Source organism: Bidens hawaiensis, unplaced genomic scaffold, assembly GCF_021521415.1.
Source record: "Bidens hawaiensis isolate Kalapana, Puna unplaced genomic scaffold, B.hawaiensis_p1.1 tig00026469_1, whole genome shotgun sequence".
Classification (NCBI taxonomy): domain Eukaryota; kingdom Viridiplantae; phylum Streptophyta; class Magnoliopsida; order Asterales; family Asteraceae; genus Bidens; species Bidens hawaiensis.
This window is the reverse complement of record NW_027494258.1, coordinates 128954-201042: the sequence shown is the minus strand read 5'-3', so window position 1 is coordinate 201042 and position 72089 is coordinate 128954. Positions and strand designations below refer to the sequence as shown.

Below are 72089 nucleotides of genomic sequence, written 5' to 3'. Positions count from 1 at the left end.
TTGATTGCGCACAATATGTATAGATATACGGTCCCATTGTATATGCATCCTTGGAAAAACCCATATGTATACATTTATCAAATGTATCATCACAAGAGTTTCTTATTTGATTAGTGCAGTTTTAATTTATTTGTTTTCGGATCCAACGAGAAACCTTAAATAATTTAGTCAAAACAAAACTGATCAAATGGGATTGAAAGAGTCAATGTGTTGTATGATATTGTAAATCATTTTATTAAAACAAACCCGAAACAGCTTTGGAAACTGGGCTGTTTTGGACACGGACTGGCTCATAGGGTTGAATCATTTTATGAACTCCTCCACTGAAACCGGTTGAACCTGAACCGAATCGTATATAATCCTATTTTTAACCCAAACTGACCCTTTTTCCAGTATAAACTGGTTTCAACCCGAACTTTGAGCCAAAACACAATGTTGACTGCGTTTGACTAAACCCCGAACGGATTTCAACACAAACCTATTTGAATACAGAAACCGAGTTGTGCAACTCTATATTCCTCTGCTTATACTAAGAGTTGTATGTTTGTGACATATATTTAAATAAAATTAACTTCCAGAAATAATATTTCATCAATAAATCAATTTTTTAATTAAAAGTTAGTGAAAGGTTTCAAAATCAATAATTATGTGAAACTGTTGGGATCTAGGTATTGTGTTCTTCAATAGAACATAATCAAATAATAATAATAATAATAGCAATGGGCACAGTAATAAAATTGAGCTCAAACAAAAATTGATATCCAAAGTTTTGATTACTGAATATAGTTACAACAAAAGATGGTGATCTCCCCATCAACAGATGAATACATTGTGATAGTTAACACACCAATGGTTTTGTGAAAGCAATATCCCTATATATTATGATTCTTTTAAATTACTAAGTAACTTTTAGTGGTTACACTTCCATAGGACTCGTCATCGCAACGAACCGAACGCACATAGAACCGAACGAAACCATAACAAACAAATTGATACCGACCAAGTTCCCGTCGTGACCCTGTCACAAACTCACAATGCACGGGTTTAAGCAACCATTTATATATAAAGTAGGGATTTTATATAGCATTTTCAAGAATTATTCTTATACATTCTTATCAGTGGGCCACATACTCTCAACCGGGTATTTTTTCAGTTTTATATATAGCCTATAGGTACGAATTAACGAGCGAACCCATTCTTTTTCAGCAAGCAAACTCAATATCATTTTTTAAAAAATATTCAAACCCATTAATTATGAAAAATTTAGTTAAAATTTTTTTTAGTAATGAATGCTTTTTTTATAAAATTTAAAAGTTTTAATAAAAGCTAAAAAAATCCTAACAAACGTTATAAATGAGCCAATAACAACCCATATATATAGATTCTCAGGTGATGCCCGCGCGATGCGTCAGGGTGCGCGCGCAAACGCAACATTGAATGCGTAACCGATGTCAACACGTGCAACGTGTGACATTTGTCAATTTCGGGTTATTTTATACTTGTATTCTTAATGTAAACCCGACCCGTTTTGTATCCCGAACCTTTCGATATTATCAAAATGATGAATTGTATGTTAAATATTTGTTTTATAGTTGTTGGATAAAAAAAAACACCCTTTTTGGTTCTTAAAATTCCCCGAAAACGCTCAAAACGAACTCCAGGGACTAAAACTACCAAAATGGAGACTTGAAGGACCCATTTGTAGTTTGTGCTTTCTTGGGTATATAACCAACCCATTTTCATGAAACACCCTTTATGAAAGACCCATTCAACTTACCCTATATATACACACCCATCTTCTTCATTTGTGCTTGCTCATTTCTTCATTTCTCTCTCAAATTCTTGAATTCTAAGGTTGTTCTTCATAAGCTAATATTTCATTTTAACTAACTTCTCAATACTTAAAGCTTGATGTTACAACATATATATAATATACACTCCTTGTTTACCTTCGGTCTTTCATTTCTCCGGTCTCGGCCGGTTGAAATGTCGGATTAGTAAGGCAAGGTTACATGGAGGACTTTGTAGTCCTTGTTTATATATTTAACAAATCTAACCATATAACTTGTTATACTTGCTTAAATTCTACATATTTTAGTTTATTTTTCATATTTGTCAAGTTCCATGGTATTGGGTATGTGGTGACTAGCCTCGGTTTCATCCCGAGTTGAGAACCGAACCAAAAACCGAACTTTTGTTTAAAAGCATTATTGTTAACTTTTTGAATGTAAAACTTGAGTATGATTATTTATAAGTTATTTTACAAGTTCCATGGTAATTGGGTATGTGGTAACCATCCTCGGTCTTATTCCGAGTCAAGGACCGAACTAAAAACCGAACTTTTGTTTAAAAGCTTTACTGTTAACTTTTTGAATGTAAAACTTGAGTATTATTATTTATAAGTTATTTTACAAGTTCCATAGTAATTGGGTATGTGGTAACCATCCTCGGTCTTATTCCGAGTCAAGGACCGAACCAAAAACCGAACTAAACCGAGTTCACTCGCTTAAGACACACAAGTGTGTTTTTAGCCACCAAAACTCATATTTTTCTTCAAGATTATATTTTAAATCAATTTTAGTTAGTTTCTAAACATACTTGGCATGTCGGTAACCAACTTGATCTTATAACAAGTTCGAACCGATAAGGTCGTATACTCGCTTAACGAACGTTAAGGTTCTTCACAATAGAACTACATACTTGGTTAAGTCTATTTTGATTTTATTGAGTTATCTCATAACATTTATTATTTTAACTGTGAGCTTGGTCAATTATCAAGTCTCGAACCGACAAACCCGAGCACTCATTTAAACCTCGTTTTGGTATTCTTATAACCAAAGGTTTTGCAATATCGCATTTTAACCCACATTATTACTTAACATAGGTTAAGTAAAAAAGAAAAAAACTAATGAATAGAATACCGAGACCCGGTTTCGAGTAAACTTATTTTACAAAACTCGTTTTTTTTAATTTCTCAAATATTTACATTTTAAATCCTAAACTTTATTTATTTACTTTATTTGTCATGTATTTTATTTTAAACCCTTCCAAGACTACCTACTAACACAAGACCCGTTTAATATAGGTCTTGCTCGTTAAACCGATCTCTCCGATTATTCACGACACTATCTTTCAAGTTACTTGTTAATGTGAGTACTTTTTCATCCCCTGTTTTCCATCTTTCGTTTTGGGGGTGGCATTGCATACTTATTCAAATTCAAATGATTTATACTTGAGTCTTAAACCACAACACGTATTGTATATGTTTACTTAAATAAATGCTTGATTTGGTGTTATATGCTTTACATGATTATGTGCAAATTCTTGAATGCTAAGGCGGGTAGCCTCTTGAATGCTAAGGCGGGTAGCCTCATCAAAGTATGATCATACGTTAATTCCGAGTATATATGGTATCCCCATATAGAAATGTGTCGTCAATGTATTCTTATTGACGATTTCATTATTGTCGTCAATGTATTCTTATTGACGGTTCGTCAATGTATTCTTATTGACGGTTTCATTTATCTAAATTGTTGCTATTATTTATTGTTTTCATATACTAGTTGTGGATTTCATACTATATACTTATTGTCCAAAACTATGAAAATTGCTCACCAACCTTCGTGTTGACAAACTCTATTTTATGCAATGTTACAGGTTTGATGTTAGCTTGATTGGATTACTTGAAGAAACTTATTATCTTGACTTTAGGATATTAGAAAATAAAAGAACAAGTTATTTGTTTATCTATCTATTTGGCATTTTGTTTGAACAATTGTTGTGTTATTTATAATGATATTGATTTAAATGAGTTGTTTAAATATTCTAACTTTATAGTGTCATTGTGCAATGAGCAATCATATCGCGCCTCGACGTTTCCGCCTTCATTGGTCGGGGTGTGACAGGTGTTGTAAATGCGTCAGACGTGTAACCGGTGTTGTAAATGCGTCAAACAATGTCATCCGCGTAACTGATGCTTGAAATCGTGTAACCGGCGGCGTTAATCAAGAAGGAAAGCTGACATATATAACAACTTAATTGAATCGTTTTTTAAACCAACCCCTTTTGACTCGAATCCCATTCTTAGTAGAAATAGTTCTTACTCAAAACATATGCTTACCTGACCCCTTTTTGCCCTAAACCTGTACCAGCGCGACTTGAACTAAAATTAACTATTTTTGTATCAACTTATTCCGACCCTAATTTGGTCTTACACATGACCTGAGCCCACCCTATCCGACATTTTGTAAGTCCTAATTTGTAATCACGTAACATGTTAGTTTTTCAAAATTATAAAAAGTATAACAATAACCATACTCAAATTAAAAAGAATAAAATGCTTGTTTTTATGGTATATATTTTTTTAAAAAAATATTAACATGTGAAAAGTTATGCCAGTTAAAAAGTCGTAAGGATAGTTGGTTTAAAATAAGGGGTAAATGTGTAACTATATTATAAACTAACAAAAAATTATTGAAGTTGAATGACTATTATTGTAAATATATGTTTAAAATAAATTGTTTAACCTTTAACCATAGGTCATGTGACTCAAAGAGCATTTTACCCTTAGATTTTCAAAACTGAATGCATTATATGATACTAGTCAAGTGCCCGTGTAAAGCAGCGGGGAATAACACTTAAAGCTTGTTAGCGAGCAAAGTCTAGCCGAGACAAGGCTAGCTCGAGCTCGAGCTCGACTCGAACTTCCTGCCAAGCTGACTCAGCTCAGCTCGAAATTATTGTTGAAATCTTAAATTTGTATTCCTCTTGATTATTTTGATATTTATAGAATTTGAGTTCTTTTAATCATATTTTTGTAAACACATGTATAAAGAAAAAATATATATAAAGTTGAGTAAAAAATAAAAATATATTAAGTTTTAGACAATGTTTTGTTAACTTGTACATTAATGTTCTGCTAACTTGTACCTTATAATCTACATTTCGATATTGAATACAATTTACATCGAAACATCGACTAAAATAAGCATGTCGCGATGCTATTTTCGTTTTTTTTAAACATAATATATTCAACCATATAGAAGAAAAAAAATAAACAAATAAACTTATCAAATTTATAGATAAAGATTAGGGCAAATATATAACTATTCATAGAAATAACAAAAGTTATGTAAAGTTAAAGGACTATTATTGTAACTATTATTTAAAAAATAAAAACATAAAAATCTAAATAATGCTTTATTAACTTGTAGTTAATGCTCTGCTGGCTTGTACCTTATAATTTAAATGTCGATATTGAATAAAACTTACTTCAAAATGTCGACAAAAATAAGCACGTCGTAACGGTAGTTTCGCTTTTTTTTAAAACATAATATATATTTAAAAATATATAAGAAATAAAAAAGATAAATAAAGGTGTCACGTAGAAGATTAAAGATGAGTGGACAAACCTGCAATATTTTTAAAATTTATAAAAGTTGAGTAAAGTTAAGAGGCAAATTGGAACTACCATTTAAGAATTATAGATAATATTTGACTTTTTTATCAGACAAGTTTACTCTTATCTTATGTTCATTGAAGGTTCTACCATGTGTTGATTTATTTCTAAAACTCTTAAAAAATGGATGCGTTAATTTGCTCATGTCTCATGTATTATATATAGTATATAGATAAAAGAAAAAAGCCCATAATTATTAATAGAATGGATTAATAAGCCCAACCCAATTAACATTCAATAAACATAATGCGTTGTTTTATTGAATGTTGATGCATTTTTGTTATGATAGTGATATGACATTTTATGTTTTTTGGCCGACTCGACCCATCTCATTGAGGCCTGAAAACTTTAACATCGAAAAAATTGAGCATTTTAAAATCTCAAATCCATATAAAAAAATTCTAGTCTGCCCCATAGCATTCATAAATAACATATGAATTGTGTGGCTTGAATTGAAGTGAAAAGCTCAATTACGATGTTTCAATGTGGGGGACAAAAGGTACAAGGATATGTTAGACTCTTAGTGAAATTTTAAATCTCAATAAATTGATATGCTCGTTTCAATAAAAGAAAGAATTGGAATGGAAATTAAATCCTATTAAATTTCACATTTCATGTGATTTTAAAATCTCACCTATTGTATAAGGATTGTTATGGAAAATAAAGAATTGTTTTATCAACCCTAATCAATACTATAGGTGGCAAATGGGTTGGGTTGGGTTGGGTCGAAACGGGTCATGGGTCGGAACAGGTTAGGGTCGGAATGGGTCAACTAAAAAAAGGGTTGCTTTGGTTCGGTTGAAACGGGTTAGGGTCAAAAGGCCCGGGTCAGAACAGGTCCGAGTCAGAATGGGTCAAGGTCGGAAGGGGTCAAAACGGGTTTGGGTCGTTTTTTTTTGAAGAACGAGGGCAAAGACGGAAACATTTTAGTTTTTTTACATTTTTCGTTTTTGATTTATATTTTGAGTTATGATTTTTTTTATTAATTTTTTTGAATTTTTTTTGGAGGGGTTTTTATAACAATAAAAACCCCTCCAAAAAAATTTCAAAAAAAATAAATAAAAAAATCATAACTCAAAATATAAATTAAAAACGAAAAATGTAAAAAAAAACTAAAATATTTCCTTCGTTGTTCTCATTCTTCAAAAAAAAAAACCCCCGAGGATGAAGAAGATTCCAATTCTAACACATATTAACCAAACAAACACATAATAGGGATTCTCAAGCATTTCATTCCATTCCAATTCCAAGTCATTTAAAAAAAGTCCGTGAAACGAACGCGTCCTTAGGAAAATGTTTTGGAATTATAATTGGAATTGGGGTGTGTTTTATTTGTGAAATGTTTTGGAATTATAATTGGCACTAGAATTGAAATATGAAGGAATTGGACTTGAGGCCATTTCGTTAACAAAATATTCTGAAAGGAATTGAAATGGTTGAAACGAATCGGATTTTGTATCACAGGCGGATATATATTGATGTTATCAACTTTTCCCGCGAAATTAATTTTTTATTTTTTACGTTTTATGTGTTACGTTATCTCTGAAATTATATTATGCTACCCCTTAAAAAATTTTAAAAGCCAAAAACTTTGCATTTCAAAGTTTTATTAAAAGCCCAATATAATTAGAAGCATACTAGCCGGAAGCTGGTAGCTAGAAGTTGGAAACTGGTAGCTGTAGCTTTTTAGATATATTTAGGTGTTTGGCAGAGTAGTTGGAGCTTTTTAGATATATTTAGGTATTTGGCTGAGTAGCTGGAGCTTTTAATAAAACTAATTGGGTGCCAGCGCGGTGCGGCGGAGTGCGCGCGCAACCTGAGATCAACCGCGTAATCAGTGTCGGTACGTGATTCACTTGATATTAGTGCACGCATAACTGGAATGCAGACGTATACTTCGTGCAAAAGCAGCAAGCATGTAATCGTGGCGAAAATCAAGAAACAAAGCTAAAATATACAGTAATTTCAAATATATAGTTTTTTAAACCAACCTCTTTTGATTTGAAACCCTTTCCGACCTGACACCGTTTTAAACTGAAGCATATTCTGACCTGGCCCCTTTCGACCCAAAACCGTACCGACACGAACCGAACTAAATTAACCATTTTTTATCGACTCGTTCCGACCCTAATTTGGTCTTACACATGACCCGAGCTCGTCTAACTCGACTTGTTGCCAATCATAACCGGTAAAGAAGTATATCAATATCATACTTAAATTAAAGAGAATAAAATGCTCTTTTTAATGATGTAATGTGTTTAAAAAAATATTAACGTGTGAAAAAGTTATGGACTTTTAATGAGTCATGGGAGGTAGTTAGTTTTGAATAAGGGTAAAATATGTAACTATTATATAAATTAACAAAACTTGATGAAAATTCAAGTACCAAAATTGTAAAAGCTTGTACCTTTTTCTCAAACGCTAAACGCTAGTAGTAGTAGCGTTTAGAAAAAGAGCTTTTTAATATAAAAGCTTCAAGCCCATTGAACCAAACAAGACTTTTTGTTAGGTAGGAGCTTTTTTTTAAAGCTTGAAGCCTCTAAAAGCTCCTAGAAGCTCCTTAATGCTCAACTTATATAACTCGGGTGACGGTACGCGTGAAAGGCATTACTGGGCGCCGATACGTGCGAAAAGAGCAATCGGGTAACACGGCGTCGATATGCGCGCAACGTGAACCGGCCCCGAGACGCACGTAACACAGAACCAGGCGCCAACATGAACAAAATGCGTCACCGGACACCGCTACACACGAAACGGGTAACCCGACGCCAGTACGCGCGTAACGTGAAGCAAAGCCCATGCCGTGTGAAGCACGCAACTGGGCATCGATACGCTTTACCAGGCCCGGTACGCACAAAATGTGTAATTGGGCACTCGTTCTTGTGAAACAGATAACCAAAAATTTTCCAAATGTATGACTAGAAAAAAAAAATTCGTTTACCCTTGAAATTTTATTCTAGATCCACCATTGTTCGTAAAAATCAGAATTCATTCCATCCAAATTTGTAGTTATGTTTGGTTGTTACATTGAAAAATTGAATTGGAATGCTTATATTTTAAGTGGAAACCCCTTGATTAGTAGAATTTGATGGAAAAAATTCAAATTCCATTTTCATCAATAACCAACCAAACACGAAATCTAATGGAATCGTTTCCAATTCAACTCCATCAGATTCTTCGAACCAAACGACCCTTTAGAATTTAAACATTCTATTAGGAATGAGAATTTGTCGGAATTGGATTTTAAATTCTATTATTGATGTGTTTGGTTGGTCAATGAATTGGAAACAATCATCGGTTCTTCGGCGGGCCGGCTCGAAACGTTGTGGGTCCTCGGTGGGCCTAATCGGGTCGAAATGTTGCGGGTGGTCAGAGATTGTCCGCACATCTGGTTGAAACGCTGACCCACATAACCCATGTACCTACGAGGCGTCGGGTCGGGTTGAGAGATTACGAAGAGCGAGGGACTGGGCCAATATGTTGTGGGTCGACGTCAGGTGAGTCAAGCAGTTGCTGGTCGGTTGCGACATCAGTCACTTGTCGAAGATTCCAACGATTTTACTTGAATTTCTTCACGGCTTCACATGTTAGAAGGATTTTGAATTCCTTTAGTTAAGGGAATATGGAAGATTTCATTTACAAGTTGAGAGTTGGAATTCAGATTCCAATTTCATTGAAGTCATACGAACCAAACACACTGTTATTATCCTAGACCTTAATCGGGTGTAAATACCACTAAAAAAACAGTGGAACTTGTCTTAAGTTAAAACTATTACAATAGTCTAAAACTGAATTTACACTACAGGGTTTAGTAATTTCTTGACTTTCTCTTAACTTTCTAAATTGTCTTTAACCTTGTGTCCTTTGGTCCTCATCAATCCTTACGGCTACCTAAGAGACATGTTTTAAAAAGAATACTTCACTTCAGCATATGACTTTGAAAACAATTAACTTACACGTTTAATAAATATCATGAGATAAAAAAATAAAAAAAGCATCTTAACCATACACATTCTAGTAGTCTAAATATTGAGTAGGCATGTTCATCTTACTGTACTCGGTACAAATGAGTCTACCCGGACATTTTAGTTTTGCGTATGCCCACAACTGAGAAACACTTGGCCATATTACCACCGTGGTAATACATGTAAAAAGGGGATCTATTATACATGCATTTAGTAGGCGAATGTTCTCTCGTTAAACTACTATATGCATCAAGAGTTTAGCTAAATAAAGCGCTAAAATGACACGTGTTAAAATTTTAGAAGTTGTTAATGTTTACTGTTTCGAGTCTCGAAAGTATCATTTTAATGTCTTTTTCCTTGGTACTAAAGGAACATGGACCTATCAAAATATCAAGTTTCACTTTATAAACTTAGCAAAGTTTGTGTGTGTGTGTGGGGGGGGGGGGGGGGGGGAGGTTTGAACCCGCTTTTAAGATCTTTACTTATTTTAAACTTGATTGAGAATGCCAACTTGTAGACTCTTTGTATAACTTAACTAGTTAGACAATATATCAAGATGGTGTTCCCAATCCTTTACAAAATGCCATCACCATATCAAGGCAATGTTTCTCTTCTTAAAACATTAACAAACAATGAACGCTTCTAAACACATCACTAGTGATACCCCTTGAACAATACAAGAATAGAATGATGACGGTCTTCACTTTCTTCAAATTTTTTTTCTTTTTATTTGATTTCTTAGAAAAATCTTGTTTTGGTCCCTATGGTTTGCTAATTTTGACTGTTTTTATCCAATCAACAAACCTTTGACAATTTGAGTCATTAAAGTTTCATATTGTAAAAGTTTAGTCCAATTGATTTTGGAGTCATACTTCTCTGTTAAACATCATCCAGGTGAGGGGTATTTTCGTCAATTCATATTTTTTTAAGTCCCCCATTTTTTTATCCCTTTCAACTTGATAAAAACTATAATCATTGTTATATATTATGTTATATATTGTGTTAATATTATAATATTTGTTTGTTAACAAATAGTAAACGAGCCAAGCTCAAGTTGAGCTCTAGCTTGAAAAACTACTCACAGCTTTAGAGTTAGAGATCGAAACGAGCCAAACTCGAGTCCAAGACAAGTATAACTTAAATGAGCCGAGCCTTGTTTGTAGCCCTATATGCATTATACAGAACATAAGCAGGCAAGCTTTAGGGATGCAATCAAGCCGGGCTCAGGGTGATAAAACTTAAGGATCTTAAAGAGAGATATCCTGAGTAATTTTAGATGAAAGGTTAGAGAAAACAGGTGAGGAAAATGTTTAACAACGGGTTCAGGTTTAGGCAAAACATCACAATATGAGTCCATTTCAATAGATCTTTTAGCCACTAAAGTGGGTGCATGCTTGTTGGATAAATTGGTGTGATCTTACCTTTTTTTTAGTCATCTCTCTTGCAAGACATATGTTTTTAACCTTCGAGAAACCTTGTCTTTAGGTTTTCTCTCTCTCTCTCTCTGTTTTTTTTTTATCTTTAATATTTCAAGTTTATAGTTCATGTGCATAGTTTAGATTACATCGAAACAGAAGGCAAGCGGGCAACAAGCTGCGCCGCTACTCCCTTTTTGAATTTCAAAACTAAAATCATTTTATGTTTTTTTATTTAACTTAAAAGTTTGTTTATCTATTCAGGTTAGTTATTAATTTCTTTAAGATCACAACATTATATACGTTGTTTTTCATCTTTGTGAAGTTCTTGTTATCTTCATATGAGTAAGGCATTAGGGATGGCAAACCCTCTTCTTTTGATGTAATAGATCACAATAGACTATTGTATAAACTCTAGCTCATCTATTTAATAATAATAATAATAATATAGTGAGCTTTGTTTTGTTGGTTATGACTAAATATGTCCATATACGTATGTATCATGTCGTAACCGAATGAACGAAACAAAACCAAAAATCTTCACGCAACTTTTCCTTCCATCAGAATTGAAAATTCAACTTGTTTATTGTACTGCTAGTACTACTATGTATGTCTTCTTCTTCCTTTTTTCGGCTTCAAAAATTCTACACCATTCATCTTTTATTCCACTACTTTTTTCTTTTGTAAAATAATAATGTTTAATTTAATGCTAATGGAGTTAACACATTAAACGTATCTTAATGCAATAAACATTCTAAATCATATTTGCGTTCGGTTCTTGTAATAATACTAATTGAATGACTATGTTTAACGTATTATCTAACTATAAAAAGGTTTTTAAGCCGTTCAGTAAACCTTTTGCTAGTCTTAGTCATACCCGACTTGAAATCGACCGACATTGATAATCATAAGTTTGAATCTTTACTCAACAAGCCCACCACTTTGTCACAATGCATTGTAACCGGGGTGAGAAAAACTGACACGATCTAACGGGGATGTTTCCCCTTTCTAAAATTGGAGGGAGTGGGAGCCGGTGACTCATTTGAAAAATCTGGCCCCTCAAATCCAAGAGTTTTTTTTTCACCGATTTTTGGGGAATTACTCCCACTTTTGTTGGTGATTTCGAAAATGTGACCGTTCTACTGTCATTTGACCAATTAAATATTATACCCTTTTTACACTACAAATACTCATTTAAATACTTAAAAAAAATTATACAATCTCCTACTATATCTTCTCTATTTTATAAATATATGCGCCTAGTTATGATGCTAAAAAACCACGTCAACTAAAACAACAATCTCATCCAAGCGAGCTTACGAATGGTTCATGCGAACCATGGACAATCAAAGAGGAAGCAGTGTTGCCGATGGCGTGGATCAATACATAAATGATTCAATCATCGATCACAATCTTCCATTTTGGCTAAACATTGTAACAATTTTCATACGCGCATGGGTCGGGAAATGTATCGCTCCATTGACCATATATTGGGAAATGAAGGTAGATCTATGAGAGAATCTGAAAGTTTAACATGATCTTTTGACGCACCATAATGAATCAACCTATTGACCGGACCGAAGAACAAGTTATGAATTTGTCCTTGCTGATTGTTAGTTGCATCATGGCTCACAGTTCACAATTCTTAATTCTTGGATTATTTAAAAAAAATATGTTTACCCTCTAGTAGTTATATGGTTTTGGATTTAAATAAAATAATTCTCTTTTATTTATGTTTAAACATTATTTATATTTATATAATAAAAGTTAAAATAGTTACTAAAGCACAATTAACTAAAACATAACTTTAAACATAAGCATAGATATGCAAATCATTGAATATTGAATCAAATGAGTTATTCGATCCGTAATGCGCTCGTCTTCCCATAGGTATGGTTAGGCTAACAATTTAGTGTATCTTCATCGACTGCCCATGGATCATCCAACACATATTGTTCTTTGGGCAGTACTTCGTATCATGAAGCAAACTCCTCTTTCGGTTTAGGGATTGGATCTTCAGCATGTAGATGAATTGAATCTTCCACAGCTAGTGGGTTTGGGTTTTCTAGTACTCTTCGCTTGGGGGGGTGGGGGGGGGGTTGCGTTTCGAAACTGAAAACATTGTTTTGTTGATTTGCCATGAGCACAAAGTGAAAACTATAATTAGGAAGATGAAAGCTAACAAGTGTAGTTTTATATTTCTTATAAAACTAGCTTTTATAAAAACTTATTTATAATAAACATAATCAAGTAGCAGACATTAAAATACACGTAAGTTCAAATTATATATTGAGATACTCTTGTAATATTTCTTTTACATCCGCCTCTACATATGTTGGGACAAACCACCCCCACCCCATCTAATAAGAAGCGAAGTAACACAAGTTCGAGTGAGATTGGGATGCTTTGAGCACCTTCGATTAATTGAAAAAAACAAGGCGGTTGTTACTTGTTAGTTAATTAGTCGAAATCACATATGGTCCAAAAGAGAAAGTGACAAAAACTAAGCCATCGGAGAGTGATGGCCACAAAATTGATATGTGGTGAATGTGTTGTGGTGCGGTCGAGTGGCCATGAATGGACGCACCAACGAGCTTTACACTTGGACCCCCACCCCAACAAAGATGAACTGAATCCTTTTTCACGTGAAATTTAGCGGGCCCTTTTCTTATTTTACCTTTTTCTTTGTATTGTTTTTTATACATTCAAACTAACTGGGTGATAACCTCGGGCTTCGCAACGACTACTGGACGAATTATTGGGTTCTAAAAATGGCATGTTAGTAGATTAAAAATTTTCGTTTTAATAGTGTAATGGTGTTGTAGCCTTTATTATTTTATTATTATTATTACTTTTAGTATACAACACACAAGAGACAAATACATGCCCCCCTCCCTCACTTGTCGCCCACTACGCTCTGCCTAAGAGAATAACAAAAGTATATTGCATTATCTCATCCAGGATTGTAGCGAGTCAAGCGGAATTAAACCACACTAGGGTTTGTTCAAGCTTGGCTTATATTGCGAACCAAACTAGCTTGGCTCGAATTGAATTAAAAAAAAAAAAGCTGAAATGTGTTTGAGCTCAACTTGATTAAAAACTTCCATATCCACATTAAGTAAGTTGCATTGCCTTCATATTAACGGTCCGACTCTTCTTCATAATTTATGAATTGATACTTCTTATTTGTATTGATCCTTCTCCATTATTTCTGAATTGATGCTTCTTGTGTGTGTTGAATGACTAAACTTAGTTGCAAGCATGCTTCTCTAATATTGTTGAAAGTTCACCTTGATTTGATGGTGTTGTTGAAGTTAGTACCATCAACCTTAAAGATATTGTTGTATCAATGTATGTGAATACATAACCTGTCTTAGATCATATTTTATGTATATTTAATATATTTGCCTATCATAAGATGTTAGCATTCTTATGATGTAAAGGGAAAATATACAACTACACATATACTCGAAAAATGATGCATGCTTTCGGTTTTGAGCACCTAGTTGCATGAGATAACCACCAAAAATATTTCTTTTATGTTTAAGATAGTAGGAAAGGCAGTCAACGCTTATAGTCAAATATGACAATAAATGAAATGCGATAGCAAGGCAACAAGGGTGCCTTTGGTAGATTTGGTTCAACAATTTCCCTTTTTAGCGAGCTTGTTAACCAAAAACTATATTCACTTCAGGGCATATAATGTATATATGTGTGAACCCTCGGGTGGGCAAAAGTAAAATTGCACTAATTTTAACGTTATTTTACTAATCTCGTGAAAATAACGTTAAAAGTGGCAGAAGGTTAATCAGGCATCATGTGGTGGCGTTGATAGCCGAAAGACAATGGTACATGCACCAATCAGCCGGTGTCCCGATGATTGAGTGCTATGTGCCTTATGTCCAAGGCTTGATGCAAAACTACTATCGAGCCGGGGGTCTCATCGGAAGCAGCCTCTCTATCCCTATGGGGTAGGGGTAAGGCTGTCTACATCTTACCCTCCTCAGACCCTACCATAGCTTGGCTATTGGTGGGATATACTGAGTACGATGATGATGATGACGACTTCAGGGAATTGACTAGGGTTAATTGGTGGTGACTTGTGATTCATATATATGAGCTCGAGTATTAGACAAATCTGATTCTCATTATTGTTTTGACGGAAGCAGGCTATGAGTATGTGGACGTGGTCTTGTTGAATATGTCAACATTGGTGGTGTTTTATTCGCAGGTAATCTTCTACTCTTGTTAGTCAAGCTTGTCTTTGAGGTTCCTTCACACTTCAAAAAGGTACTAGAAACACCAGAGCAAGTTATGAGTGTAAACAACCTCGTAGTCAAACCATAGGTCAAAAGGCCCTCGAGAAAAGAGGTATTATTTAAGTTCAAATAAAGAGCAAGAACCTTATTACAAGTTTATTAAACCGAGTTTCATGTTTGGTACAGAGAGAGATGACAGAAACATTAAAAATAAAAAAATAAAAAAAGCTTGAAGGATAACTTTTGAAGATGAAAAAAGTTTCATGTTTCAAACATTTGCACTAATGTACAATGAATGTAGAATAAAACTGTACAATTGATGTACTATAGTGCACTCTTGAAGGATAAAACCAAGGCTCACTTCTGCAAAACCAAAAAAAAAAGGTAAACCATATAAATAACAAAAGGGCCCACAAAGTTTACACTTGTCTTGTAGGAGTTTATAGCCATTTTCGTCCCTGTGGTTTGCTACTTTCGTCACTTCAGTCCAAAGTTTGAAATTTTGTCAATTTAGTCCTTATAGTTTTAAACATTAGCCAATTACGTCCCCCCGTCTAACGACATCCAACTATGCCGTTAGTTTTAGGGGTATTTTTGTCTTTCTCCTGTTTATGTTTAGTTAATGGCCAGTTTCATCCCTGTGGTTTGATACTTTTGCTACTTCAGTACAAAGTTTGAAAAATTTTCAATTTTATGTTTAATTTATTCAGTATTTTTTTTTGCTACATCAGTCCATAATGGAGTTCTTTGGCAAAGTGGTCAGGGTAATTTCCTAAAACCGAACTATACGAAAAAACTAAAATCGTTTCTCTGATTAATGCATAATAGTTAGGATTTAGAGATTAACATATCGTAGCAAACATCAGGGTCGAAATCAACATCAAGAGGTCGAATATCCCGCATTTCCATGTTTACTCAAGAAATCGATGCACTAAATCGCATTGTGTGTTCTTCAAATCTTGGTATTGTTCTTGAATTCGTCGAATTCAACCCTAGAGTTGTAGTCGATATAAAGAATTCAAGAACAACACCACAATTTAAAGAACACACATGCGATCTAGTGTATCGATTTCTAGAGCAAACATGGAAATGCTGGATATTCCACCTCCTGATGTGATTTCGACCAAGATGTTTGCTACAATATGTTAATCTCTAAACCGTAACTATTATGCATTAACTAAATAAACGATTTTAGTTTTATCGGTATAGTACGGTTTTAGGGAATTACCTTGACCACTTTACCAATGAATTCCACCATGGGGGAGAGTTTAGAAAATGTCTAGAAACTAAATACGAGGAGGGTATGATTATTGTTATCGACAGAGTAAACGTAAACCTGTTTGGTCGATGCTCGATGGTTTTGGGCTTGGATTATGCTCTTAAGGGCTATAGACAAAAAAAAGAAAAAAAAAGCTGAATAAATTAAAAATAAAATTGAAAAATTTTCAAACTTTGGACTGAAGTAGCAAAAGTATCAAACCACGGGGACGAAACTGGCCATTAACTAAACATAAACAGGAGAAAGACAAAAATACCCCTTAAACTAACGGCATAGTTGGATGCCGTTAGACAAGAGGACGTAATTGGCAAATGTTTAAAACCATAAGGACTAAATTGACAAAATTTCAAACTTTGGACTGAAGTGGCGAAAGCAGCAAACCACAGGGACGAAAATGGACATTAACTCGTCTTGTAGTGTTTAATTCTAATATTTGTTTATATGAATTTTTTTTTCGAATATGTATTTCGTGACATACAAAATACCATATATTTTGAATACTATAAAGTATAAACTTATCTATATCATCATTATATTTACCAATACTTGTCTCGAGCCCGTCCGCTTGTCACTCCTACGGCGTATTCAAGCTTGGCTCGTACCGTAAATCACATTGGTTTAGCTTAGCTCAAATTTTAAAACTGAGCTGAATTACTAAGCTAGAGCACAACTTGGCTAGAACCTGAACTAACTCGACTCAGCTCAAGACTCGAAAAATTAACAAAATTTAGCTAAAGGTCGAAACTTAAAAAAGGACCTAATATAAATTAACTTAGTCGAAGTGTCAAGGATGACTGGTTGATTAATGGGGTACTAAGAACTCATGTGCACAAATAATTTCCATAGTGCATGTGATCCCATGCCCTATTATGCAGTGAAAAAGAGCTAGTGCACAAATGACTTGACCGCTGTCCTCTAATTTTCAAACTAAAGCCCTTTATCTTCTATCCATTGGTTTGGAAATGGAATCTTTGCAATTTTTAGAACACACATATATGCTAGAATCATAAAAATCAAACTCATGTTCTTATTTTCAAGCACAAATATATGTATGTAACATTAAAAATTTAAAATAAAATAATTCCAGTCAAACGAGCGTGCTAGCGAGCGAAAAAGAGCCGACCTAGGGCTACTGGACAAACTCGGACTTGACTCGTTTATATTTTATAACCCAAACAACCAAAATGTAAATGTCTATCTCAAGTTATCAATGCTAGATTATGAAATAAAATACGTACATTCGTTTATATTAGTTATTTCACCTATGAATAAATAACGTTTGTTTGCATACCTTAAATTATTGTATAACAAGCACATCATGGTAGTATGTATGAGACACCTGTGTGATTATTCTAGAAAAAGAGCAATACTAGTAGGGTAAATGACAAGGGTGAGTCAGCATCACCTTTACATCTAGCGCTTTCTTCATACAGGATGGCCAACAACACAGCATGCCACGTGCCCCATCAAATTCACACGTCACATCTTCACCTCCACCTCACCACAAGCCACACCTCCTCCATTATATTAGGTCATGGTCCAATGTGGTCAACACTTACATTATGGATCCACATCTCTTCGCATGCGTGTAGTAGGTTAATTGGTCCGGAGAATGGGTTCATTATTATACCATGGGCGTACCCATTGTTGTTGGAGGTAAGAATGCAAACGAGCCAAATTGTTTGCTAGTTGCTCGATCTTGCATTGATAAAAAAAAACTGAAACGAGTCAAGCTTTAAATAAATCTTGTTTAGTTATTGAACCCCGAGTTAGAGCTCAAACTTTACATTTTGTATTCATTTTTTTAATACAAAGTTAATAGATCGATAAGTGATTTACTAATAATAAATTTTTTTATAACAAGCAAACAAATAACCTTTTTAATATATAAATAAATAATTTATTTCATTAAAAAAAATTATTATGAATGTATTTTTTGTTTTTATTGATTTCAATTTTCAATAAGTTTTTTTTTATTTGTTGTTATTGCGTATGTATTTTTTTTAATTAGTGTTTGGTAGGTTTTCTAAGATTTAACTAATTTTTAATCAGTACCATGTAATGTATTTTAATATAATATTGTATAATATTTTAAATTGTTATATAATGCATTTAATTTTTATTATTAAAATGTAAATTTATTGTATTTTAATAAAGTGGTAGAGTGATTAAGGCGTAGAATAAAAGGTTAAGTGTTCAAACTTCAATCTTTGTTAATTGTTTATAAAAAACATAAAATGATTTTTGTTATTTATAAAGTAAAAATGACGTTATTGTAAAAACTCAAATAAAACGTGCGACCACCCCCGCTAAAATAAGAAATAATGGGGGTATAATAATAGAGTAAAATGAGAGAAAAAAAAAATATTAGAGTATTAAAATTAAAAAGTAAAATAAAAGAAGAAATGGACATAATACTTAAAAAAAAAAAAGTGGTATTATTCTTGACAACACACCAGCCTATGGATTTAAAAGTAAGAAACAGAAGGGGTATATTCACGACCCCAGACACACAAATACCATTATATTGTTTTGTTTTGTTTTTTTTTTTTGTTTCACTTAAGTATTGTATTATACTTACTAGGATATAGCCCGTGTGATACATGGGTGGTTAAAAAGTAAAAAAAAATAGTTAAATTTAATAATATACATAATAACATACCTTATGAATTTATAAGATATAAACAATTTTTTTTAAATACATATATTAATAAAAATATTTTGTATTTGAATTTTGAGTAAAGTGTCATTTTCGTCATATGGTTTGGCAAATAATGCGAATTTAGTCCAAAAAGTTTATTTTTTGCATATGAACCCTCCACGTTTTCCAATTATTACCAATTACATCCAAATCACTAACTCCGTTAAATTGAATCGTTAACTCAGGGGTAGACATGTCTTTTCACTCTTTCTTTATTATATGAGTACAATGCAAAAATCGTCCCTGAAGTTTGGTCACATTTGCTAATTTCGTCCAAAAATAATTTTTTTTCTCAATTAGACCCTTGATTTTTCCCAACTGTTGCCAATTTCGTCCAAATTGTTAACTCGGTCTAAATTCAACGTTAACTTATGGGTGTTACTGTCCTTTTACATGTTTGTTTACATTATTATTATTATTATTATTATTATTATCACTATTATTGTTATTATTATTACGCTGAGCTGAACCCCTTATATGACTAAAAATAAAGAAGAATAAACAAACGGATAATATATTGGATTCAAACATAGGAATCATGAAATGTTATATATGTTAGGGATGAGCAAAATCGGTACCGGTAACCAGTACCGGTACCGAAATTGGTATCGATTTGGTACCGTCGGTACCAAGGTTTTGAGTTGTTGGGACCGGTACAGTACGGTACCGGTATTTCCCGAATTTTACCTAAAATACCGGTACCGTATCGGTACCGAACCGAACATTTCGGTACCGGTACCAAACATTTGCGATTTTCGGGGTTGGGATTTTCGGTACTGGTATTGGTACGGTACCGAGCTCATCCCTAATATATGTCATCAAACAAACACATAATAACAATAATGTAAACAAACATGTAAAAGGACAGTAACACCCATAAGTTAACGTTGAATTTAGACCGAGTTAACAATTTGGACGAAATTGGCAACGGTTGGGAAAAATCGAGGGTCTACTTGCGAAAAAAAATATTTTTGGACGAAATTCGCAAATATGACCAAACCTCAGGGACGATTTTGGCACTTTACTCATATAATAAAGAAACAGTGAAAAGACATGTCTACCCCTGACTTAACGAATAAATTTAACGAGATTAGTGATTTGGATGTAATTGGCAAGAATTGAGAAACGTGAAGGGTCCATATACAAAAAATAAACATTTTGGACTAAATTCGCATTATTTGTCAAACCACAAGGACGAAAATGACACTTTACTCTTGAATTTTAAAAGAAATTCAAATTGAAGGTTGTGAATCAATAACAATTAAGAAAAAGAGAAAGTTAACATCAATTTATCATAGTTGAGTTGGTAAGCCACAAACATTTTAAAATTAAGGTAGTAAGTTCAATTCCCACCAACAACAACATATTTTTCATTTTATCATCATTAAATGGAAATTGTAAAAATAGGAACTTATACACTTGGCATCTATGGAGCGTCTAGTTGAATGACATATGAAAAGAATATGTTGTTTTAATATATAGGTAGATTTTCATTGTCGTTGTAACCTGGTATTGGACACGTATTTTATGGCGGGTTCATCGAATGATGCTGTCAAGAATATATTTGTTACATGTTATATGGATTATTAATATAGATTACTTAGGCTTTAACATAAACGTTCTTAAAAATAAAAAGCGCAAGTCATATGATTAATTAAACATGATCAGAGTTAAAAGTTAGCTTTAATTATAACAAGGATTTTTACCTCGTGTGTTACAGTGCGTAATAGCAGGTAAGCATGACCAATTCAATCCATAACAATTTTTCATTTTAATCAGTTCAGATTTCAGACAACACACAGGCCAAATTAACATGTTTATTAATCTGGTCGAAACATGCACACATCTCACAAAACGTGGCAGCAAATAGATGCAACATCTACATGTACTCTATGCAAAAAAAATGTTATTTCATGAATAATTCACATATGTGAGTGCAAACAATTTGATAATTAATAGATATAAATAAGTTACTAAATTGATAACTATTAAAGTTGAAAGATAAAAACGTAAATTATTTAAAGAAAAATAATTATTAAAGTGCATAGATAGTATGATACCTATATTAGAGTTGCGAGTAGTAATATAACTCTTTTAAAGTTACCGGTAAAAACATAGTTTAAGAAAAAAGTAAGACCAATGAAAACAGGCCATGTGATGCCAAATAGTCCACTTGTTATTTTTCACTCTATTCATTTTGTTATTAGGCATAATTTATACTATTAGAGTATTAAAATGGAAAAAATAAAAGAAAAGAGAGGAGAGAGAGGACAAAATATTATACACCATCCAAAGTTTTGTTAAGGGATTTTTATATATTTATCCTGAATAAACAATATAAATTATATATTTTTCCAATCAAAAAATTTAATTATATATATCCTCTTTTCATATTATTATTAAACTATCCCTTCGCCCTTATATCACAAACAACTTATAAGTCAAATTAATTAAAGAGGTATAAAATTATATTGATAGTTGTCAAAAGCACATATTTTTTTTCTAGACTTACTTCCGGCCAAGCTCAATTCTTCCGCAATTTTGCGACCACCTCGTCACTGCCAGAAACCACCACCACCATTCTTTTACCTCCTTTTATGTTGCAAATCTCGCCCTAATTCCACATCTTATCCTCTTCCACAACCTCCTTAGACCTAACCTCATTGACGGCGTGCTCTCAAAGTCTAATTCCCTTTGTTTGGTCTCCAATCACGTCAAACGCACGTCATTCTCCGATGCAATTAACGTCGTTAAAGCTTCACATAAGAACAGTTGAAAAACAATTTGTAGATTCAAACACCATTAATGTTTGAGTAGGGGGTTTCGCTTGGGATCTGAAAAACGTGATTATGGTGGTTGCCGGAAATAACAAACCGGTAAAGCGAGCTGGTGGTGATTCGACTAGTGAGAGAGAGAGAGAGATCGAATATCTGTACCTAATTCTTGCGTTCTAACCAATCTTCAACTCTTACAATCATATATGCATAAACACAATAAACACATATGACAAATTCTTACAATATATAGTTATGTTCAAATAACGTATATAAACTCTTTTCTTACAAGTATGCACACAACCCTAAAACATTTCAAGAAAAAAAACTAAAAATTCACATGGATCCTCAAGCATTCTGAATAAACTGTAATCCCTTTCTTTAACTGAGCACGACTAATTGTTTAACATATACATGCGTTAATTACCCATATAAGTGACTAAATGAATTAACCAAGTTGGTGAGCGAAACTAACTTGGTTAACGGAGTTAACAAACTAACTTGAAAACTAATCTCGTTAGTTAGTCTAATGGACCTAACTGGGTTATCGATACTTACTTGGTTTATTAGATTTAACAGAGTTCTAATAGTGGCTTTAACCCACTTAACAGACTTAACTAATTTCTCGCTAACTAAGTTAACGAGTTCAGTTAGTTTTTCTTGTTTGCGTGCTAAGTTCAATTTGCATCTCGCATTCTCATCTTGCATTCTCAGGTATTTCTTGCAGGTGTGCATGCAATATACAACTAGCAGGTATGAATAGGGGTGTTCAAAAATATCCGAATCCAAATCAGAATCCGTATCCAAATTATCCGAAAGTCTGTATTCGAACTATTCGAAAATTCGGATATCCGAATTTTCGGATTCGGTTAGTGATTTTGAAAATATTCGGATTATCCGATATCCGAAAGTTAAATTAAATTATATTTTTCATTATTTATCATACATGAATATAAATGTTAGAAAACCCTAAATTCCTTTCACGTTCAAGCAATCAGATCCAGACTTCATATAGCCACCATTCACGATTCCACAACCAATCAATTCATTAAATTACAGACCTTAATTCTTATCTCGTCTCTGATACACCACTACTATGTCTCCGACTATTGTTTCATCGGACCATGTTCTTAAACAACGATGGCCGGTACGTAACCGTCGGCTCGCATTCGATTCGACTCGATCTGGTTTCGTGTTTATATTTCTGTTACTGTTCATTTGATGATAATGGACATAATGGAAAAGAAGAAACAAAACGAGAATAACAAAACTGCAAATGGCATTGCCATAGATATGTTCAATTTGGATGAAAGAAAAAGGAACTATAGGTTACGAAGAGTGGAGAGGAAATTTAGGTTTTTTTACCTTAAAATTCAGATATCCATTTCACTATTCGAATGGATATCCAAAATTTTGAATTTAGATTCGGATAGTGAAATACACTATCCGAAATGCTCGGATATCCGAAATTCGGATATTTGAAACTTAGGATATCCGACTTTGACCACCCCTATATGTGAATATAAGATACATCTCCATCTTGCATTCCCATTAACATTTCTTTATTGCATTTTGAAATTGATCTTTATCTTGCAAATGACCTTTATCATGCAAATGACATTTATCTTACATCTTGCAACTTCTACCTCGTTTAGTCCTCTTTTTTTCGAACCAAACACAACTAATTTTTATCTTAACCGAGCCAACTAACCAATTTATTATCAAGTTCATGAATTCATTATTAATCAAGACTCGATCTTCATCCTACCAAGTTTCATGCAAATCTGTACACGAAAGTAACCCTTTTTAATAAAAATGTGCCTCTGAGTTTTATGTTAGAAAACACTCAAATAGCTAAAAAAAATATCAAACGACCTCCGATATAGGCGATTCAAGTGGCCACGGAACCGTCTCGCCAAGATATACGAACCCCTATGCTTGTCGTCGCCGGAAACCACTGCTATAGTCACCGAAAAGCTGAAACAGTCGCTGGAAAACTCATTTCCACACTGTTACAGTTTTCTTAATACAAACCAGGCTTCCCGACCTGTGATCGAAGATCTGACCAGTGGAAATCGTCGTTTATATTCTATGAAAACTACTAAATTTGAGATCGATCTGCCGGCTAGATACCCGGAAATAGAGGTGTTCAAAAAAACCGGTTACGGAACCGGTTTGGGCGGTTAACCGGAAAACCGGTTTTTTAAAAACCGGTTTTTTTAAAAACCGGTTTGACCGGTTTACGTAACCGGTTTACGTATCGGTTATACGTTTTGGAGCCAAAACCGGTTTTGTAACCGGTTATAAAAAAAACCGGTTTTTTTTAATAACCGGTTATTAAAAAACCGGTTAACCGGTTTTTAAAATAACCGGTTTATAGCCGTTATAAAAAAACCGGTTAACCGGTTTTTTAATAACCGGTTAACCGGTTAAACCGGTTTTCGAACGTTACCAAACGGCTTTATAGCCGTTTTTTTTTTTTTTTGCCCGTTTTTTTTGCCGTTTTTTTTGTTTTTTAACCCCCACAAACATCTATATATAGTTTAGGTTGGGTATTGGTTAGATCACACTTGATTATACAACTCCAAAAGCTCTAAACGTTTATTTCATACGCGATTATAACTCCAAACGCTCTTCTTTCGTAGTCGTTTATTTCATACTCGAGTATACCACTCTTAATTCGTTGTCGATTATCATGGCCTCCCAAAGTGCTGCTTCATCGGTCAACATGGGTGCCTCGAACACGGGAGAAACCGTCGTTCGGGTCATCCCCACGAAACGAAACCAAGATATTTGGCAACATTTCGACCTATGCGAAATGTCTAACGGAACCCAAAAAGCTAGATGCAAACATTGTTTGAAGTTTTATAACAAAGAAGCAAACTCCAGTTTAAGAGCTCATGTAGAAAAGCCCTCTTGCAAGGTCTTGAAGGACGAATCCGGAAGTAGTTCGCAGCCGGAGATGACGAATCAAGGAACGGTGTTTACGTACGACCTTGAAGCGGTACGTCAACAGTTTGGCAACTTTGTGATTCAACAATCACTTCCTTTCAACCACTTCGACAACCCTCAATTCACGCAGATGATGCAAAAGTATGTTCAACCACGCTACCAACACGTAAGTCGTTCGACCCTTAGAAGAGATATGCTTAAAGCATGGAAAGACGCTAAATCCGAACTAATTTCATACTTTTCAAACTTACAAACTGGTGTGAACTTAACAACGGATGTGTGGTCGGTACCTAATGGTTCGCCCGACTCATACATTTGTGTGACGGCTCATTGGGTTGACCCCCGGTCGTGGCAAATGATGAAACGAACCGTTGCGTTTCAATTGTTTGATTACCCGCACACGGGTAGAAATATTTTTAAACTCTTGGATAAAGTCATTCGACAATACAAGATTGAAGATAAAATCTTTTCAATATCGTTTGATAACGCGTCCAACAATACGGCCGCGGTTGGCCATTTAAAATTAAAGTATAAACCTATTTGTGATGGAGCGTTTTTTCATAGCCGATGCATTGCACATATTATCAACTTGGCCGTGCAAGATGGGTTAAACGTGATCGAAACGCAAAGAAACAATTTTAAAAGAATGTTACGAGATGTTTTTAGCAACAATAAAACATTTTCAAGATACAAAAAATTTTGTGATGAAGCTAATTGTCAATGGTTGGGGCCCAATTGGGATTGTCCAACAAGATGGAACTCGACTTGTGATATGTTTGAGAAAGCCATCCAACAAAAAGAATCACTAGTTGCGTTTCATCAAATAATGTCAAGTAGGGGTAAATGTGCACCGTACGATCCTAGAAACTGGTTATTGATTGAGATCGTTACGGAGGTTCTTCAAATTTTTAAATCTTGCACAACTAGTTTATCCGGGGTTTACTATCCAACAAGCCCCATTGCTTTACCAAAAATTGCTGTCATGTGCACAAAGTTGACTGAAATTCATTGTAGGGGTGCACCTTATTTTGATATGGGTGCAAAAATGAAAGAAAAATTTATAAAATATTTTCAACAACTACCCGCTGTTTTGACCTGTGCGGCTGCGTTAAACCCTTGCATCAATGTTGGTGGTGTTGAAGCTTTAATAGAAAAAATTTGTGATGAGCTAGGGTTAAACGACGATCAAAACCCCTATCATAGCCAAACTTTAAAGAATGATTTCAACACCACATTGGCAAACATGTATGATGTTTACCTTACAAAACACGGGTCGTCTTCCCAAATTCATGACTCGTTAAGAGCTGTTGCCCAATCCCAATCCCAAACCGACCTTGAAATGGGGATGTACTACATGATTTGGGAAGACGCCGGTAAACGTCAAAGGGTAAACACCCCAAGCAGTGAACTTGGAAGGTATGGTGGTACCAACTTTGTGAAACACATGACTCCGGATGAATTTAGAAGTCTTGATTTGCTGGCTTGGTGGAGAGGTAAGGAGGATGAGTTTCCGATCCTCGCCGCCATGGCCAAAGATTTACTAACGGTCCAAGCTTCCACGGTAGCTTCGGAGTCTGCTTTTTCTGTTTCTGGCAGGGTTATATCGATTAGGAGGACTCGACTCACTCCAGCAGCTGTAGAGATGTCGATTTGCTACAAGGATTACTTGGACTCTTTAGACAGGGCACAACATCAACGCTCACTCGAGGGGGAAATGGACTATGAGGCGGCCTTGTATGAAGACGAGGTCAATCAAGGACACATTCAACCAATGACCGATGAAGAAGCCGCGTACGACGATTACCTAAGGAATAGCTCGGGATCGGGTAGCGAAGAAAATGAGTAACAAACATCAACTTGTTAATGTAATCGTGTCTAAGCATTCTTTAATGTTTGTATTTTTGAGTTACGAATATGCGATAACGATTTAATGTTTGTATTTTTAATGTAAAAGCTATAAATGAAAGTTATGTGTTTTTAATCTTCCAAGCAAAGAATGCTAACAACGAAACCCTAAACCCTAAACCCTAAACCCTAAAGCAAAAAAAAAAAAAAAAAAAAAAAAAAAAAAAAAAAAAAAAACCGGATAACCGGTTAGACCGGTTATTAAAAACCGGTTATAAAAAACCGGTTTAATAACCGGTTCTAACCGGTTTTTAAACCGGTCCAAACCGGTTTGGCCGGTTTGAGTTTTCACCATTAAAAACCGGTTAATAACCGGTCCGGTTATTAACCGAACCGGTTTTTTTCTGGATAAAAAAAACCGGTCCGGTTAATAACCGAACCGGTTTTTTCAAAAAAACCGATTTGTGCACCTCTACCCGGAAATCGTTGGATTTGTGCGGTTACTCACTCAAAAAGGGGATTTGAGGTTAGAATGAGGTTTCTCTCTTTAAGAACTTGATGTAGAGGCCAATATGATTATAAAAAAGACGGTGGCTACACTTATAAGTAGGGTTTCATGTTTAACCGTTCATCTAATGACACTTAGCCCAAGGGATGAGCAAATTTAGTACCGGTACCGAAATCGGTACCGAATCGATGCCAAAGTTTTGAGTTTCGTTATCGGTACTGGTATTTCCCGAGTTTTTTTTTACCTTCAATACCAGTGCCGTCCCAGTACTAGTACCGAAACGTAGATTTCGGTACCGGTACCGATACCGATACCAAAAAATTGCGATTTTCTGGACCGGGATTTTCGGTACCGGTACCGATTTCATCCCTACTTAGCCCCCTCATACTTTAGATAATTAAATTTATCTTCTAGAATTCAATTAAACCCGATTCATTTAAATACTAAACGAAACTCAGGATGTTACATATCTGAATTGAATGCTATGTGTGTATTGCGTTATAGTGGAAGAGACTACATATACTCTAAGCGGGAGGGTCCGATTTAACGTACCTTCGTCTCCTAGTAATTCGAATTTATGTCGAAAAGTATGCCGATATCATTTTCATCTAGCCTTCATAATTTGGCCTTGCGTCTAAGGGAATAGAATTTTCATCTATTGGCTATTTATTTATATTATGTTGAAATAGTACATCATGGCAAAGTAAATTATTTGCTTTTCATATTTTATATATATATATATGGGGATATTTCAAATGAGAACCCCTTTGAGTTTTAATAACTTGAAAGAACTTAACGTAACGATTTTTATTTTGAATTTTTTTTACACATGCGTAATATATGTAGGTTACATATACTTAAAAAAATTACATAATTTTTTACGCACCGAGTCGACTTTTTACACATGTGTAACGGACGTAGGTTAGATATATGTGGGTTAGTTTCATTTGAGAACTCAAAAAAAGTTAAGAACTTTTAGGAACTCTTAAAAACCAAATTTTTTTTAACTTTTTTTATATATTAACATTATTTGAGACTTGCTTTATCATATTTATAAAAAAAAAATTGATTACATATATAAATCACAAGTTACACATGTGTAAAATTTATGTAATAAAAATTTACATATGTGTAAAAAACATAGATATGCGTAAAAAAAACTAATTTTCATAATTGTAATCGTAAATATAGATGTCAAAACTGATAAAACTACACTTAAATAACATCAACATACAAAATTTTTTTTAAAAAACGTTAGTTATTAAGAGTTCTTTCAAGTTCTTAAATAATTTAAGAATTCTCAAATAATACTAATCCTATATATATATATATATATATAGACACACACACACACACACACATATATATATATACAAACTTATGAATTTTCGCCAACTTAATTGTTGACAAAATATATTATTTTAAGCGTGCCGTATGTTGAAGTATGATTTGAAGATCGAAAAAATTTTAGTTGGATTTTTAGCTTATTATAAATTAATAATGTTTGTCTATTTGATGTATTGTTATTTGATTTTGAGACAATTGTGTTCCGGTAATTTGATGAAATAAATTAAATATTATTGTCATATTAATAGTGTCTGCGAGCTAAGAACAATCAGTGTACCGTCCCGGCATATAATCCCTCTAAGGTCATGGTGTTTCAATGCTTATTTTCGGTTAAAGTTAAATGAACGAACACGAGCATACCCGTGTTTATGTTCCTTCGATTCGTTTACGGGCATACTTTTCCACCTTATTCTACTTGTATTTCTCGATAGTCTTTTCTTGAGGCTCCAATACTTCCAAAATGCAGAGTGAGAGAACATTTGAAGAGCATTATGGATCTATCTATTTTGGTGTTGTTGGATTCACTAAGCTAAGTGTTTATTTTCTATTGTTTTACTTTTAATTTTTAATATAAAAGAAATAAAGTTCTTCTAAACTATGTGATAAAGTAATCTCGTTAGACAGTTGGACCAATTTTGCCATATCACGTGTCACGTTATGAGGATTAAACGAAGTCAGTGATATGTTAGACTGATATTGGTATTGATAACCAACTTGATAGTTGGGATTAGTGGATTACCACTGGTTAGATTGTTAGTTGATAACATTGTCGATTGTTAATAGTATGGATTATTAAAATTTAATTTTCTAAAAGAATAATATGTATATTTTGGACAAATCAGATGTAACAAAGTTGAAGCGAGTCTTCAAGTTGTTTGTCAACTGACGTCTAACTTCATTATTTCTCTATTAGAAGATCTGGGAAGACAGATTCTTTTTAAGAGGTATATGAAGATTGAGGGTAAGAGCTTTTAGCGAGAATGAATTGGAATATTTTTATGATCTTTTGAACTCTTGTTCTTGATTTATCTTTGATTCTTCCAACTTTAATAATTCAAGATTAACTATTATACGCAATCGGTGATTATTTTGTTATTAAACTGTAATTGTTTAAATCATATTTTTTCATACATTACTTTATTACATTTGTGTTAATATTAGTCTGCTACTAATCCAGAAGTTTTAGACCTACATGTCATATTGTTGATCTTGGACCTCAATGCCCAAGAAATAATGTATAACAACAGTACCATTGACGGATAATCTAAAGGAATAGGCATCAAGCAACGGAATCCAAGTTTGTGTTTATAAGATTTTAAACTCATAAAAGCAAATTACTATTATATGCACACGTTAAGATGTTTATACATGAAGATATGTATGCATGTTCGTGACATTAGACTCGAAATGCGAATGAGATTTAAACTTTTGAGATAGTTACATAAATTATGACAGTCACGCTGTGACATTTGTCAATTTCGGGTTATTTTATACTTGTATTCTTAATGTAAACCCGACCCGTTTTGTATCCCGTACCTTTCTGTGACATTTGTCAATTTCAGATTATTTTATACTTGTATTCTTAATGTAAACCCGATCCGTTTTGTATCCCGAACCTTTCGATATTATCAAAATGATGAATTGTATGTTAAATATTTGTTTTATAGTTGTTGGATAAAAAAAAACACCCTTTTCGGTTCTTAAAATTCCCCGAAAACGTTCAAAACGAACTCCAGGGACTAAAACTACCAAAATGGAGACTTGAAGGACCCATTTGTAGTTTGTGCTTCTTGGGTCTATAACCAACCCATTTTCATGAAACACCCTTTATGAAAGACCCATTCAACTTACCCTATATATACACACCCATCTTCTTCATTTGTGATTGCTCATTTCTTCATTTCTCTCTCAAATTCTTGAATTCTAAGATTGTTCTTCATAAGCTAATCTTTCATTTTAACTAACTTCCCAATACTTAAAGCTTGATGTTACAACATATATATAATACACACTCCCTGTTTACCTTCGGTCTTTCATTTCTCCGGTCTCGGCCGGTTGAAATGTCGGGCTAGTAAGGCAAGGTTACATGGAGGACTTTGTAGTCCTTGTTTATATATTTAACAAATCTAACCATATAACTTGTTATACTTGCTTAACTTCTACATATTTTAGTTTATTGTTCATATTTGTCAAGTTCCATGGTATTGGTTATGTGGTGACTAGCCTCGGTTTCATCCCGAGTTGAGAACCGAACCAAAAACCGAACTTTTGTTTAAAAGCATTATTGTTAACTTTTTGAATGTAAAACTTGAGTATTATTATTTATAAGTTATTTTACAAGTTCCATGGTAATTGGGTATGTGGTAACCATCCTCGGTCTTATTCTAAGTCAAGGACCGAACCAAAAACCAAACTTTTGTTTAAAAGCTTTATTGTTAACTTTTTGAATGTAAAACTTGAGTATTATTATTTATAAGTTATTTTACAAGTTCCATGGTAATTGGGTATGTGGTAACCATCCTCGGTCTTATTCCGAGTCAAGGACCGAACCAAAAACCATACTAAACCGAGTTCACTCGCTTAAGACACACAAGTGTGTTTTTAGCCACCAAAACTCATATTTTTCTTCAAGATTATATTTTAAATCAATTTTAGTTAGTCTCTAAACATACTTGGCATGTCGGTAACCAACTTGATCTTATAACAAGTTCGAACCGATAAGGTCGTATACTCGCTTAACGAACGTTAAGGTTCTTCACAATAGAACTACATACTTGGTTAAGTCTTTTGATTTTATTGAGTTATCTCATAACATTTATTATATTGGGAAGTTAACCGTGAGCTTGGTCAATTATCAAGTCTCGAACCGACAAACCCGAACACTCGTTTAAACCTCGTTTTGGGTATTCTTATAACCAAGGGTTTTGCAATATCGCATTTTAACCCACATTACTAATTAACATAGGTTGAGTAAAAAAAGAAAAAAACTAATGAATAGAATACAGAGACCCGGTTTCGAGTAAACTTATTTTACAAAACTCGTTTCTTTAATTTCTCAAATATTTACATTTTAAATCATAAACTTTATTTATTTACTTTATTTGTCATGTATTTTATTTTAAACCCTTCCAAGACTACCTACTAACACGAGACCCGTTTAATATAGGTCTTGCTCGTTAAACCGATATCTCCGATTATTCACGACACTATCTTTCAAGTTACTTGTTAATGTGAGTACTTTTTCATCCCCTGTTTTCCATCTTTTGTTTTGGGGATGACATTGCATACTTATTCAAATTCAAATGATTTATACTTGAGTCTTAAACCACAACACGTATTGTATATGTTTACTTAAATAAATGCTCGATTTGGTGTTATATGCTTTACATGATTATGTGCAAATTCTTGAATGCTAAGGCGGGTAGCCTCATCAAAGTATGATCATACGTTAATTCCGAGTATATATGGTATCCCCATATAGAAAGGTGTCGTCAATGTATTCTTATTGACGATTTCATTATTGTCGTCAATGTATTCTTATTGACGGTTTTATTATCTAAATTGTTGCTATTATTTATTGTTTTCATATACTAGTTGTGGATTTCATACTATATACTTATTGTCCAAAACTATGAAAATTGTTCACCAACCTTCGTGTTGACAAACTCTATTTTATGCAATGTTACAGGTTTGATGTTAGCTTGATTGGATTACTTGAAGAAACTTATTATCTTGGCTTTAGGATATTAGAAAATAAAAGAACAAGTTATTTGTTTATCTATCTATTTGGCATTTTGTATGAACAATTGTTGTGTTATTTATGATGATATGGATTTAAATGAGTTGTTTAAATATTGTAACTTTATAGTGTCATTGTGCAATGAGCAATCATGTCGCGCCTCGACGTTTTCGCCTTCATTGGTCGGGGTGTGACACATGCCATTTTAATGAGACGTTAAAGTCATGATCACTATTATGTTAGTGAGACGCATTATCTCATTCCTTATCCTTTCACATACTTAGAACTCATATCTAACTTTAAAAACTAAAGCAAAGTTGTTTGAAGCCAAAAGCACTTCTTGGTTGGTTTACTATGAAAATTGAAAAACATCAATAAATTGATTTGTATGACGAAGATTTAACTGATTTAACTAATTACCTTATTAAATTTATATTATATTTCCTATGCAAGCTCCTAGAATAAAATAGAGGCTCTCACCACAGTAGGACCCACCGCCACTTACCAACTAACACGTGTCTATGGGACCTACCACGAGCTATAACTCTATATATACAGTAGTAACTTGGCATTGCAAAAGCACAAACACAAACACAAACACAAAACACTTCCTCCCCTCTTTGTCTTTGTCCCCAAACACGTACCAAACCTTAGCTAGCGAACATGTTTATCGAGAGCTTTAAGGTAGAAAGTCCCAACGTTAAGTACACCGATGACGAAATACACTCGCTGTACAATTACGACACCACCGAGCTCGTTCACGAGGAGAAAGACGGGGCTTATCAATGGGTTGTCAAGCCCAAGACCGTCAAATACGAATTCAAGACTCAAACCCATGTTCCTAAGCTAGGGTGCGTGAATTCATTCGTAATAATTACTGTGTTTAATTGGCTTCTGATTTTGTGAATTGTGTTTTGTGTTAGGGTTATGCTTGTCGGATGGGGAGGAAACAATGGATCGACCTTAACTGCCGGTGTCATCGCCAATCGGGAGTGAGTATTTTTGTTTTCGGGTTCGGATCTAATCGGGTTCGGGTTTTTGCATTGTGCATGTGTATGTAGTTATGTACATGTCACATGAACCTATCCTTTGGTCAAAAGCCAAAGTAATTTGATATGATGTTTTTGATATCTTGCTTTTTAGAAGAATATATTATTGACCTAAAAGCAAAGCAAGTGGCAAAGGACTATTAATTTAAATAGTTGTGATTCTTAAAGGATCTAAAATGTCACAAACAAACAGTACAATTTCATTTATAGAAGAGCTAATTGTAGGGATAAGAAGACCCGGCTCCAAATAGTTAACATAGGAAAAACTGTTTGTTTTTAGAGCCGGGTCTTGGTGAGGACCGTTCTCTCTCTTGAGTGGTCCCATCTTCGTTATAAGTGGGATTATACCGGATACTATCTTTAACATGCAAGAAAGATAAGTGATAAAGGCTCTTAATTTAAGATGAACTTTTTTGTTAGCAGTATGAAATAAGTAAAGAATGAAGTTTATTGTAACTAGTTTGAAATAAGATCGGTGGCGAAGCTTGGGCTTAGTCATAACGGTGATCGAAGTCACGAACCCAATACCACGAGGGTGACCGTGCTCACTATCTATAAAATTTTCAGCCAAAATGGTGAATATTTACCCAACTAAGCGAAAAAACGGCAGCGACCAGGTCACCCCCAATCCTCTCATACTTCGCCCCTGAATAAAATGCGATTGTGAAGGGATCTAAAACTTTACAAAAACAAATAGTGTACAAGTAATTTCAGCTATAGCATAGCTATTTGTTTATCACCTTTAATTTTTTGCAGCAACAAAAAGTTTTTAGAGCCGGGGTCTTGGTGGGGATCGTTCTCTCTCTCTTAGGTGGTCCCGCCTTCTCTGATCATATTAATAGTTTTTGCTTTAAGACGGATTTTACTGGATATATATATATATATATATATATATATATATATATATTTTATCTTTAATCTGTAAGCAAGACTAGTGAGAAAGGGCTCTTACTTAGAGATTGAAGGTTTTTTGTTACTAGTTTGAAATAAGTTGTGATTGTAAAACAATGAAGTTTATTGCTACTAGTTTGAACAAGTTGTGATTGTGAAAAATATGTAAAATGTTATATATGAAAAAGGTTTTTGTTTGGCATGACATGTTGTGTCATGTCCAAGTCACCTTTTATCTCCACTAGTATGTTCTTGGTCCAAACAAGTAACGTTTTTATTCAGAAGAGTTATTTAAAGGAAATACAGCTTTTATTCTGCAATCAAACAATTTAGCTTTCTTTTCTTGCATTTTCTTTTTGTTGTTTAATTGAAAATTAATCTATATTATAAATGAAACAGAGGAATATCGTGGGCAACAAAGGAAAAGGTGCAACAAGCCAACTACTTTGGATCATTGACCCAAGCATCAACTATAAGAGTTGGGTCATTTAATGGAGAGGAGATCTATGCTCCTTTTAAAAGCCTCCTCCCTATGGTATGAGTATGTTAATTATATATATACATAAATATATATTCAAATTTCAAAAAGTTTGATTTAAGATCCGTCACTTGCAAGTTGCAAATCCATCCAAATAAAACATCTTTATGCTTTACTTTTCTATGTCTGCTGTTTTATTTTAGTAAAATAATATATGAACTCATTAAAGATTCTCACGCCCTTTAGAAGTTTATAAAGAAAAAGTAATAAAAAAAGTTACTTTAAGAAAAATAATAATAAAAAAGAGTTTTTTGCACGTGATCTCATTTTGGGGAGATCTTGAACCTCATGAAGATATATGATGAGTCCAGACATTTCATAAACTACAAAATATAAAATATATCAATAATGTTCTCTGATACATATTTCAAAAATAATACTTAACTTGAAGCATATACTACACAAGGGTCAACGAATAATAAGCATGAACTCAATGATGATGGAAAAATATGAATAATGATAGGTGAACCCAGATGACATAGTTTTTGGTGGATGGGACATAAGCAGCATGAACCTGGCTGACTCAATGGCTCGAGCCAAGGTTTTGGACATTGATCTCCAGAAACAGTTAAGGCCTTACATGGAATCCATGGTCCCACTTCCTGGTATCTTTGACCCTGACTTCATTGCTGCAAACCAAGGTGAACGTGCAGACAACGTGATCGAAGGAACCAAAAATGAACAAATCCAAAAGATCATCAAAGACATCAGGTACCTATCCTATCCCATCACATTATTTATTATTTTATTTAGAGTTAATTACACAAATGCTCCATGTTGTTTACTTTTTTATTAACTTTATGTAATATGACCAGAATAACCTATGAGCAACTATTTGTGTGTTAATTCAAAGACTATTTTGCTAAATAACCATTTTTTGAGAGATTAGTTCTGAAAAACACCTAAATTAGTTATAATAATATTAATAAATTTCTGTTAACTTTAAGAGAAAAGGACCAAAATGCCCTTTCAGGGACTCTTTGTGTACTAACTCAAAGACTATTTTGCTAAACCATCACTTTTTGGGACTAATTCTGAGAAATACGTAAATTAGTTATAATAATAAATTTGTGTTAACTTTAGGTAAAATGACCAGAATACCCTGTGAAGGACTTATTGTGTATTAACTCGACTGTTTTAGTAAATCATCACTTAGGCCACAAACTTGTTATTTTTAAACCTTGGTACCCAAAGGCGTTACTTTGTGTAAACCGCATGCACCATCTATATAATTAGCTCTTGTTATTATTCTACCCACTGAAGCCTACAATTTTGACTTATTTAAACTGTAATTTTGACTTTTTTTAAACAGGGAGTTTAAGGAGGCTAATAAGGTAGACAAAGTGGTTGTTTTGTGGACTGCTAACACGGAAAGATACAGCAATGTAGTGGTCGGGCTTAACGACACAATGGAAAGCTTGTTTGCATCATTAGACAAAAACAAGGCCGAGATTTCACCGTCTACTGTGTATGCAATCGCGTGTATTCTTGAAAACGTACCTTTTATTAATGGCAGCCCACAAAACACTTTCGTACCCGGTAGCTAGCTAGCCGTCTTTCATGTTTAAGTTCTGTTTGTTGATGAATATGTGCACATCATAATTTTATTTCATTTGGTCTGTGGATGCAGGGGTTATTGATTTGGCTATCAAGAGAAACACCTTGATTGGTGGAGATGACTTTAAGAGTGGTCAAACCAAGATGAAGTCTGTTCTTGTTGACTTCCTTGTTGGAGCTGGCATTAAGGTAACATAACTGATAACCCCTTGCTTTATTAATTCAAGATTTGTGAGTCTATTAACACCTTAACTTAAAACAAAACTTATGGTTTGAAAACAGCCAACATCCATTGTGAGCTACAATCACTTGGGAAACAATGATGGGATGAACCTCTCGGCCCCACAAACGTTCCGCTCCAAAGAGATCTCGAAAAGCAACGTCGTTGATGACATGGTTTCCAGCAATGCAATTCTATACGAGCCCGGTGAGCATCCCGACCATGTGGTTGTCATCAAGGTATGCATAACAAAACAAACAAAAATAATATTGTTTTGCCGTTATGAATAAACATAAACGTAGGATTAATGTTGTGAACCGGTTTGTGTAGTATGTGCCATATGTTGGAGATAGCAAGAGAGCTATGGACGAGTACACGTCTGAGATATTCATGGGCGGTAAAAGCACAATCGTTCTACACAACACGTGTGAGGATTCTCTGTTGGCGGCTCCAATCATCTTGGACTTGGTCTTGCTTGCTGAGCTCAGCACCCGTATCCAACTCAAAGCTGAAAACGAGGTTCGGTTCTTGTTTCTAATTTTATCATTAAATGTTTTGATTGGTAAATGCCATATCGATAATGAGTATGTTATTATTATTACAGGAAAAGTTCCATTCGTTCCATCCGGTGGCTACGATTCTGAGTTACCTTACCAAGGCGCCTCTTGTAAGATTCGAGATCTTTTGGTTGTTTTAAGGTATTGGTCGGTCATATGATGATGTTAATGAGGTTTGGTTTGGTTTGTGATCTGAATAGGTGCCTCCGGGTACACCAGTGGTGAATGCACTAGCAAAGCAGAGGGCGATGCTCGAGAACATACTGAGGGCGTGTGTTGGATTGGCACCGGAAAACAACATGATCTTGGAATACAAGTGATGAGGATTTGGATTTGGGCGTGTTTTAAGTTATTAATAGTTATGTTGTTTTTTTACAAATGTTATGTGTGCGATGTACTTTGTTTTAGCAAGTATTTATTCGGAGATGAACGCATTCCAAAATAAAACCAAGTTTTATGGTTAATATGCGTTCGTACCCCTGAACACATGGGGTCTTTGTGCACGGGTTTGCCCAATGTATATTGTTAAATTTTAAATGATAAGTGTTTTATTAAAACCATGTGTAGCGGAGGGGTTTTAGTTAGCAACTACACCATTTTATTATCTTTCATTTACTGTCCCGTTCTCTTTTATGCAAAGCCCATGTGTTTCTTCAAACCACTAAGGATATTTGGGGTGTACTCGGCAAACCCATTTTGGTAGTTTGGGTTCACCGCCCTAATCGCTTAACAAACTCAATCGGGTAACAATTTCGGCTTGTACTACTCGAATACTTTGTTGAAAAAAGCAATGAAAGAGAGTTTGGGTACTTTGGCAAATACCACACCTAATGGTTTGGGTTCTTTGATAGATTTATGAGGTATTTAGACATTGATTGGTTGGTTGCATATGGGTAGTTTCGGTAAGCATCTTGTGCCCCTAATATATAAGAAAAAAAATTAAGAATCTTGAGTTGACTTAACATCTATTTTCCCAACCCAAGGAACAAACATAAAGAAGCTTATTGCTGGTCTTTTTGGCTTCATTTGTTTGTTCCATTGCCTTTTCACATGGCTGGCTCAACAGTTTAGGGGTCTAAACCGGAGTAAAATTTAGGGCTCTTTTCCCCCCGCCTCCTTTATCCGGGTATGAGACCTACAACAATAAACTTTTTTTGTTTACTCAACCATTTAGAGTGGCCAAAGTGAATCATCTTGCAATGTATGATTAGTGAAGTCATATACTATGCTTAAATAATTGAGGTACTAACAGAAATTTCACTTTGCATTGGTGGTCAGATTCATGATCAAAGTTGGGTATGGGATTGGCGTCGCCAATTAGAAGAGGAGTAGAGGAGATGTAATAGCGGTCGATGCTTGAGCTGATCAATCATCATACTTTGTCTTCAAGTAAGGATATGTGGAAATGAGATTATGAAAATCAACAAGAGTTTGAGGTAAAACAAATAAAGAAATTAATTGAAAGAAAGTTTCTCTTGGGAAGTTCATGGCAAACTAGATGGAATGTAAGTGTCCTAAAAAAATAAACATTTTCGCTTAGTGGCTTTTCCTTGATAGATTACCGACTAGAACCAATCACTCAAATAAAGGGCTAGATTGCGCCGTGTATTTTATGTCCGTTTTGTTTTAGAGACAATGAAACAACTCTTCATCTCTTTGCATGTTGTGGGGTAGTTTCTAAAGCTTGACACAGTTAATGCTTTCTTGGTTACATTTAGTTGGTCCGATCATTATGGAACCTAAGAATGTTTATTCTTGTTTGGATCAAGTTCGTTTGTCAAAAAAGAAGAAATTGTTGGTGGAAGGACTTTTTTTTTACTATATGGTGGGTTATTTGGAAGACTATAATTAAGGCGATTTTTGAAGCTAAAGACTTGAAGACGGGGCTTATTTTTTAGTCTATTTTATATTTCTCATTTCTTTGGATTGTAACTAGGAACAAAAAGGTACAAATAAGTTGAAACAAGTGGATCCAAAACGCTCTTGTTTTCATGTAATTTTTGTTTTTTGTGTGCTTGATTAGTTTTTTCTAATCAGCTCAGCGAGTTTTATAAATATTTGTCGTTAAAAAAAATCACTTTACAGTTGCTATGGCTTTTTCGAAGTTCTTTAATTGGTTTTTGTTTAGTATGCCCTGTATTGATTCGATTATTAAAATTCCCATTAAATCTATAAACTAAAAATGATAATACATTATCAAAAGGTTAATGGATTGGAATAGGTGGGTCCCATTAAAAGTTAACCTTATTTGGGTGGAAGGTTGGGAAGAATTGATACCTTGGATACGTATACAAAAGAAATGCCATTGATGAAATCAAATGATGTCCGTTATGTGAAGGAGAAAGAGAATCAATTGAAGACATCATCTTTACTTGCTATGTTGCATCAACAATATGACAATTTGTTAGTAGTTGGTGCAGAATTCCCTCAATTTATGCTTTCAAGATTTGGAACCTCTTAATATTCATTAACTAGTGGCGCCCAAGGAACTAAAAAGAAAACAATTCAATTGATGATCCTCACGGCATGCTGGTGTGTATATATAGGAGATGAGAAACATGGCTCTCTTTAACAACAAATGAGCCTCGGCTAATCATCTAAAGGAGGAAACTAAGAGAAATAGCCTCCTATGGGTTAAAAATAGAAGGAAAGTTGTGGGGGTGGATTAGGAATCATGGGGTTCGTTTTCGTTTTGATTGTAATATTTTCAGGTATGTTTTTGTAATGATGTGTTACATGTGTGTAAATGTTCTAGTCAAGCTCCTTGCTAGACCAATTTTTTTGTTTCCTAATAAAATTTGCCATTTGAAGAAAATAATAAATTTATATAATAATAAAAGTGGGAGAAACATTGTGCATCCAAGTTTGTACTATGTAATATTCTTTTTTATATAACTTTCACTTTTTTTTTACTTTTGGTCCCTATACTTTCTCATAGTTTCAAATATATCATAAAATATATTTTAGTTTTAGTCATCAACATTTTTTCACTTTCAACTTTGATGACCTATACTTTTCATCTTTTACACTTTTTTTGTTTAATGTTTATGTTTGAATTTAATGAGTTAACGCGCTGCAATGCATGTGTGTGGTTGAGCGTTTTTATGTCTATTTTCCCATTTAACAGCCTCACCACAACACGTAGATGTTAAGTTGACTTAGGGGCTGTTTGTTTAGCTCTTAATGAAACCATTCAAATGTGCAAATCTGATTCGCACAGATACCAGAGCGTTTGGATTGTCTAGAAAATACATCTGAATGGATATTTTACCCTCTTATTCGCTCAGACTGGATAGGGAGCTGAATGAAAAAGAGGACAAGATAACCCTCATCCTAATATCATCACTTCTTACTCTCAACTACCATCCTCCCAACCCTCAATCTAATCATCGAACAGATCTGGCTACCCAATCGATCTCATCTGCTACTCGGGTACCTTTTTCTCCAATAGTAATTTCCATCTTCATCACGTGTGTTAATTTCGGTTATGATCTGGAATTCTATAAGAGTATGTGAAAAAATTATATAATGTTTAATCATATATTTAGTGATACTAAGAAGTAAGTGATACACAACTTGAAAATAGTTAGCTAGATGGTCTAGATGAAACCTTAAGATTAGTTTCAAATTATGTTTGTTTGAAGCATGATTATAACTTTTCATTCATTCACTTTAACAAACTACTAGCAAATATAGTTTTTCAGGAAATCCATTGTGAAACAGAGGGTGATTTTCCTTTTATGTGATGTGATATATATTAGATCCTTTTGTGAAACAAATATTGATGGTAGATTGGTAGAAGAATATGACAATGCGCTTTAATAGTCGTTGTAATTAGTTATTTGATTAGTTATATTTTGTAAAACTCGATTAACACCCAACGGGCTTTGAGTTATTTGCAAAACCCATACCTGTTGTTAGCCGTGTTACTGTCAAAAAGAGCAAAAATGTAAGTTTTTAATGTGCAAAAATACATTAGAAAAATGAGTGTGTTGGTTAATGGGTCAAAAATCATAATGGTTAATTTTTTTTGCTGGTTCAAACGGAAATTTTGTTTAGTTTTTCAAATGGCACTCTTTTTCATAAATTGGTAACAACTTGAAACACAACCATAAGATGGTATATAGATTTACTTGGTTGCATGAATTGGTGAAAGTGTGAACTTGGTTTATGTGTTAGTCATGAAAGTTTTTTTTTATCAATTCAGTAATTATTTTGGTGGTTTTTGCTCACATATTAATAAATTTGATTACTCTTGCAGATTTTGTTTGTGATTTTGAAGTCTAGTGTATTTAAAAGCCCTACTTCACCTACTTATGTTATATTTGGTGAGGCCAGAATAGAAAATTTAAGCTCACAATTAAAAAGCCAGGCAGCAAAGCAGTTTAAAGCCCCAAATCTAGGTAACAATTCAACTGAGTCCGAGCCGGAGACCTCAACCACGGCTCAAGATGATGAATACATTGATGAGAACGGAGTGGAAGCCAAGGACATTGAGTTGGTTATGACTCAAGCTGGGGTGTCTAGGCCAAAGGCCGTCAAAGTTCCCAAGGCTGCTGATGGAGATATAGTAACGACATTAATGAAATTACCTTGCGACGCTGCATACTGCTAGCCATACACCAACAATGGGGTTCACATGTTATTGAGTAAATGACTAGTTTGTGACTAGATTGCTAGTCAACTAATTTCAAATAATTAGTTAAAATTGTATGCAAAGTATTAATTTGTATTCGGATTTTAGTATGTAACCATGGATTTTGAAGGATTTATGTAAGTTTGGATTCTTTATGATGTTGTGTAGTTCCCTGTTATAATTATTAATCATTCACTATGGTCATTCAGATCTAACCGAACATGTGCAGTTTATTTAGCACAAAATAGTTCAAAGGGGTAAAATAGTTATTCTGTACAATCATTCAGATGTCCAACCAAACAATATTTACTGGCTCAACACTTAATGGTTCAAAGTCACTTACCCATACAAACCTCTTAATGGTTCAGCACTTAATGGTTCAGCACTTGCCAAACAGCCCCTTTGTTATTTTTTTCTATATGTTATGTTTCGATCTAATTTTTGTGTGTTAACACGATGCAATGAGCGTGTGTGGTTTAACGTTTTTACGTCTGTTTTTTGTTTAGTTTTCTTAATGGTTAACGTTAGTTGCTGGCTATATGAGAGTGGATGGAAAACGAAGGCAGTGGTGGTGGTAACTTCATGCTTTCGAGTGGAGTAGATATGTAAATACACGGTTTTACACCTCCGCCGTAATACGGGGGTGTAAATACTAGTTAATATATAAATTTTAGCTAAAATAGTAAAACAAATATACAATTGAGCTAAAATAGGCTTAATAGTCCCTGTAAATGACTTTAACACACATAATACAAATTGATGGACATTATCCTTAAATTCGGAGTTTGTCACAATGATGGCAACACTTCAATGCTAACAATTTATAATAGTTGCTACATTTTCAACATTTTATCTTGAACATTTGTTGGTGTTCATATGTTCTTGATTATTGCTTGGTTGAGAATGTATAAAAGTTCCATTAACCTTAATAATTTAGCGATTGATGTTAACAATATAGTACACAATGAGAGTTACACCTTTGTCAAAAATATATTTGTACAAATAAAAAGGATAATGATTTCTTTTTTTTCCCCCAAAAACATTAAACTTCTATAAACAAGGCCGGAGCCAAAGCCCAAAGGCACCCTCCACAAGCCGGAAGAAACTGACAACAACTTACGTCAAACGAAACTTTGTCCAATTAGACCAATCTAAAGACTTACAATTGGATCTATTTTTGAATAAAAGAAAACCCAGAGACTTTATATTACTAAAATTATTGCCGGTATCAATCTCTTTGCCTTCAAAGGGTGTTTCGTTTCTCGCCTTCCACAATCTCCAACAAGCGATAACCACCTAACCGTGGAACACTTCCTTTTCCCAGCCGTTAACCCCACATTCAAATGGAACTCAAGAACATTCCTAACTGAGAACACAAACAATGAAGGGATCTTACACTAAAAGTTCAAAACATGATAATTCCATCACGCATATTCCTTTTAATAAAACATGCAATAAATTCAAACTTTATTACGATATTGTTGTAAAACAAGCCTAATAGCCAAACATGTGAGAAAGAGATGTAGGGAGAAAGATGGAGATTTCATTCATTATGTGTGCCATACAATAAGATACAATAAGATATATATATAGGATTGAAAAACTTGGAGAGGAAGCTAATCTATATTAGGTGTTGATAACCATAATATTAATATATTTATAACAATCCCCCTTGGTTATCAACTTAATACGCTTGGAGATGTTGCCTCGTTAAAAACCTTGCTAGGAAAACCTAGTGGGACAAAACCATAGCTAAGGGAAAAGGAGTGTAGCGCGTATTGTCTCCCCCTGATTTATATATCCGTTAAAATGGTAAATATCGATCTTCTGTGAAAGCTTCAAAAATTTTGTACTCAATCATTTGTGCCTTCGTCCCTTGACATGCGAATTGTTAAGTTGAACAATGTTGCATGATCTTCACGTGCAAACTTCTGTTGTGTCATCTCGTAACCATATACTATTGTATTGATACCCTGTTGTGTTTCTGTGCATGACCAGCAAAACTTGTTTTGATGGGTTAGTAAAATATAAACACATATCTTTCATATCTGAAATATATGTTTCAACCCATTCCGATATCACCTAGCTAGACACATGCCGATAAATATAAATAAAGAAAATATATAGCTAACAATACGATATAATGCACTTATGCATTTAATTGTGGCATTTCCAAACTAATAATAGTTCATATTCAGATAGGAAATGATAGTAGAGTGAATTGTTGGATATCCTTTAACGTACTCAAAGAATGAATCTTGTCTTTGGTAAAATGTCTCAACATATTTTAGATGTACTTTGGACTGATAAACATATAATTACACATATACTCGAACTACAGGTCGAGTAATAATCACATCATGTCAAGGTATTTCAAAATTCTCCTTCTAAAAGTTTTGCAGTGTTTCTCGATGATGTGTACATCATCACGGTAAACTGTGATTATATGAACTTTTAAGAGTAAAATTTTGATAAAAGTATGACTAATTACTTCCAACTTATCTCCCTCCTTATCAAAATATTTCCTGATTGTACGTGCCACACTGAATCTGACTATTTAGTCCATATGCAATATCTTAACCTTGTAGAAAATTTATTGGTGCTTTCATGCCTATACTTAGGCATTTTCAATCCATCACAAAATTATTTCCACCTTAACCAATTATTGATGTGCATTCACTCCTCATGAGTTTTGCTACATGAACTTGCTCATTTGACTTATATATCATATATCAAAACCCATATTGTACCATTCTTTGTTTATTAAGATACGATAATCATTAGGTACAATTTCTTCTATGTATGCTTATTGATGCACAAGAATTACATCCTTAAGATGTTTGAATTAACCTTTTAAGCATTCACGTGTTAGGAACTCTTCAGAAGTTCCAACTATATTTAACATATAAAATAATCATAACGTATTCAAATATGAATCTGTATACAACATGAGTCATAGTGTTCTCGAGAACATAATTGACATAATTTGATAATTCAAATCCTTAATAGACTTTCATGTAAACTTTCAGTATCAACTGAATCACGATATTTATTAGACGCATATCAATTCTCTCTTCGTATTACCAGACTATTTAGGTATCAGAAAGTCATTGCTTCCACCATTGGAGAATGTGTCTCCTCAAAATCATTCATGGATCTTTGCAAAATCCTTGTACCACCAATTTTGCCTTATATCACTTAATTGAATTTTCATAACTCAAATAAAAGATCCGGCCGTTTGTATAACACATTTTACAACTTTAGTTGTACGGACTGTTGGTCCAAAAAACTTTCCGTTATTTAGAGAATTCAACTCTGCCTTTATTTGCGTCTTTCCAGTTTGGCTGATCATTTTTCATAGGCAGATTTTAAATCACATATACAAATTTATAACAACGTCGACTTTATTTCGATTCTATATATCTTGTAGACATGATAAAATACAATTTACTGAGAGCTCTTTGTTTTCACGTGCCTGAGGTTTTTTCAATAACCATCATGTCTAACGTCTCTCAAGAGACCTTTTTACTATACCTCGACTTGACCATCTATATTACTTGCTCCAATTTCCGAGGAATCATTATTCTTGGAATTGACTAGTCTACCACGCTTCAGGCGTGCCTTAGACTCACTAGTCATTACCAATGTATGGTTGTCCTTCCAGGATGTTTTATATTAATTGGAGCATAAGCAGTTGTTATAGGTGTCTTAGCTAGACACTTTGTTTTGATCAGTGAATCGTATGGTAATTGATTCGTTAATCTTTATACATGAACTATTCTTTGAACTTTTAGTTCATATAATTTAGTTGGAGGATCAATGATAATTCAAACTAATTTCGTTTTCTAACTGCTTTATATCCCCCCTAATGTTAGGAATGCTGATTCACTAAAGTGAAAACCAATAAGCTATAAACAAATATCTCATTAATGGCTTAAGTATTTAATCATAGGTAATATTTAATACCGACATAAATTCCCCACTTCCTTTGTGGTCTCATCTTTGTGTCTTGTGATGGATTACTTTCAATATATAACACACACGAAATATTAGATGAGAAATACTTGGTTACTGACCGAAACCAATTGCGATGGGGAGGAAGTATCACAACTTGTTGGCTTGATGTGAGTGCATATCAAATATAAATACCCAAATAAAACATGAACTTTTGCTCTCATGATCATTGACGTTGCAACCAATTGTAGACGTTTGATGATCGTCTCAACAAAATCAATTCGTCTATTAATAGTGATTTACCAAAATAAATATGAAAATCTAGAATATTGTGCTTGCTATCTCATTAGCTAAGCACAAATCACACAAACTTCATGTTGTGAAATTGATAACCATTTAGACGATGCATCGATTTTAAAACATTAAATGGTATCATGTTAGGATACGCGTATCCTTTTCTCATTCCTTAACATTTAGGGATTCACACCCTTCTTTAGTTGGTAAATAAATAATTTTTCTTGAGAGCAATATGACATGTATAATTATGAGGAAGAATTTTTTGGTTCTTCAAAAAATTTCATATCATTGACTCGGTGTGGTCTAACCGGTCATGCCATTAGATAATCATGATTCATAAACTTCAGGTTTATGATCGTATATGTGTTACACTTATTTAACACAATACAAAAAAAATATAAGAGAACAGTGTATTATCATTTCAGACAATCATGTTACATTTTTTGTATTTTCATATTTTGTTCTCATATATGATCAATCTCTTTCCACTCCTAGTGGTCAACCTCATTGTAAACATCAATATCATTAAAATTCTAATGGTCGGTCTCATTATTAACATGACCATCATCGATCTCACTAACATGACCATAATTACAATATGCTCAATTATGGTCGAGATCACTATCTTTACGACAATTAATATTATCACGTTCACTTTATGGAATGGAGTAAAACCAAACAAGTTTAATGGAAGTATTACTTTCATATGAAGTTATCTCAAGCACTTCATATCTTTTAATAACATTGCTACTTTAAGAGCATAATGAAGACGTGACAATAAACATTGCCTTAACTAATTCTTTCTCATAAGTAATATTCTCTTCACATAACAGTGTATGAGAACTATATACATGACCATATAAGGCTAATATTTATAACCTTCAATAATGGGATTTAGAGAGTATGACACCTTAGGTGTCGTATCGAAACATATTTGTTTTTTTATGAGATTGATAATAAAACATATAACTTGATATTTTATTTGCTTCATCCGATACTATATATGTGTGCATAAATGTAAGATGGTAAAATAGGCTATATTCCAATAATAAATTAAGCATCTTAATAACATGAGTTTAAATCCAGGAAAATAATTACAAAGTGTGATTCAAGCTAATGAATATACGTATATATGCATGCCTATAGAATTCAATTCATACTAGAATCTTAAACTAATTTTTTTTTTTTACGAAATCATGTGGATACAAAAGTTGGTCCACACTTTCATAAAATAAAATGATTGAAAAAACTGAAAAATAACAATTTGTGTATATAGTCTATGTAGATAAGCATTTTCCGATATGTATGCACATATAGATATAAACAAGTAATAATCACATGCCCTATTAATATATACATTGAAAATTTTCATGTAACTAACCGATAAACAATCAAATTTAAATTCATATTAAATTCAATTCAGAAGCAATCACATTGATTGGTCTAGTCAAAATTAATCTTTAACATATTGGAATTTTCGCATACCTCATCAATGATCTTGTCTATGGTTTAGTGAAAACAAACTAATAGTTTTTCATAAATAAAAGCCCACACTTAATACCGCATAATAATTAGACCAAGGTTACATAAAAAACATGTTTATCTTGATATTGCATAGAAGAGATATATATGAGTCGTAATATGAAAATATCAACAATACATTTAATTATTGTATGCAACTAAAACATAATAAGGTATAACATCTTTTAGTTTGTACAAAATTCACTTCCTAAAATAAGTACCACATTTTTTTTTCACATCATAGAAAATAAATAACTAAATAATATGATTATTTATTAACTGTAATTATTTGAACACAATAAAACGAGTTATTATAAAAAGAATTTAATAATTATTTAAATATTTAGCCCATTTGAGAGGTATGTTAGTTCAATTATTTTATTTATTGAAATCAAATCAAATAGTTAAACGTAACATCGGAACTTATATAATTACCATATTAATTAATATGTGATATTAATTCTTAAAAGAAAAACGTATTCTTCAAGAGAAAAAATAAAACCATACGCATATCAAACACCGAAATCCTTTTTGAGTTTATCTCCTCATTAATAAAATATAAATAAATATCCTATAATAAAATACTAAAATCTTTAAATAATCCTTCCTCTTCCTACACATATAGTATAAATTACTATTTCTTTTAGCTGTATAGTTAATAAATCATAAAATTAAAATAAAACAATTAATATAGGGGTGTAGAAAGAATTTAAACGAAGAGCATATATAATGGCTACAGATTCCCGATTAAAAGCTTAGATCCATTATTATATGAACAAATCAAATTCGTAATTCATAATTTTACATATAAGAATATTATATATGAACCAATTTAACCCAAAATTTTATAAATCACAATAGGGCTTATGTTTGAGAGAATAAAGAACAACTAAAGTTAACTAGTAGACAATTCTTACCTCATGCTGATGTGATTCGACTTCAAAAGCAACTCGTGCTGATAACGTGTTGTAAAACAAGCCTAATAGCTAAACATGTGAGAAAGAGATGTAGGGAGAAAGATGGAGATTTCATTCATTAGGTGTGCCATACAATAAGATTCAATAAGATGTATATATAGGATTGAAAAACTTGGAGAGGAAGCTAATCTATATTAGGTGTTGATAACCATAATATTATATATTTATAACAGATATCAATATTTCTAAAACCACTTGTTAAATTATAAACGCAATAACAGTTTGCAAATATTCTCAACATAAGAGTTTGTTGTTTGACTATTAATAACACCTTTAACGCTACTAAGAAATAGTTAAAATCAAACTCAACTACAACAAAATAGGTTACGATGAAAAGTAAAATATTATACATACCATGTATTTCTAACATTCCAAACAATATATAATAAAAAAAAGTTGTGTTTTCATTTATTGTGCAATTTCTGTATTTACTTACCAAATTGAATGTACATTTGGTTGATAGTAACAAAATATTCATAAAATATAATTCCATATCTTATAAAAGCCTCAAATAGCTAATAACTTGAAATTAGTCAAAATTCAACTGGTTTACAGAGAGTCTGAGACGATTTAGACATCGAGACCGGTCACCTAACATAGAGTAAAAAACGAGTAACAAAATAAAATTTGTATTTCCAAGTCACAGAAGTCAAATTAGACGGACAATAGTCGTAAATATAACAATAGCATGCCGAAAGAAAGGCTGTCAACGCAACGCCAGCTCATCTTATCATAATCATCAACATCATCATCTTTCCTCGTGGTCGGCATCATTCCTACACTACTCTTCCATTTTTCAAATAATATTAATTAATACATCCGTCCTCTCGTTTCTTATTTCATTTCCCCCAATTCCTCTCGTCACCAGACCTAGGGTTTCAGTTCCCGGCCATCGGAGCTTGCTTCTTCCTCTCCGATCTCAAACTAAAGGTTAATTCCACTCGTCATCTTCGTTTCTAACTGTTTTCTTCTTTTCAGTGATTTAGGTTTAATTAGTGTAGTTAGTTTGATTGATGAGATGCTTGTGATTTGAAGAACGTAGATCTGCTGATTATTGATGCTTTTTTGGATCGATTACACTTATTTTGAGTAGGTACTGATCTGTGTCAACTGCATGCTGATTTCACGGTTTTTGCTGAGTAGATCTGTTGAGATCTGTGTAGTGTTACTGTTGATTGATGAGTTGGTAGGAAAATGTCTAGCGTGTTGATTGTGAAATCAGTCAGTTATGTAGTCTGGAATGCTAGCTTGCTAACTTTGATGAAGTTTTGGTACTTGAAAATTGAAATATAGCGTTTGTAGCTGATACTGTTGATCTGTTTGTGTGATAGAGTAGAAAACTGTTCAAAATTAATATGATTGCAAAATATTTCTTTAATCATAGCATGTATATGAACTATAGTATTCAGATATAACATAAGTGTAGCACAAGGAAATGAGGAATTAAAACAGCCACTAGACCAAGAAGCAATAAAAATAATAGCAGTAAACTACTGATCTTGTTTTTAAAATGTGCGCATCCAATGATGTGGTCTGATGTGATCTTATGTGTGATGTGGCGCCTTATGCAGTTGACCAGTATTTGAAGAAATTGGACAGTTGATTGCAATAGGTTCGAGTTTTTCAAATATGATTGAACAAATCTGACCATTGATTGACTGATGGGTTGAGTATTTGAACAAATTAGATCATTCATTGGACAAGTTTGACTAGATATGATGATGATATCTTATATTTTAGTGTTTAAAAGTTAATAAGTTCAAACATTATCTATAAATAGTTTTTTGTTATATTTTAGTAAAGAAAACCTCACATACGTGATATGCGCGCTTTGCGCAAATCAGCTATTGAGATCAAAACACTTCGGAGCACAACACACTTTTTAAAACCAAGATATTGATAACACAAGGTGGTGGGAAAACTATAGAACTAACATTTATATACGTCATGTTTATGTGACAGATATATAAAAATGGCCGACGCAGATGATATTCAGCCCCTTGTTTGTGACAATGGAACTGGAATGGTGAAGGTTAGTATACTAATACCAATACTAGTACTAGTAATCTAGTACTAATAGTTTCTAATTTATATATTCTTTGATACACTTTACAGGCTGGATTTGCGGGTGATGATGCTCCGAGGGCGGTTTTTCCAAGTATTGTAGGTAGGCCCCGCCACACGGGGGTTATGGTAGGTATGGGACAAAAGGATGCATATGTAGGAGATGAAGCTCAATCCAAAAGAGGTATCTTGACCTTGAAGTATCCTATTGAGCACGGTATTGTGAGCAACTGGGATGATATGGAAAAGATTTGGCATCACACGTTTTATAATGAGCTTCGTGTTGCTCCTGAAGAGCACCCCGTGCTTTTAACCGAGGCCCCGCTGAATCCTAAGGCGAATAGAGAGAAGATGACTCAAATCATGTTTGAGACGTTTAATGTTCCTGCTATGTATGTTGCTATTCAGGCGGTGCTTTCTTTGTACGCTAGTGGTCGAACAACTGGTTAGTTATTTTCTCTCTCATTGATATTGTTTGTAGTTTGTACCTTACTTGTCTAGTTTAGGGTGTTCACGTTGTGGTTCGGTCGCTTTTGACGAAAATTTAGTGTTGGACCAGTAACAACGGTTATGGGATCGGGTTGATTGGGTTGGAAGAGTCGGTTGATTTTTGTAGTTTTATGGTTTGAAGGTTCAGTTTTGCTGGTTCTAGACCAAAATATGGCATTTTTTTAATTAAAACATAGTTTTGTATTAAATTAAAAAAAAATGATAAGGATTGTTCATGAATATGCATAACTTTATATTCCTAAATTAAAAAAAATAATAATAAATGTTAAAACGGCTGGTTTTTACAGTTTGACGGCTCAGTTTTGCCAGTTTTAGACAAAAAAATATTTTAGAAAAAGCATAGTTTGGTATTAATTTTTAAAAAATGATATGGATTGCTCATCAGCTCATGAATATAATGTGTATGCATAACTTTATATTCCTAAAAAAATGAAATATAAAATGTTAAATCACCTGTTCAAATTTTCAAACAGTAAACCGTCAAATGTGTAAAAACCAAACCGTGCACCGGATCTTGCGCGTTTCAAACCGCTTGACTTTCTTTGGTTCGGTCAGTTTTGTTCGTTTATGAACACCCCTAATTTACTTTACTTTTACTTTTACATTATTTAACGATATATATTATTACAGGTATTGTGTTGGATTCTGGTGACGGAGTGTCACACACGGTCCCAATCTACGAAGGATACGCGCTTCCACACGCCATCCTCCGTCTCGATCTTGCGGGACGTGACCTAACCGACTCGTTAATGAAAATCTTAACTGAACGAGGTTACATGTTCACCACAACCGCCGAACGGGAAATCGTGCGTGACATGAAAGAAAAACTTGCATACGTGGCCCTTGACTATGAACAAGAGCTTGAAACTGCTAAAAGCAGCTCATCAGTTGAAAAGAATTATGAACTGCCCGACGGGCAGGTTATTACTATTGGTGCAGAAAGATTCCGCTGCCCCGAGGTTTTGTTCCAACCGTCTTTGATTGGAATGGAAGCTGCGGGTATTCATGAGACGACTTATAACTCAATTATGAAGTGTGATGTGGATATTAGGAAGGATTTGTATGGCAACATTGTGCTTAGTGGCGGGTCAACAATGTTTCCGGGTATTGCTGACCGGATGAGTAAGGAAATTACCGCGCTTGCACCTAGTAGCATGAAGATTAAGGTGGTGGCTCCGCCGGAAAGGAAATATAGTGTTTGGATCGGTGGGTCAATTCTCGCGTCTCTCAGCACTTTCCAACAGGTAAATGAAGTCTTTAAGTGATAATTTGTTATATTTATAATATACGTGAATATAATAATTATTATTATAATTTATTATTATTATTGTTGTTATTATTATTATTATTATAAGATAATATAATAAAAACACGTGATAAGTGCTAGGTTTGTAAATTTTTTATTATAACTTTTATGTATAGCTAATGCATATTATTTTATTATTTTGGTCATAATTTTATGGGAAAATTCCCAAAATGTCCTTTCTTTGAAGAGATGTTCCATAAATGTCCTCGTAAGTTAAAAGTTTTCAGAAATGGGCCATTAAAACACGTCTTTGACGACGTGTTTGCCTCCAAACACAGGTCGTACACGACCTGTTTGGCCTCTTATTTGTTTTTTTAATATTATATTATTTTAATTAAATTTTACCCATATTTGTTTTTTATTTTATAACTATTAAAATATAATGTTTTATGTAGTTTTTAATATACCGTTGAGAAGTGCTTATTTTTTTAATCCACGTACATAAATTCTGCATAAAATCAAGGCGGGTCAGTTATTATTAAACATGCAGATAAAAGGAAGCACATCTCAATGGTATATTCATATTGTAAATTTTATATTTTTAAGTTATAAAAGAAAAACCAAATATGATTAAAATTCCATTATAATAATATAATATTGAAAAAATCAAATAAGAGGCCAACGATGTCGCGAACAACATGTTTGGAGGCAAACAGGTTGTCAAAGACGTGTTTGGAGGCAAGCATGTCGTCAAAGACATGTTTTAATATGACATTTGTGGAAACTTTAATAATTTATGGGGTCATTTATGGAATCTCTCTCCAAGGAAAGGACATTTAGAAATTTCCCTAGTTTTATACATAACTGCTATTATGTAAATATATATTCCATATATTTAATACAGATTTTATAAATAGCAAGCTTGTTTACGCTCGTCAGCTATTGCTTGATAAGTGAAGATCAGGCTCGCTTAATATTTATTAATAATAATTAGTTTATATACATTTATTATTGCTTTTTGTGTATATATTATTTAGTTAACTTATCGTAATTTTATGCATAATAATAATTATTATATAAATATATATTACATAAAAATTGTATAAAGAATTTGGTTGTTTAAGCTCGTGAGCCAGCTTGAGCTCTCTATAAGTGAAATTCGGGGTCGCTTGGTAGTTTATATACATTTTCTTATTGCGTTTTGTGTATATATTATCTAGTCTTGAGCTTCGGTTCGTTTACAGAATTAATTATCATTATGATACAAGAAATTGATTTTTCACGCCCTTATCTTGTGTGGAAAACATCAACTGATATGTTTGGTTCTTTTTTTGTTGTTGATTTGATCAGATGTGGATATCCAAGGGTGAATACGACGAGTCTGGTCCATCTATCGTTCACAGGAAATGCTTTTAAGCATGTTTTGTAGTTGGTTTTGGTTACCATCTATTTAGTATGTTTTCGTGTTTGTTTGTTTTTGTTTGATATTCTTTATCTATTTTTGGTGTTATGTTTCATGTAAAGACGTGGGTATTATGTGTGAAGTTGTTAACGAACAAGAGAATGAACACTTGTTTGCCATATGGTTGTGTTTTATAGTTACACATTGTTTCACTTAATTTTGCTGCTTTATGGTAATGTTTTATTTTAAGTTTTAAAACTCATGGGTTTGTATTGATTCATTAACTGCCTTCTTAAGTTCATCTGGGCTCTTTTTCTAAAGCTGAACTTGGCTGTGAATAACTTTTTTAGGTTGAGGTCGACGCGCTTATTGTTTCAGTTCAAATACATTTTTAATTATTTTTATATATTTTGAGAAAACTGAATGAGCCTAAGCTTAGCTCGAACTCGTGTGCTGTACCTAAATGACCCAAAGCCTGTGAGTTTGGCTATGCAATCTGAAACTAAAGCACAGAAGTCCAAGTGAGTTTGAACTTTAAAATGCATTGGTCTTGGTAAGGCTCCACAAGCCTAAACGATTTTCCCATACAAGGCTTGAGCTTAGACTCCACAACTAAACGAATTTCCCATACAAGGCTTGAGCTTAGACTCCACAACTAAACGAATTTTATTTGAGACTCAGGCTCGGCTTGTTTTGAGATTTTATCAATCCGATCTTAAGTAACTTGTGAGTGGCTCGGTTGGTTTGCATCCCTAATGATGAGCCTCTTTGTTTTGTTTTGAACCTCTTCAGGTAATGCTTGATTTAATTAGGTACCAGGTTGTATATTAAATACTAGGTTAGAGGGGTTTAAAAAACCGGTTTGGATTACTAAAATAGTAAAATGGTCTGTAACTTGACCCTATTCCACTTCTAAAACTGATTTCGCCTCGACCCAAACCGCTAGTCTATATATTGTTTCCCCATCTCAGCATCCAAACCGGTTGCCAACCCACACCGGTTTCAAAATCGATTAAACCAGCTGTAGCCGTTAGAACGAAGCAGCCATTTTTTGAGTGAGGATTCATTTCTAGTCTTTTTTTTGAAGTTTATTTAATATGTCTTTTATTTTTTTTATCTTTACCATTTTGATCCCAATTTATGTATTGGGTGTTTTGGTTGAACACTACCACTCAAAAATGCTTCTCTAGTCCCTTAAATCTTCAAAACGCTTACGTTCCAAAAATTTCTCTCATATGGCTTCATAAAGTTTGCAATCTTCTACCGGTTGTTGTGCTTCTTCAAGCAATTCCGTGGTTCGAACTATTCCTATAAAGAGGAACCCGAAAATTTGGTGCAACTCTAGTTTATGTGAGACATCGAGCGGTCCGAACAAGGCTCATTGCAAGTGTTGTTAAGTTTTTGCAAAAGATGCAAAAACAACTTAAAAAAACCATATTGCCTTAAAATATTACAAGGTGTTGAAAGACGGACCGAATCATGGTCAAATGTTAATTAAAAATGAAGGAAATTTATAGACTTATAGCGTTGATGCGGTTCGGGAGCAAATGACACATCTTCTGGTTCAAGAAAGCTTGCAAACACTTTGACAACGATCTTTTGACTTGGGTTGTTCAAAAAACTCAACAGCGTCGACTCACACGTAAGTAGTACTGAGTGACACTTAGGAAGAGATTGCTTAAAAGCGTGGAAAAAAGCTAAATATAAAACAACTAGCTTTAGAAACCCGTATATTACATGGTATAAGTTAATGTATAAATTACAATGAACAATTTAATACAAATAAAATAAAAGATAATTAAGTCTCTTTATATTATGTAAAAAATTTATTACAAATCTAGTCGCTTTACATCATTAAATGTATTTGAATTTTAAATCGAGAATGGGTTGTTCTACCATCGGTATACAATAATGAATTAATACCACCTGAAGCATCATTTAAAACAATGAGGCCTTTAGATCTGAAAGATGTAGTTAAAGTCTTTCACAAAAATGTTTTTCACTCCACAACCTAAACACTAAACCCTAAACCAAAAAAAACTTCAGATTTTCCTTTTTGAACAGCTTTCATGATATCCTTATAAACAAACTATTGTTCAACTATCACAATAGTCTTATACTAAATATAAAAATATTGGAACATTTGTCTATGATTTTTAAGACTTATTAAATATTAAATATTTGTAAAAAGTAAACAAAATTATTATAGTTTGCTCAATATAAAAATGTCTCAAAAATTTAATGTTTTTTTTTAAGATAAATTTCTTTGCTAATAGTGGGACTTGAACCCAAGACCTTGATACCAAGAGACTTTTGTCTCTACCATTGGGCGATCACCCCAATGACCTCAAAAATTAAATGTTAGTGTGCTCTTTAAAAATAAACTCTTTTATATACATTTTAATTTTAAAGAAAATATATTTATGACACGTAATTATTATATATATTAATATTTTTTTTATATTAAGTATGTTTATAATATAATTTATAACATTAATAATTCAATCAATGGAAATTGACCAATTAATACGGTATGTTGAATTTACAATCAATACTTTATTTAGAACCAATATATTTTTTTTCCCAATCAATAGAACAGAAGTGATTTCGGTAGGAATTTGATAGTGAGAATCAATCTCAGAATGCCATGTGTTCAGAATTATTTTCTTTTATTAGTAATAAGTAGATATTATGTTTTGAAGAGCTTACAAACCGGTGTTAACTTGTGATTCTTGGTCGGCTCCACTACGCTCATCGGTAAAAAATTATCAGTCACAAACAATATATCCGTCGTAAACAGGTTCTTTTCTCCATGGTTTTCTAATTACTTTTGGGAGTGCCGTATTGTTTTCTAGTTACTTTCGTTTCTGTGTATTTGTTCTTAATTGATTGATAGTAAAGATAAATTACTTGTAAATTGCTTATACGCATCTATCAACCACAAAAATAGGTAGAAGAAACTTTAGCATTTCGTGTTGGTAAATAAAATAACCTCCAGCATACATTTTGGTCCTTTAGATAATTGCGGTTTCAAGTACGTAAACGGTTTGAAAGAGAAATTAGTTATACGTATGGTCGTGGTAAAGTTAGATTATGGTAACCTCAAGTTTTAGAAGATTACTTCTTGGTCATGGAAAAGTCGAATTACGGTTGTGATGCAGAATTATCTCCATATTTGAATTTTGATTTTTAATATATTTTATTATTTTATGTTATCTCGTTTCCTAGTTTATCTTTTTTCATATTTAGTAAAAATAGGGATCCAAGGTTGTTTAGAAGTTAGTTTTTGATTAAGTTATTATTATAAGAACATTGTTCTTGAACCTTTGGTTCGGTTTTATGGTCTTTGTTAATCATGAGTCTCTCGAGCCATTGATTGCTTTCAAAACTGCATCAGGTTGCCTCAAGTTTCAGAAGATAACTTCTTTAGTCCCAACCGCTCGAGTAAGCTTTTGGCTCTTGACACTATCGATAGAATTCTGTAAAATATTTTTACCACAATTTAATATATGTATAACATATCAGTTTTATCTTCACCAAAATGTCCAAATATGTATCGTTCCTAAAACCAAAGAACTCATTGTATCTCAAACTTAAAAAATACATAAGTGGTAAACCCTAAAATAAAAGGATAAACAAGAACAATATACAAAATGAAATAACAATAATATTTGCTAGAATATGCAAGTAACAAGTTGATTCATGTCCTATGTTTAGACTAGCAAATGCATTCAGGATATGGATTTTGGTAAAAAGACTCTTCGGCCTTGAACCGCGCTCGTCCTCTGATTCCATCCGGTGCACCCTCTCGTTTCCTTGGACCGCCTTGCCTGAAAAAATATAGTTAAAAGGACTGATTACCCCTGAAACTTACAATACTATCCCTTATTTTGGCAAACAAGTAACTTGTTTTAAGGACCTTTTTTCATGCAAGTGCTTCACGAGATGTTGTAATGATGCTCCTTCCTTAAGTTGTCCATTTTCCAACTTATCAAAGAGTTCCACAAGACCTTTCCTGGTGAGTATTATCCAAAGCCAAATATCAACTTTCTAATACATAATTTGAAAAGTTGATTCCAATTCCAAACTTGACTAGTAAATATAGTTATCAAAGCGTTCACTAGAGGGTGTAAACGAGCCAAAGTCGCTCGTGAGCTACTATAGCCGAGTTTGAACGAGCTCAAGCGTACAAAATAAGCTTGCTTAATAAGCAAGCCCGAGCATTACTTATCGAGCTCGAGCTGGCTAAATAATATAAATTACATATATAGTTGATAAAAGTTATATTACTTATATAATTTTTCATTCATATCTTTAATATATATTTATATAATAACAATTATTGTGATAAATATACCTAAATAATACATATTATAATTTATATATAAAAGTTACAATTTAAATATATATATAAGTATAACTACAGATGTATATAAATTAATTAATAAATAACAAAAGAGCCGAGCTCAAGCTCTAGTAAGTTAAACGAGTCGAGCTCAAGCTTGAAAAGCTACTCACGAGCCGAGCTCAATCTCAAGCTCGACCTTGAGTAAGTTAAACGAGCCGACTCGGGCTCAGCTCATTTACACCCCTAGCTTTGACATGCCGTAGTATTTAATTACACTCTCAATACAACTTATAAAAGTGAAAATGATAAGGTCAATGTGTAAAGTACCTGTCAGGAGTAATAGTCTTGCGGTGGCCTAATAGTCTTCGATGGCCCTCAACCGCTCTTGCCATGTTACCTGAATATGTCGGTACGAACACATCACTCTCTAGAGAAATAATATAATCAAGCGCAGCCGTTTGCGACGCGTGATTGGAGTACACCTTCAACTCTTCTTCACTTGCTATCATTTCCTGAAATCATTTTACAAAATAATAAACTTAATTATGATCAATCTTGAAAAGATAAGACAAAAGTTCTCAACCTTGAATAACACGTTTGGGAAACGAGACGTGAGATCCGAAAGATGAGCATAAATTTCACCAGCAGCAATATATACAACTGTTGAAGGAGGATAACCGAGAGCCTGAAGAAAAATTCCAACTTCTTTTGGAGTCAACGGACATAACCCTGCGATTCTCTGCTCGGTTGAATTGATTTTCTTTACTTTCCAGTGATTCGTATTCTCTCTGAAAAAAAACAAAAATTAGTTATTTTTAGTTAATTACTTGGATGGTCCCTGTGGTATGTCCATATTGCAAGTTTGGTCCGCAACTTTGAGAAATTACATCTAAATAACTCATGTTTTTTTTTCCAATTTGTAACAGATAACATGTACCTAAGCAATCTAAGATCTTCAGATTCCGAGTCAGACAAGCCGTATGTACAACCAGAGAAAGCCAGCATGTCTTTCTCGTATCTCAGGTGAAGAGAAATATATCTTCCTTCGCGCGATCTGAGCCGTTCAACTAGCTTCTGCGGATTCACCAGCATGTATGCTCAGGGCCTAATATAAAGCAAATCCTCACCCATGACTTCACCAACATTTGACATACATGACATCACATTTATTCAATTATCAGTGGAGGTGTGACAATTTTGACACATTTACTTATAAAGACCCAGGTTCTTTTTATCTATAATGGGTCGAGTAAACAGTTAAAAGGGGAATGGGCTGAGGGTTAATGCATACAATCTCCAAAATCCTTTTATTCTGAGATTTGGATTATCATTGTAATCAATTTGCCTTTGTAATCATAACTTAAGACATTAATTATTTAAAAACATGTGATTAAAGAGTTTGCATGTCAACCTAACGTTTTGATCCATACTAAAAAGACACGCTACACTAAGATCTTTTCCAATAGGAAGCCTAAAAAGGCACGCTCAAATGCCTTAATTCTACCTCTAGTCAATAGGTTTTCTAACATAAACAAATGAGTGCAAACCCAACTCTTCCCAATTCTAGTTTCTGTGTTGTCTTTAAAGGCAAGTATCATCAAGAATAATAAACAAAAGTTAATGATGTAATAAAAGAATATGCTGAAAAATATTTACAGGTGCGGGAGTTTAAATCTACCAATATAAAAGTAAGCATGACATGTAGTGCATTAGGAACAAAAGTTGCTATTCAGTTAAAAAAATGAAAGTTTTTAACATGTAGTGCATTAGGAACAAAAGGTGCTATTCAGTTAAAAAAATAAACGAAAGTTTTTAACCTTGATACATTTGAATATTCTACACATGATTGTCATCCAAACTCTTTGTAGTCAAGGTTACTTAAAATTCATTACACGTGTGTTATAAAGATGAAGGGAACAAATGAATGCATGTAACTAAAGATTATGCACGGAAAAATTATTTACCAAAATGGATCAGTGAATGGAATCACATACCTTGCCAAGGGTTTCAATAGAAGGAGAAAACCACAGAGCATGATAAAGAGCATGACAACGCAATCTCTGGATATCTAGTCGCAGATCATTGTTTGCTAGTCGAGAATCTGATTTTGGAACATGAATCACCTGCATAACAACGGGTAAAGAATATATAATTGCAGGTAAATACATCTCCAAACTAAAGAAATAACAAGAGAACACGTGCATATGATCAATAAGACAACAGACTGGCCCTCTACATTGGAGGTTATGGATGGAAAATCTAGAAACTAGTTCAAAAGATCCTAATTTGAGATATAAAAATGCAGCCTCTCAGCATAAGAAAACAGCCAAAACCTATACAAAGGTTGGTAGTCTCCCTAAGCAATCTATCTTAGCTTTGATGGGTAATGACTTGTATTGAAAAGCTTAATCCTCTTAACTAAAAGTAAGACATAAAGGTACAAAAGATACTAAAAAAGACGCATAAGCAAAATCAGACATGGTAGGTAAGAAATATAGGCCTAATGCATCTTGGAAACCTAATACTAATATAAACTACAAGGAAGCCATTTATATCATTTAACCTAATAACTGTTGGTTAAATAAATAAACTAGGAAAAAGAAAGAAATTCATCAGAGAAATATATCTACTTTTTGCTGCAAGATACAATTATCTGAGAAATTTGACTTCAGCCACAGATCTCTATGTCTAATGGAGGAAAATAGGATAACTTTCCTGATGTTTAATGGGGTTTCCATTTGATTTATGTAAAAGCAATTAGACTACATCTTTGAATGAATTGTGTTATTACAGTTGAGGGAACCCTCAATAACAGAAACTAGAAACAAGCCCTAAAGGCACCTAACTCGGGCCTGTGGGCTAAACACAAACAAACCCTAATCTAAAATTTAACAATTACTTAACCTATATGTAGCAGAGAGTAACTGAAATATTGATTACTATTTTGTTATGTAAAAAAGGAATAACATTACTTGAAGTGGCTAAGTATCTCAACAAAGAAGCCTATAAACCAATTCGAAGCGGGTCGTACCAAAGCAGATAATGTAAGAACAAGGGATGTTCAATATGCAATTATAAGCATGTATATAATAGTATTCTCTCTCGCATTACTAAACCAGTAAAAGAATACGCCTTTATCTACTCATATGTCATACCAAACAAGCCAATGTAAAAACCATATCTCAAAGCAGATGTTATCAATAATTAAAATTATTGATTGAAGCAATGAAACTGTGACACTGAGTCACTGACACACTGTCACTTAGAAAGACTGTAGAAAGAAAGCATAACAAAGTATGGAAACAACATGCCTGATAATCAGCCCATAATTTGGTCATATCTTCATAATAACCTAAACCACCCCAAGAGGTGAAGTGTTTTCTTGCACGAGGAACATTGACCAACTCATAAGGAAGCTTCTTTATGATTCTAACATCCCGTTTTAAGCTATCAATGAAATAGTCTTCATCAAAGATATCTGAAAATATACTGCATAACAACCATTAGAATACAATGTTAATTAATCATAATTGTAGTAAAACTTATGATTAACTTTTGTCTTGCCAGAATGAACGCTTATCAAGTTCAGGAATCACTAGTGTCGCATTCATCATGCAGGAAATTGCTACCATATCAGCAATCTGCCAAAATACCAGTCGTAGCGTATCATGCTAAACTCAAAACAGTATCTTAGAACCTAATGTACCTTTTGCTCTACAATCATAAAAAAAATATACCCTCTTTTCAACATTCATAGAAGAAATCTGAATCATAAATTAAAACCATGGTTTTAAAATGCGCGAATCGCTCCGATGCGTTTTGAACCAAAAAAACAATGCGTGCGTGAGGCGTTTGTTATTAAAAAAAATAGTTAAAGATAATATTTTAAGTTTTTAATTTGTTAACTTTTAAATACTAAAAAAACAAGAGATTATAATAAAAAATTTACAAAAGGCTATAGTACCACCAAAGAAGTTTTACATATAACCAACACAAAGCTTTTAAGTCTTAACTCTGTGTATAAGCAGTCTAGGCAGAGTACAAGTAATCTATGCAGGTTATCACTTTAACGCAGAAATGCGCACATCATGCATCATGTGATTTAGAGCGCATCATCCTCACATCATGGAATTGCAGTGCATCATGTGCTTCGCACATTATGCGTGCATTTTAATACAGACAAGTATTATAAAAGAGAAATGAATACTGACACCAGTACGCATTTGATTGAGTCCACCATTGCTTCTTAAAGTGATATAACGATCCCCTCCTTGAACACCTGAAAACATAAACTTATTACGAGGCCTTAGTTTTGTCTTAACGCACAGATTCGTTAGCTTTATGCCACCTTATTCACGTCTCTCTCGCTCTTTTACTTAACACTACTACACTTTCCTCACAACTTTATTTTATCAGTAACTTACTCCTATCATATTTATTTCCTCTTGCTTCGTTATTGTTTTGTTTGTTATTAATTATTATAAGGCACAAAAACAGTTAGTAAAGTAATTAACAACCTAAATGCATCATAAGCTAACACTACCTTGATACCGAGAAGTAGGATTAACGCACGAACGTAAACCGTCACTAAAGGGAGGTTTCCAGAGTTTATTATCATCTGGAAGCGGAAGCGGAAGCTGAAGCAATGAATCATATATAATATAATATTACTCGTAATTACATCTATCATATAACTCAACGTATTTAAGCTAATTACGAAATCGAACCTGTTGGAGGATGAGTTGGAACAGAATGATGAGATCCGAAATGAAGATCCTCCTCGGCTCAACCTCATCTAGTTACGTTCTGTTACTGTATCACCACGTGGTTGCGGTTTGAATCCCAAAGAGTTTCTCTACTTCTTGGCTTCTCCGGGTGTTCTTGGAGCCATCACAAGAATCAAAACCCGAATCGAAACACTTTTTTTTTTGCTCGGATATGATTTTCAAAATAAAGCCTTTTGGTTTGGATTCGAACTAAAGATTATCTTCAATGTCGTAATCAAGAAAGCTATCCCAAAAGGTTGTCATAATCTCATCTACCTTTGAAATAACATCTACCTCACATGTTATCATTACCTTTTTGTTGTTTAAACACTTGTTACATTTTAAGAAATTTTCACATCTACCTCTCTTACTCACATGTATCATTTTTTAAAACTTCCTATATCTCATCTTAAATATATATAAACGAAAATCTTTAAAAGCTCTTCGGTTGTCTCCAACCTCCTCTCAAGCCACCAGATTATTTTATTTGTAAATGAAGGTTTCTCATGTATTTGACCCGAATTCATAGACAGGATCACCAAACCCAGATAGTCCTTAAACGGGTTATAACATCTCATTAAATTAAATATTAATTTTACCAAATATTTGATATGAAATTCTTTAAAATATGGATATATTAAAAATTAATATCCAAATAAAAAAAGATTTTATTTATAATTAAGAAACAATTGTATAGTAAAAAAAATAAGTGGGTCATGGTTCTCACCAAACTCATACAGCTTTTAAACGAGTTATAGCATCTCATTTATTTGTTAAACTATTTAATCGTCAAACTCTGAGTTTATAATTAACTTCCTTATAATAAATAAAAGTTAAAATCCACAAGAATATATAAATATTTGAACGAAAAATGTAAAACAACCCTCATAATAAGAAGGATAAAACCTAGTTCCTTTTATTGTTCAATTAAATCATATCTATTTATTCTTCTTTTTATTAATTTTCTCCTTATTACACTCACATATACACCAATAAAAAAATACAAAAAATAGATATGGGTTTTAAATGGGGTTCTCATAAAAAATATTAGATATATTAAGTTTTTATATCCATGCTCGTGTTTGTTTTGTAACGGGATCCTATTGGGTTTCGTTTGGTGTTGATCGTCTGTTTATTTTTTCGTTGCGTTTATATTAATTAACGCGTTTAATTAATTGACTATTAATTATTGAACCAGTTTTTTGATAAATAAAATCTTTAACTAATCACCATTAACACCCAACAAGGACTATCGATGCATCAATACTACACCCGGAGTTTACCAACGCTCAAACTATTTCCAGGCCCAGATATATTGTGTTTATTCACCACTTTTAATCATACTCAACTCTGGTTTAGTGTCTTGTTACATTCCATGATAAATGTGATGCAATTTTTTTTAACGATTAGCGAATCTTTTAAATGGACTGCTGGCTAAATTCATCATATCGGGATACACTCGCCTTTTGATCCGGGAGAAACCCTCACCTAAGGCCAACGCTCGTAAATACTCGCCCAAAGGCACGACGATGCGGTGAGATAGAACTATTCCTGTTACGTATTTGTAACTAGTTTATATCGGATAGAATTTTGGACAAATCATGAAAGTTGCTAAATATGAAACATGCAAATTCTAGCGTTTAGTTAGATATAAAGAGAAAGTCATTACAATAAATAAAGATAGTAGACACGTTCATCAAGTAGAACTGATTCCATAGGAACAACTAGGACCAAATATTGTTTGTGTTGATGGCATCACACACAGTCGAAATTCATTTGGATCTAATTTTCTTGAACAGCTGATACAATAACTCATTTCTTCGTCAGATGTTAATAATATCCAATCTCCAACTTCATCACGATACTTGAGCTTATAAGTACCAAGACTCAACTTGAACCTTGTACCAATTTCTTTCGCAACGGTAGCAAAAGTTGCCTGCAAGGCAGGGAGACTAAATTTGATCATATCATCTGCGTACTCTGCTTTTATAGTCAGGATATTTTGGTTTATATTGATGGTTGATTGTTCCTGAAATAATCTATTATCTTCATTTGTGTCAATTTGAATAATGGCTGACAAATCATTTGTCTTTTTCTTTACAAAATTTGGTCCTGGCCACTCCAGGATGCCATGTTTTCTCAATTTGCGTTTTAGTGTAGATCTAGAAACTATAACAGAATAAAAAAAAAAAGTTCTGTTGAATATTTCATATATGGAGTGTAGTAAGAGAAACATTTGGCATTAAAATTGCTAACAAATTGTAATTTTAAAATAGAAAGTTATAATAAATTACCATGAAGGTTTTTTGCAGCTTCTTTCATGGTTTTTCCAAATTGTTTCTCGACGACTTCTCGAGGCAATACTTTTTGGGTTGTCTTGCAGCGCACCACCTCAGAAGGTGTTGTCCACAACCAATGATTTCTTTCCTTTTTCCAATGTTTTCCAATTGGTGGTGATTTCTTACCTTGGAAAAGCTTCAACTTTTCACTTTCATCAGTTTCATCGAGTTCATCCATTGCATATGTCTGAACATCAATAACATCGAACTCATCACCTAGTTCTGCACCAGAAGCAAACTTGAAACCTGGTAAACACCTTTTTAAGGATAAGAGTAGAGCCTCCAAAAAGATAACATAATTTGAATGTTTGATCCATATGAATTCAAATGCATAATCAAAGTGACCAGTTTCAATACTCCTCAAGCATATTGCTAGAGCACTAACATCAGAACATTGGCGATCCCAATCAACTACCATATTGGAATAAAGTTTTGAAATATAGCATGATTCATAATCTTGGAGTGTCTTCGCAGCAACTTCCTCCCCAAATCCATGAGGAATTACATCACACAAACTATAGTACTTTTGAAAATCATCAATATCCAACTTTGTGACAGGACCAAGACAACCAGTCAATTTGAGAACTAAGCCCTTCGTTCGAGTGTCCTCCAAAGAAGATGAAAAGGGCATATAATTTTTATTCTCATAAGTGACCCAAACTTGTGCTACAGCTAAGTTATGTGATCCACAAACGATCTTTAATGCCTCTTCAATCTTGTCCTTTGTAGGTGTGAGATAACTTAGAGTCTGTTTAGAATTGCAAAGTATTTACAAACATAAAATTTCTAACCACTATGACAAAGAAGTGAAGAAGAATATCAACAACTGTAAAACACAATTTTAAGTTACTTTGCATGTGGTACCTTGTGTGGTATAAGTTTTTCTCCACGAAACAGATCCAGACCAACTTTCTGCAAAGAGAAATAGGAAACAACTTAAAATTAATTGAGTTAAGAACTTAGATGCTCTCTGTGGTAAAGATATGTAACACATTTACACTCCTCCCACATATTCTTTCCACTGTTACCTCAAGTGTAACATGATGCTTCTTGGAGTAGGATGTTAGTTTTTATTAGTTTTTCTTTAAATGACAATTTTAGCGTTGTTTATAAAGGGAAATTAAAATATCGTTGGACCTGCTTATTAAAAACAAAAAAATAGTAAAATAAAAACAATTAGCATGCAGATCTTAATAACATAACTCGAGCCGGGAGGCAAGGTTGTCTATATCTTACCCTGCTCAGACCCATCATAGCTTTGCTATTTGTGGGATTTACTGAGTACGATGATAATGATCTTAAAAACATAAACCATATTACAAAAACATAAACCATATAACACCATCCCACCCAACATCCTTCTTCATCACTGCCACCTTGTCGGAGACCTCCATCTCCAACATTGTCGCCTTGCTCTCCACCTCCCTCTCCATTATTGCAGCATGGTCGTTGCCCAACTCTTCCCTGTTCACCACCGCGACAGCCCCTTCACTGAATCTAGTGAAGAACTCTGAATCATAATTTTTACTTCTAAAATGTAGGCCTAAACATATTTTGGTAATTAGCTTAACTTTAAATGTACTTGTGGGTCCCATTGGAGTTATTTATTAGTTAATTAATAAGGATAACAGGTATCATTTGGTTGGGGTTGAGTTTTTCTTTTTTTGGCGGCCAAATTTTATTAATAATGAGACTACTAAATCACTAGTCGTCAAAAATGCGCCAAGTTTACACTCAATTACAACATTAAACACCAAACTACAACAAGGTTATTCAAAATGAGAAAGAACACCACATCAACTCATTTGAGTTGTTTAATAATTAACTAATTTAATAATTATTTAGTTCTAAATTATTTAATTTTTCAAATAGAAAGGTATTTTAGTATTTTTCACATGGGCTTAATTAACCCCAAAAGTTAACGCCCATACAAGTGTAATTTTAGAGATATGATGAGTATAAGCATCCAACTAATTAGTTATGGAAAAGACAACTCCTTTGATATGTTCTTTTGTTATAAAAAATAAACAAAAAGACAAAAACAATCTACAAATGCATGCATACCTTTAGTGTCTCAATCATATTCAAAAGGAAATATTCCAAATAAAAAGGCCAACGTTCCAAAGTAAACTCTAGAACACCAATGCAATAGCTTTGACTTTGAGAAGGGAAACATATAGGAAGCATAATAGAGAAGTCCAATGTAGTGGATTCGTCTATGGAATCCATTGGACTTGATTCATATATGGCAAACGATTAAGGAATGCAGCAGAGTGCGAGTGTCCACCGCTCATGATCGTGTGGTCTCCTTGAGTGCCAAGCTTATTCACATCTATATCGTATTTATAACTTGAAGAATATAGCCTATACATGGCAAAGTCCTTGGAAGGATAACTGACTGCAAATGGTTGACCTGAAGTTGAAAGCACTCGTCTTCCGCCTATTGTTAGAGGTGCCCAAAACTGACCTATGAGCGTATGACAATTTTCGGTCTTATAAAATGCAGATATGATTTTCTAATGAATCATATTAATAGGAGTACCACGATCAGCTGCGATATATATATATATATATATATATATATATATATATATATATATATATATATATATATATATAGTGGTTAGTTATCTATATGCATGATGGAATATATATATGGATAACTAAAGTCAAAATCCGGCCATAGATGCTAGCAACTTACCTGAAGACAAATTATTTTGAGACCCTTCATAACTTTGGCTCCAAAATACCCATAAATTGTCGGAAGATTTAGGCTTCCTCTGATGAAGAGGTATTGGGAAAAGGTTTTGAAGGAACTTGGAGAGTTCTGTACTCATATCTCAATTTACTTGCCAAATGAACACCACAGCCTAGTTGTCACTCTTAGCCAACCAATTATTATGTATATTAGGAATAGATTATGTTTAGTTATTTAGAGATAATCATTGTATTTATTGTATATATCTTTTCCTTGTTTATTGGTTGTATTCTTCCCTATATATATAGGGTGATTATTTTCTTAATAAAGATCATCAAAGATTTCAACCATATTTGCTTTCATGGTATCACAGCCTTCTCCTTAATTTTTTTTTTCCGATCACACCCTTCCCGGATACGTCCGGCCATCGTCATCATGACGAAAACCGACTCCGCTGAATCATCGACCACCAAACCCGAACCCCTTCATCCTGCCTACTCCGTATCGAATATTCAATCCAAGATCCGGACTTTGGACGGAATCAAGGTTACTTATTCGGCATGGGTCCGGCTGTTTCGCCTTCATGCTGTTGCATATAAGGTATCCCACCACATCGATGATTCAGCCCCTCCAGCCGAAACCTCACCCGAATACGCCCAATGGAAAGAACTCGATGCATTGGTTCTTCAATGGATTTACAGCACCGTTTCGGATGATCTTCTGAAACGCCTTATCAATACGACTGTAGCTCAGGCGACTTGGACAAAGCTCGAAAAGATTTTCTTGAGCAACAAATAGGCTCGCGCAGCGGCGCTCGAGACAAAGTTTTGCACTCTCACCCTGGCAGCCTGTTCATCTGTTGAAGACTACTGTCAACAGCTGTCAGATTTAGCAAACCAACTGGCCGATGTTGATCAGCCCGTTTCTGACTCCCGACTCGTTCTTCAGCTTGTTCGCGGTCTTCCGGTCGAATATAACACCACTGCATCTCTGATTAATCAGCAAGGTGTTGATTGGGACCAAGCTATCACCATGCTTCAGGACGAAGTTATCCGGATCGAGGCTCAGAAAGGATCTCAGAACACTGTTTTGGCTACTACTGCAGCAACACCCTCTACCGGCTCCATTCACCAACCAACGGACGCCTCCTACTCCTCCAACAATCGACGTGGAAACAGAGGCAGAGGCGGGGCTTCAAACCGTCGGGGCAGAGGCAGGGGTCGCTTTCAGCAGCAGCAGCCCCAGACTGCATATCAGTGACAGCAGCCTACATTTCCTCCGTGGGCTTGGTGGACACCTCCACCATGTCCGTACCCGACCCAGCAGCAGCAGTGGTCTGCCAATAAGCAGCCTGACCCTCCCTCGGCTCCCCAGGGTCAATTCACAGGGTTTACCTCGGCTGCCGGGTACTCTCCGGCTCAGTTCACCCCACCCGGCTTCAACCAGCCCGTGTATAACCCTCTCTGCCCAACAGATTTAAGCGCAGCAATGGCTAATCTGCAGGTTAACTCTCCTAATATGGCCTGGAACGCAGATGTTATGGATACAGGAGCCGAGACCCACGTCACTAAAGACCAAGGTAAAATTGTTATCCCTGACTCTACTCCTGTGTGTCATAATATATTGGTAGGTAATGGTATGTTTTTACCAATTAACGGATCAGGTACGGGCTTCCACTCTTTACCAAACCGAACTTACATCCTCCCACATATCCTTTATAGCCCTCAAATAATTAAAAATCTTATTTCCGTTAGACGTTTTACTCGTGATAATCAAGTGTCTGTCGAATTTGACCGCTTGGTTTTTCTTTGAAGGACCTCAAAACTAAGAAGACACTATCTCGCCACAATAGTACCGGGAATCTTTATACATTCACGCCGCCTCAACTGCCGCCTCAAGCCACCTTTATCGCTTCTCACCACCTACCTTGGCATGATCGTTTAGGACATCCCGGGGCGCAAGTTTTAGATATTTTGAATCGCAAGTTTAATTTTCGATGTAATAAAAGTTACAATCTTTGCAATTCCTGTCAACTTTCAAATAATAAAAGATTGCCTTTTTATTCATCTAATACATTTACTTTTGCACCGTTTGATATTATTCATTGCGATTTATGGACTTCGCCAATCACGAGTACAACAGGATATAAGTATTATATGGTGCTAATTGACAATTTTTCACATTTTGTGTGGGTTTACCCCCTAAAATACAAATCCGAAACCTTCCAAACTTTTGCCCGATTTCATCAATTAATCTTTACACAATTTAACCGCAAAATAAAAACCTTTCAATGCGACTTAGGGGGTGAATTTGACAATTTAGCATTTAAAATGTTTGCCCAGCAAAACAGTTTGCTTTTCCGGTTTTCTTGCCCTCAAACATCCTCTCAAAATGGAAGGGCAGAACGTATGATTCGACGCCTAAATGACATTATTCGTGCTCTGTTAATTCATGCGAATCTCCTTCCTTCATTTTGGGTTAAAGCCCTACACACAGCCACTTATCTTTATAATATATTACCAACCAAACGCCTAAATTTCTATACACCCACCTTTGCCCTTTATCTTCGTCACCCAGATTACGAACACTTACGTGTGTTCGGATGTGCATGTTACCCTAACACATCCGCTACCCAGCCTCACAAACTTCACCATCGGTCCATCCGATGTATTTTCCTCGGTTACCCACCCGACTTTCGTGGTTACCGCTGCTTTGACCCCACCACAGGCAAGGTTCACATCTCCCGCCATGTGACTTTTGATGAGCACGTGTTCCCGTTTACACTCCCTCATCCTCCTACCTCTTACAATTTTTTGGACGACCCCACCCCACCAGGTTTTACCTTTTATAGGCCCATTACTCAGCCCACTTCTAACCCGGTCACGGCCCCATACACATTCACATACTTGCGTCGTCCTCGTCCTGCCCCACCATCGACCACCCAATCTACCGGCCCATCCATACCACCACCTGCCCCCACACCTATTCCGGCCCAACCACTCCAGCCCACCGTTCCAATTCTTAACCAACACCCCATGACCACTCGTTCCAAAGCTCGCTCCAATCCTTCGGCCATACATAACACCCTTTCCCTTTCTCCGATTCCTACCTCTTATGCCAAAGCTCTAACTGATCCTAATTGGTTGCATGCCATGCAAACCGAGTATACGGCACTACAGGATAATGAGACATGGGAGCTTGTTCCCCGTCCACATGACCGTCCCGTGATACGTTGCATGTGGCTTTTTGGGCATAAATTTAAATCAGATGGCTCATTGGAACGTTATAAGGCTAGGTTGGTGGTTAATGGAAATTCACAAACAGTTGGTGTAGATTGTGACGAGACATTTAGTCCTGTGGTCAAACCGGCCACTATTCGCACGAATTTGTCTCTTGCTGTGTCACTGGCTTGGTCTATTCATCAACTAGATGTCAAGAATGCTTTTTTGCATGGGGAACTACATGAGACGGTATTTATGCATCAACCACCGGGTTTTTATGATAAACGCTACCCTAACCACGTGTGCCGTTTGAAGAAATCATTGTACGGTCTTAAACAGGCACCAAGGGCATGGTACACTCGTTTTGCTAATTTTATTACCTCAAAGGGGTTTCGTAGCAGCACATGTGATCAGTCTTTATTTGTTTATCAACAAGACCCGTCTAATATTGCCTACTTATTATTATATGTTGATGATATAGTTCTCACAGCCTCTAATGACCGTCTGTTAAACAACATTATTGATACACTCTCGAGGGAATTTGCCATGACTGATTTGGGCCGTTTACATCATTTTTTGGGAATTAAGGTTACTCAGCAGAAGAACGGTATTTTCTTGTCACAGACTCAATATGCCAAGGACATCATCGCCCGTGCTTCCATGTCCTCGTACAAACCATGCTCAACCCCGGTTGATCTTTCATCTAAATTAAGTGCTACAGATGGAGATGTATTCTCGGATCCGACATTATATCGGAGTTTGGCGGGTGCATTGCAATATTTAACTTTTACTCGTCCAGATTTGTCTTATGCAGTTCAACAGGTGTGTCTCTTCATGCATGAGCCCCGAGATCCTCACTTTGTTTTTATGAAACGTATCATCCGTTATTTACAAGGCACAGTCGATTATGGTATAAGGATCATGAAATCCGCGTCACATGACTTAATTGCTTATTCCGATGCTGATTGGGGCGGTTGCCCAGATTCGAGACGCTCCACCTCGGGTTATTGTGTTTTTCTCGGTGACAACCTCATATCATGGTCTGCTAAACGACAG

The 72089-nt window shown here is 34.1% G+C and overlaps 5 protein-coding genes and 1 pseudogene across 5 annotated transcripts in view; 5 read left to right on the top strand and 1 right to left on the bottom strand.

Annotated features, from left to right (window-relative positions):
- Positions 1 to 90, top strand: part of LOC143573486 (photosynthetic NDH subunit of lumenal location 4, chloroplastic-like) — a 1474-nt gene extending 1384 nt beyond the window's left edge. The window contains exon 5 of the mRNA XM_077058352.1: positions 1 to 90. This exon is cut by the window's left edge and continues 136 nt beyond it. The gene's annotated coding sequence lies outside the window, so the exon portion shown is untranslated.
- Positions 91 to 32903: 32813 nt separating this feature from the next.
- LOC143573492 (inositol-3-phosphate synthase-like) lies at positions 32904 to 37509 on the top strand. The gene is made up of 10 exons (XM_077058356.1): positions 32904 to 33093; positions 33166 to 33234; positions 34582 to 34717; positions 35184 to 35431; positions 36033 to 36259; positions 36351 to 36466; positions 36560 to 36736; positions 36828 to 37016; positions 37102 to 37164; positions 37255 to 37509. The coding sequence occupies exons 1-10, from the start codon at positions 32906 to 32908 to the stop codon at positions 37372 to 37374; spliced, it is 1533 nt and encodes a 510-aa protein (XP_076914471.1). The 5' UTR covers positions 32904 to 32905; the 3' UTR covers positions 37375 to 37509.
- Positions 37510 to 40312: 2803 nt separating this feature from the next.
- LOC143573496 (nascent polypeptide-associated complex subunit alpha-like protein 1 pseudogene) lies at positions 40313 to 41669 on the top strand (annotated as a pseudogene).
- A 7622-nt stretch (positions 41670 to 49291) lies between these two features.
- LOC143573491 (actin-7-like) lies at positions 49292 to 53798 on the top strand. The gene is made up of 5 exons (XM_077058355.1): positions 49292 to 49369; positions 50402 to 50471; positions 50555 to 50948; positions 51644 to 52257; positions 53610 to 53798. Exons 2-5 carry the CDS (start codon positions 50412 to 50414, stop codon positions 53673 to 53675), a joined length of 1134 nt encoding a protein of 377 aa, XP_076914470.1. The 5' UTR covers positions 49292 to 49369; positions 50402 to 50411; the 3' UTR covers positions 53676 to 53798.
- Positions 53799 to 57333: 3535 nt separating this feature from the next.
- On the bottom strand, positions 57334 to 67347 carry LOC143573495 (uncharacterized). The gene is made up of 11 exons (XM_077058360.1): positions 67179 to 67347; positions 65979 to 66026; positions 65070 to 65862; positions 64539 to 64944; positions 61321 to 61498; positions 60004 to 60132; positions 58947 to 59083; positions 58593 to 58797; positions 58337 to 58521; positions 57581 to 57676; positions 57334 to 57491 (listed from the first exon to the last, which is right to left on the bottom strand). Exons 1-11 carry the CDS (start codon positions 67341 to 67343, stop codon positions 57380 to 57382), a joined length of 2454 nt encoding a protein of 817 aa, XP_076914475.1. The 5' UTR covers positions 67344 to 67347; the 3' UTR covers positions 57334 to 57379.
- A 900-nt stretch (positions 67348 to 68247) lies between these two features.
- LOC143573494 (uncharacterized) lies at positions 68248 to 69072 on the top strand. Its single transcript, XM_077058359.1, has 2 exons — positions 68248 to 68556; positions 68611 to 69072. Exons 1-2 carry the CDS (start codon positions 68248 to 68250, stop codon positions 69070 to 69072), a joined length of 771 nt encoding a protein of 256 aa, XP_076914474.1.
- Positions 69073 to 72089: the final 3017 nt, after the last annotated feature.

What these genes read in the sequence shown, in the direction of transcription:
- LOC143573492 (XM_077058356.1), top strand. Translation starts at nt 32,906, where the DNA reads ATGTTTATCGAGAGCTTTAAGGTAGAAAGTCCCAACGTTAAGTACACC. An exon ending in TTAAAAGCCTCCTCCCTATG is followed by an intron (nt 34,718 to 35,183) that starts GTATGAGTATGT and finishes GAATAATGATAG; the next exon opens with GTGAACCCAGATGACATAGT. An exon ending in AACTCAAAGCTGAAAACGAG is followed by an intron (nt 37,017 to 37,101) that starts GTTCGGTTCTTG and finishes TTATTATTACAG; the next exon opens with GAAAAGTTCCATTCGTTCCA.
- LOC143573491 (XM_077058355.1), top strand. Translation starts at nt 50,412, where the DNA reads ATGGCCGACGCAGATGATATTCAGCCCCTTGTTTGTGACAATGGAACT. An exon ending in CGCTAGTGGTCGAACAACTG is followed by an intron (nt 50,949 to 51,643) that starts GTTAGTTATTTT and finishes ATATTATTACAG; the next exon opens with GTATTGTGTTGGATTCTGGT. An exon ending in CTCTCAGCACTTTCCAACAG is followed by an intron (nt 52,258 to 53,609) that starts GTAAATGAAGTC and finishes TGATTTGATCAG; the next exon opens with ATGTGGATATCCAAGGGTGA.
- LOC143573495 (XM_077058360.1), bottom strand. Translation starts at nt 67,343, where the DNA reads ATGGATTCCATAGACGAATCCACTACATTGGACTTCTCTATTATGCTT. An exon ending in GATCCAAATGAATTTCGACT is followed by an intron (nt 61,499 to 64,538) that starts GTGTGTGATGCC and finishes GTTGTTATGCAG; the next exon opens with TATATTTTCAGATATCTTTG. An exon ending in CTATTGAAACCCTTGGCAAG is followed by an intron (nt 59,084 to 60,003) that starts GTATGTGATTCC and finishes GTGAATCCGCAG; the next exon opens with AAGCTAGTTGAACGGCTCAG.
- LOC143573494 (XM_077058359.1), top strand. Translation starts at nt 68,248, where the DNA reads ATGACGAAAACCGACTCCGCTGAATCATCGACCACCAAACCCGAACCC. An exon ending in AACGCCTTATCAATACGACT is followed by an intron (nt 68,557 to 68,610) that starts GTAGCTCAGGCG and finishes AGCAACAAATAG; the next exon opens with GCTCGCGCAGCGGCGCTCGA.